The sequence below is a fragment of the Hetaerina americana genome, unplaced genomic scaffold, assembly GCF_022747635.1.
Source record: "Hetaerina americana unplaced genomic scaffold, ioHetAmer1.1.p SCAF_2, whole genome shotgun sequence".
NCBI lineage: Eukaryota > Metazoa > Arthropoda > Insecta > Odonata > Calopterygidae > Hetaerina > Hetaerina americana.
The window spans coordinates 29,886,218-29,958,306 of record NW_027286763.1 but is presented as its reverse complement, the minus strand read 5'-3'; the positions used below and the strand labels follow the sequence as shown (position 1 = coordinate 29,958,306).

The 72,089-nt window shown below is 36.5% G+C and overlaps 1 protein-coding gene across 1 annotated transcript; it reads right to left on the bottom strand.

Annotated features, from left to right (window-relative positions):
- Positions 1–14,565: 14,565 nt before the first annotated feature.
- Positions 14,566–39,336, bottom strand: LOC139687669 (uncharacterized). The gene is made up of 4 exons (XM_071584912.1): positions 38,740–39,336; positions 34,597–34,731; positions 28,995–29,197; positions 14,566–14,890 (listed from the first exon to the last, which is right to left on the bottom strand). The coding sequence occupies exons 1-4, from the start codon at positions 39,334–39,336 to the stop codon at positions 14,566–14,568; spliced, it is 1,260 nt and encodes a 419-aa protein (XP_071441013.1).
- Between the last annotated feature and the right edge of the window lie 32,753 nt (positions 39,337–72,089).

The window sequence follows — 72,089 nt, the reverse complement described above, 5'->3', positions numbered from 1 at the left end:
AACATGTTATTGTTTTCTAGAATTGAATCTTAAGTATTTCCCTTCAGTAATTCTCTCTGCTTGCAAGTTGGGCTCTTGAAATGATATGGGATCTGGCGGCGAAGCCAGTGGGAAAATCTAAATTTGATGCACGGTTATGTGGCGTCGCCATTGAGCGAAACGAGCCTGCAGCTCTTCACATTTTGGGCCTGTGTGAAGGACGTCGGGTGAGGATTTAAATGTTTTTTTTTTCTCTTGATGATAGAGCGATGGCCTCCTGAAAGGCCTTGGGGTGTGATGATAAGATGTTTATCAAGGGCAAATGGCCGAAGGCAATGTCACCGAGTTTGAGTCGGGGAATCCCCACAAGAAAAAGAAGGAGAGGAAGAGAGTAGTGAGAAAGAGAGGGGCGAGCGAGGTGTGGGGATGGGTTTGGGGGAGGGTTTGGGACTCGCCGGGAGCACTATGAGCGAGTTGAGATGACGGGAATGGTCTTCGGGCGCCGGCGTAAAAAACTCCCCGAGCCATTTGCGCTGCGGGATGTCCGTATCAGCAGCATCTTCGTTGAGCTGAGTACGCCATCCTGAATTGATTCGTTGAATCCCGTCCACGAAATCTACGTTTTTCGATTCGGATCTTATCGAATAAATCTTTTATATCAATCGGAGTTAGGTATCTTATTTATGAAATATGAAGTCTTAGATGCCCAAGAGGCTTGGCACATTTTTCTTTCAAGATTAATGTTATTGATGCCTTATTTTTTTCATACTCGAAGAAGAGTTCCCCACTGCATATTTTTTCGTGAGAAAGAAGAAAATGCTCAAATAGGAGAAGTTTTTACTACGGAAATACCAAAATCTGATCTTGATAGAAATAAACTGCCATTGACCAATAGAAAATTTCTTTTGAATCAGCTGAAGCTTAATTTGCATGCATAACCTAAAATGTGTTATGTGTAGTTATGCTTCCAAATTGTGCTAGAATGTTGATTAGAAGCACAAACGCATTTACAAATAAAAAATGAATGCATATTTTGTTTTATAAAACTCAATTTCTTAGGATAATATAATTGGCTGGGTAGGAAGTGTTCAAGGTAAATATTGAGCCTTAATAGAATGGCAATTACTGAGCCAACCTTCAGTTTTAATAACATGTATGAAAAACAGTATCGTGCAATAAATTTCTCAATGCAAGGAGACATACTTTGGCAAATAACTTAAAAAATTAACGAGCGCTTGATCGATACTAAACGATTTTCACGAATGTTTTCCACTCTCTACAGTTCTGAGGGAGTAAAATACGTCGGCAAAAATTTTCTTCGAGCAAGTCTAAGTTCTTCACTGTGAGCGCTGAAGGAACCCCTTTCCCTCTTCAGAAGAAAATACATCTAACATTGGAAAGCTGCTGTAAGCATGACATTGTTAATTGAGGGGAAATTTTAAAACTGGAATAATAGAAATTTGTATAATATCTACTTTGATTCTTTGTTCGATAATTTATGATTATGTTTCAATGTTAATTTTTGCATTTGGGTCGGAAATTGAATCGAGAGGGAGTGTTATTGCCTTTGAAAGTCGGCGATATTAAAGGCGGCTAAAGGTGGAGGATGACCGCTTAAAATTTTCGACCGCGACCGTGGTACAATTCAATGTAATTAACAAGAAAAATGAGGACCTGAGTAAATGAGGAAAGTTAGAAACCTTAGAATTTATCAGCAGTTACCACTTTTATTTTACTCTCATGCTCTAAGCAATTCAAATTTAGATTTGCACTGCCGAAAGTTTGAGGAATATCATTCTGATTACTAAATATGACTAGACCTTAATATACATTTTGAATTGCTTTTTTATACTTCAAGGGCGATGGTCTTGTTTCTAAATATTCGTTTTTACACATATGCGTATTTTGACAGCAAATTCCAATAAAAATACCAGCCAGCTAATTTTTAAGTATGGGATGGGAATTTTGATCGTTTTAATGCGATTAGTTGGCAATTTCCATAATTCAAAAAATTTAGATCGATCGAAGGAAATATAGCTGCATTCATAAATGAAAGTAGTATGTGGATCACGTATCCTCTGGACGTTGACCCCTTAAAAATTCATACCGAGCGTCTCCGGATCTCTCGCCCATCTAAATCCCATCTAAAGGCGCCGTGAGCACATGCAACGCACGATTTCGACGCGGAGTAGGTCCAGAACACCCGAAGGACCCATGATTCCACTCCGTCCCTTTCCTCAGCACGACACGTCGCTCGGAGGGAAATGGTTGAGTGGTCAGAAGAGGCGGCTCCAGAGAGAGACGAGCGATTCGATTCTCCCCGCGTTTCAGGCAGGGGTTCACTCCTCTTCATCCTTCTTAGCAGGGGGATGAATGGAAATTCTTTAGTCTGATTCAACCCTTGGCAATCGCTCCGACCGCCGTGATCTTGAAGGAGAGGGGTTTCGGAAAATAATGAGATGGGGAAATTACGGCTCGGAATCCCGCACTCACCCCTATACCCACGGCGTGTGAACAAAGGCAAGGAAGAGGGAGAAGCGGGCGTCAATGGGTTGACCGTTTCTCAGGACGAGGGACGAAATGAAATTTTGGGGTTGCGGGCTGCCTACAGGGTGCGACCCGCCCACTTTGGTCCTGCGATCGTTTTTCACGCCCTCCCCGTGAATTCACGGCCATTCCCTTGCCCCAGGGTTGAAGATGAAAATTTGCTGTGCGTTCGTTTTATTTATGTGGGGTGTATCTTGGGTATCAATTTATCAGTGTTTTTGCAAGGGTTGTCCAAGGAAAAAATCTTCTATGATCATCATTCAAACCTAAAGTAAAAAAATCTTCATACAGCGCTCGCTATCTGGTCTCCAGGCAAAAGGTTACTTTTTACGTTTATTGTGATACGGTCCCCCGTCTTCACTGCCATGCATTATTGTTGATTTAAAGAAGTTAACTATACTAAAAGAGGTGTTCAATACTAAATGAATGTAAAATCAAAATTCATGCAACCATGATGATCATATTTGTTAACGGTTTTTGTATGCATATAAGAAATTAAGAGGGGTCAGGTTGGTGCATGTTAGTTTACAGTTAGGGCACTGACACAGTCAAATTGCCTATTGTGCGACAGCGATACTACGAATAATGTCACGCATTTAATCGTAAATGAGGTAATTTCAAACCCAAACTCACAATATAGCACAGCCTTTCTACTCGCTATACGCGGAGAGAGGTTTAATTTTGATTTCAAATAAATTTGTATTCGTTGAGCATGACATAGAGCATTTACTCATTTCACATATTTACATATATGACCATCATTATTTTAATGAGACTATCTCTTATTCCTTCTATTAACTACCCTCTACAGGATTATACTATCCTTTATCTTCGCGAATTTCATAACTGGTTAGGCATGCTTATTTTTAGCAACTCTCATTTAATTCGCAGCTTTATTTCTTTGTAAATGTATTTCTATCTATACCTGTACTTCGTTCTTCAACTCTTCTAATGTAAAAGTGCTTGTTTTTCCTTTGTTAAAGGCAAAAGTTTACGTATTAAATGTCTGTTTTGATATTAAAAATCGGTACCTTTTTGCTCTATAGCAATTTTCAGAACAATTAGAACTGAATTTGACATGAAAATTATTTGGCTCACTTTCTTCCATCAGATTACCCCATCGACGGTAATCAATAATGAGATTATATTTTCAGTTGATCACATGTAATACCCTTGATGGCTTTCTATTATCCATGTGATCAGGTTTGAAGCCATTCTGAAAGTTCGTACAATCATTTCCCAAGTATAACAACACCAAATAATAAAGCAGATAATTAAGAACCGCATAAATAAACGAATTAAAATATGCCGTCTATTTGATAAAAATATTCTACTTATTTTTGGATCAGCATTATTATTTTTATTTTGTATTTAGCCGTTTAAGTTAGTTTTGAGGTGTATATACACTAGGCACGATTGCGTTTCTAAGTCTTGCATAATAAGACGCATTCTAACAACCCTCACTTCCACCAGCCCTTCTTCAATCCTGCATATATTCTTCCTCCCTTCATTCTGTCCAGTATGCGTATAATTTTCCTCCACCTACAGAGCTACCCGATCAAGATACTCTGCATTCACTTTTCCTTCCTGTTTTGGATGTCTTCCAACAAGATTCTCCTCTGCCTAGTACTTTTTCGGTTGTTTTTCTTTCTGCCCATTTCACCTTTACCATCCTTCTCCGCGCCAGTATCTAAAAACCTCCAATCTATTCCTATAATCTTACTTCAACGACCAAATTTTCCCCCCGCCTCAACTCTTTCCATATCAAGTTTTCACATATCTTTTCTCGCCATACTTACTCAACTTCCTTATCAACGACTCCCGACTCCTTTTGAAAGGTAGTTTGCCTAATGCAATTCAAAGTTCGCATATTATCCTGAAATACTTCTTTAGGCTATGTAAAACATAGCGTATTTTAAGGCAGAATTGACCTTGACCTGATAATGCTGATTTCAATTTTATTATTCCAGTTTGGTTAACATCCTCAATCGTAATGGTTTAAAATATTTTATCATCCACAGTGTAGATTATTTTTATTCTAACAGGAACAGGATATAAACTTCTCGTGTCCTGGAAGGGGCCACGTCCCTCATTATTTTCACATTTGTTATTTACCATCTATTGAATAAAATTTTGACATAATATTATGCTCACAATAGCATTTATTTTTTTATGTATAACTTATCCAAATCCATTTCTATTAAAATGCTTTTGGATAGGTATTAAGAAAAATCTAAAAAAGTAGTTATGATTATTTGGAAATGAGATTAAACCATGCCTCACAGTAGTGTTACACAGAGAACGGAAGAGCAGTCCAAGGTTAGGAAAAGAAAGACTATCCTCATCTCTCTATTCCAATACCACTGCCCTACCATTAAAAATATGCCGCATTAGAGCATTCACCCTTAAAAAAAACTTAGTAAACGGAATAAGAATCATGTGGAAGGGGATGGAAATATTCTCATTTGAAATGAGTCGCCGTTAAAACTTTTATTCCCAGTTGAGTCTGGGAAAAGGAGCACGTATCAGCCCCTTGGGTTCTCTCTTTCCCCGGCATGACATGCAGTACACCGTGCAACTGAGTAATAGCCTTTTTCCTGAAAACGATTAAAACTTGCACGCCTTAACACGCACCCTCGTTTCTAGCTTTAGGTACTCAGCTATAGAGGTCAAATAACTCTATTACTGCTCTAAAATACACTTTTCTCCTTGCCTTCATCTTTACAGGAAAAGAGGATATTTTCCCAAAGCCAATATCAAACTTCGACGTTTTGAACTTAATTGTGTTAAAAATACTATATTCCTAGAAGTAATATACCACCTGCGGATGCAGGGTTTTTGAAGTTTTAATTTAGTTAGGGCCCTAATCAATTCTACTTCCGGCACTGACCGAAACTCTATTCTCACCTTTTAATTAATTAAAAAATAATCGTTTTATATGTATATTCTGTCGCTTTGGTTCATATTAAAGACTTAAGATAGTTCTAAATAACCTAGGTTTACGATTAGATCATGGGATATTCACATCTAGCCGTACTTGTAGCCTGTACTATGAAATTAGAGAGCCTCCTTTGATATCGGGGGCTAAAACAATTATGGAAAACCATATTTGAAACATTCTGTCCCACGACATCCAACGTTTTTATATATTTATTGCAAATTATCGAGGGCGACGAAGACCCTTGCTTTTCGTTTTAAAAAAATCCTCAACGGTTTCGGCGTAACTCCTCCTGAAGTCTACCCAGAATGATTAGTAAAACATCTGTGGCCTGCCCCTTAACCTAAATTTTGAACTGAGTTTTACGAATTGCAAAAACTATTACGAACTTAATGATGTATAAGAAGCGGTTTAGAGGTGTATTAGAACAATACACAGCTTACACGTCAGTCTTTATCAATGGCTCCAAATCAAATGAATTCTGTGATTTTATTTATTCTTTTAATTACTTTCTTTTAGTCGAGATTGAGACTTAAAAATCCCATCTTCCATCTGACCCCAATGCATACGTACAATAAAGATAATTACAAATACCCAAACCCTAGGTGGAAGAAAACCTAGCTGGAATTGAACCCTCGACCTTTGAATTGGAGGTGAGGGTGTTACCCTGACGCCATCGGGGGTGCTGATTGTGGAGTCACTTCTTCTTTCTACGGTTTGATTAGTGAAATACTCCTCTCGATTGCGTATCGTTTTTGCTTAGGAGCAGGTAGTTCATAAGGTTGCCTCGGAGCGAATAAAATCAAGTCACGCGTCATTCATGGTTTGCACAGTTTCATCGAACGCTCTAAACGCTCTCTATCTTTTTCATTTATTTAATCCTCAAATCCAGAACATTTACACTTTCCATTTTAGCCTCCATTAGAGAAGCATGAGTCTCTATTCTGCGGATTGGTGGACATGTAGGAATAATGGGTAACGAATAAGTAGTCTTTGTCGTTAATGAAGTAGTCAGAGAACCCATTCCTTCTCCGAAATGGTACCATTACAGGACGCAAACCTTATATTGAAGGACGTGACCCCCAGAAGGGTGCATGAATATGTGGCGAAGTATCATTGGAAATAAGTTGAAAACTAAGATACGAGGAGTGGGTGACCTCCATTGGAAATTATCGCATACAATTCGTAATTATTGGACTGATGATCGGTTATTGTGATATGACATACGCATTTCGTGTTGGCGAAGAGAGAATTTTATCGCATTGTTATTTATGCGACTCGCTTCTGAGCGTTCGACACCTCTGCACGAGATACAAAAATTGTTTTATTTGGATTTACAAGGCCAACCTTTTATTTAAAGGGTGTATAAAAGACGTACTGGATGAAAACCGGTTGATAACGTTTTTAAAAATGACTGGATTTCTTAAGCTTTTGCAAGTTGTCTCTTAATAACATACACATTTTGCGCTGTCATGTTTTCATAAGCTCTACCTGCCACTCATTGAGATTATGTATGCTTATATGCATTTGCCTTCCGCGCGTATTTACATGAATAGATACTTAGATTGCGATTAGTTAGATTAGATAGTTGCGTGTGTATTTTAAGTTTGTCAAACTTTTGTACGTATATTCAAATATTTCTCTATTTAGGCACGCGAAAAATGTTTTGGTTATGAATAGTACAAAATGACTATTGCGCCTTGTGCACCAACAAATATCCATATTAATTCCAGTAATGTATCTTTCCTCTTTCATGTAGCACACCTCATGGAGATAATTAGAATACATAAAACCTTGGGGTTCTTCAGTACATTCGATTACATTTTAATGTTGGTAAAAAAAGTAGTAATCTTCGTTTAGAAACACTGTTATTATAATTTTGCTTTCCTATTAAAAGAACGAATTGAAATTTCCATTTATACATTAAAATTATAATACGTATAAGGCAAATGTTTAAATAATTTTGATTTCATAGGATTGTGATGCACGAGGTCTGTCTAATAAATACGCGAACTGAGGCCATCAAAACTTTATTTGGAAAAATTTAGTCTACATCGATGCTGTCCCCTTCAAAGTACTCTCCATTCGTTGCTATGCACTTATTTCATCTTAAAGTTAACAGTTTCAGGGTTAACTTTGTTCACTTCATGATGAGGGCAAAAAATAAGAAAAACTTTACATTTCCACACACTTTCAATGTTCTACGACCATGGTTTCGATGCTGCCCATCATCATCAGGTACAATATAACGAAATGTTTCAACTTATATAGTCAGGCGCCAAGAGGGGATTAAGGTAGGGGAAGTAAGGGAGAAGGGGGACTGTGAAAATAATTAATCAAAGTTTCGACCTTTCAATATACAGGAAAAAAGTGTTACGGCGACCAAATTATCCACTCCACACACGGGCATCACCATTCACAAAAGCGTGCAGCCTTTCGTTCTATGTTACACAGGGTATGCATTATCCCAATTTCAACCCACCACAAACACGGGGAACTCCAGATTTTAAAATAAATCGCAGTCAATAATGGTTACTGTGAAATAATGATCGAAAACACGTGCAACAGAAAACAAACACAGCTAGCCCTGGAATCCATATATCACACACCCAAACCGGACAAGCACCGATGGCGAAGAATCCCATTCGTTGGCTACGTCCCACTCAGGATACAACAAGTACTCTCCAAAAACAATATCAAGACAGCTTTTTACAACTCACATACTTTGAAAAACTTAATAGGTTCACGCAAAGATATAATGGACGTAATGCAACAAAGCGGAGTTTATAAACTTAATTGTACAGACTCCAACGCCATCTACATTGGACAGACAGGGAGAACTTTCGACATTAGGATTAAAGAACACCGGTCATGCTTCAGGAAGAAAGACAACAGATCACAATTCGCCAAATACCTCTGAGATAACAATTATGGCAGTAACTTCACAGCAGATATTTTACACACGGAAATGAAAGGACGCAGGCTGAACGCTTTAGAGGAGTCGGAAATTAGGGAATTCCTTAAGTCTGATAATCTTGAGTTGGTCAATCATATCTTATACCTCTCCCGTCCCCCTCTCCTTAAATTCTTAAATACCTTTCCTCACCAACCCCACCCCCCACCAAGGCAGTGATGGTCACCGTACGTCCGTTAATGAGGGGCAACCTTTGTAGCCTTTGTACATACCCTCACCTTCCCTTCACCCACTAATGAGTGCTGCACCCACACTACCCTACCTCCCCCTTACTTCCCTTACCTTACTCCCCTCTTGGCTTCTTTGACTATATAAGTTGAAAAATTTCGTTATATTGTAACTGATGATGATGCGCAGCAATGAAACCATGGTCGTAGAACATTAAAAGTGTGTGGAAGGGTGAAGTTTCTCTTATTTTTTACCCTTATTCCATCTTATTTTTCACTTTTAAAGCACCCTTGGAATTCCTTGGCAATTAGGCTTTTTAGTTTTCTCGTCGTTTCTTGCTTTATTGTGACCACGTCTTCCCAGTTATGTCCCCTAATTAAATTTTGGAATTTTAGGAACAAGAAAATGTAGCAGGGGGCGAGATCTGGCGAATGAGGCGGTTGAACAAGGATAACGATTGAATGTTTTGCCAGAAACTGGCGAACAATCAATGTTGAATGTGCAGGTGCATTTTCATAGTAAAAGATCCATCCATCACCTTGAGTCATATTTGGTCGCACACCACGCTCGTGATCTCTCAAACGCTTTAGAACTGTAACGTAGAACTCAGCATTTACTGTTTGTCCTTCAGGAAGAAATTCATGATGAAGAACACCTTCGACATCAAAGAAAACTAGGAGCATGACTTTGATTTTCAATTGGCTTTTTCTAGATTTTTTGGTTCGAGGTACATCTTTTGCTTTCCACTCCATGCTTTACGATTTAAGTCCAATTTCATACTCGTCATAAAACCACGATTCGTCACCAGTGATTACCCTATTGAGAAATCCAGCATCGTTTTTAAGTGAATTTTTCCAGTCAGCAACGCATTCAACTCTTTTCAACTTTTGAATTGGCGTTAGCAGCTTGGGCACGATTTTTTCCCGCATATTTTTAAAGCCCAAATCTTCGGTTCACATACTGTGCACTGTTGATTATCCCAAGTTTAGTTCATCAGCTAGCATTCGGACAGTTGTTCGACGATCGTTAAGGACAAGGGAACGGACACAGTCAATGTTGTCGTCAACACAGATGGTTGAAGGTCGTCCCGGCCTTGCATCATCCGTGGCATCTTGTCGGCCATCTTTCAAACGCTTGGCTTAATCCACTTTAAAACGGATGTTTTCTTCAGAGCATGATCACCGTTAACAGCTGTCAATATTTCAGTAATTTCTTGTTAACTTTTACCGCAATCCACCAAAAAAAAACCTGATGTTGATTCGTTGCTCCGTGGTTTCGTCAATTTCCATTTTCTACAAACAGTAAAAAAAAGAACAACAGAAACTAACATAACTAGCACCATACGCACAGATCGGCGATCTGCCAAGCAAATACGGCTCATTGGGTCCCAGGCAACTAGCGCCGCTAGTGGGTGGGGCTATAGTGCGCGTCATGGCCGCCAGATGGCACCAGTTCGTGTATTTATAGGGCAGACCACGTATACATATAATTCCTTATGCATATATAATTGTATATGATTCGTTTCAATAAAGTCACTGAATGAAATATTAGTAAAAATGCCATGAAAATCAACGGTTTACATTTCGGGGCCAGAATAGGCGGGTTCTTTGTAAGTTGAAGACGACTGAATTTATGTCAAGTGTTCTATTCTGTTGAAGATGGTTGATTGACGGGTATGACTGATTATTAGGATATGAGAACAGTGCGGAAGGAAAACGAAAGGACCTGACTTCGGTGAAGTGGTTAAGAGAGAAATTTAACGTTCGTTTAAAAATATTCCTAAGTTACGAATGATCAGAAGAGGTTTCATAAGCTTTTGCATATTCATTCACATAAACTTATCTTTGTTTATTGTTGCAATATATTATCATCAGATTTGGAAGATTTTTCTGTAACCTATTTAATGTAGCTGAAAATTGTAACTACGTAGTTATTTCTGTAAATAAAAGATGAATGAAATTAGAAAAAAATGATTATACTGTAGAGCGAATTTGAGGTGATAAATGTTCATTATATTTTACTGTCCATGGTGGTGCATTAAAAATGTTCATATGTGTAATTAAATATGGAAAACATAAAATAGAGCAGCGATCACCGTCTGAACAATATTATCTGTTTTCACTTCAGCTTCCTATTACAAAGCATAATTACGCCAAATCATAGGAGCTATTCGCTATCTCTTCAAGACCTTAATGCTAATTTAATGACCTATAAGTAGACGAAGTCCCTATATTAAAGTTGACTCGGGTACCTTTTTTATAATTTAGGTGTTTTTATAGCAGTATTTGGGAACATTTTCTAGTTCAGTAATAATAAAGACTTATCATTAGAAGTCATCAAATTTAATATTAGTTAAGTGCTACCGTCTTTCAATTCTCTTCTATGCCAAAATAACATTTCAGACTTACTACCTTCAATCAACAAACATTGTACGCATAAATCATATTTATTTATTGGTTGAATCATTTGTTCTAGGGAATTATGAATGGCACCAGATTTTATTGTTCGACTTGACCACCGGGGTAAAATAAGGGATTTATACACAGCCATCGAAATATTGATGTGCTCGTTCTTCCCACGTTATATACACTATCATAACAAAATAAAATCTGACCACCCGAACATATTTTTTTAAAGACAAACACTATCGTAATACCTTAGGGTAAACTTACCGCGCTGTGTGGCGTAGTGCGGGTGTGAGTGGTTCATTTTTTTAATTGAATTTTATTGGTAATGGGGTCAAAATAAGACAACATGTGATTTTGATAGAGGCTGACCCTTAAATATGTTACTGTTTTACATTCATTCGGAAGGGAAATTGACATTGGACAATTGACACTTGAAAGGAGATTATTTCAAAATATGTATATATATATATATATATATATATATATATATATATATATATATATATATATATGTCAATGGAGCAATTACACATGCGTGCGCACTTCTTACCATACTTAGTAGGTGATATCAGCTGAAACTAGGGGCGGTTTGACTCTTGGGCAGGCTGAAACACCCTCGATTGTTATGGAATAATGAAATAAAAAAACAATTTTAGCCTTCCTGCGTATTTACGACCACATTTAAAATAAATGCGATACCTCTTTCTTGTACCTAAAAATATTTGGACCAGCGAAATTGGTGTAGATGATGGAACTAGGTCCCTTTCGTATATTGTACTCGTAAGTGACATCAGGCTAATATTGCGATTAGCTCAAGATTTGAACCGATGATTTTCCTGTATTAACCGAATCTTGGGTGTTTGCAATTGTCTTTACTGTGCTTGTTTATAGGGGTAAGAAGGAAGAAGGGACTATTAACTCTCAATCTCGCCTTAATAAAAGTCGTTAAATGAATAAATAAAATGAAACCCTCCACCCACTAGGCTATCTCACACGTTGGTGTACCATGCGTTTCTCTATTTAGTCTGCATCATTGAATGCATGCAAATTACTTGTTTGGATCCGAATCAGTATCTTATGTACTAAACAAAATTTTAGCTTGGTTATTGTGATGTTATGGTGGATCAGATGTGCTTTAGAAAATTTCCTTCGATGATAGTATTAATTTGATTTTTTCTTAGGTATTCCTTGTACCGTATATGTGCATTATACCTTAAAGTCGACTTCGAAACAAAACATTTGATGCACCAATCATTTTACGATTATCTAATGTTTGGCTCAGTCTCTGCATTATGTGTAGATTTTTTCCTTCACTTTATAATTTACCTGAGGTCGAATAATGGGGTTTCAAGAATGTTGGTTATATTTTCAAGGATCCGGTCGTACTTGTAAACGTTTGTAATTGTGGAGTGTGTATGTAATATTAAAGGAATAAGAAAAATAAGCATGACATTTTTGACGGGTTTGAGAAATATTTGGTCACTTTAGGTAAATGGAAAAGCTGTCATTTGCACAAAGAGTGAAACTTTGGCGTTGGCTCTTGGCGTTTGATCCGGAGATTTTTCCAGGCATTTTTAGAATATGAAGTCGCTAACAGATGATTCGTCAAATGAAATGGTATTGTTATTCGTTAAAAGAATGTTATTCGGGGATAAAATGTAAAAGTAAGGTTATTTAGTGCTGATAAATATACCGATAGATTCGTGTTTTTATTCCATGGAGGGTGACAAAGAGGTCAAATGTAACGTATATAACGATTGGGAATCCTCCTTCGTTATTGACGTGAAAGCTCCAATAAATTTTGAATACAATAACCTACGAAGTATTACATAATTTGATAGCCTCAATCGCAAGATTTCCAAGTTGACTATTTGGCTACTTCCTCCCTTTCTACGCTTTTCTACCTTAAGGTATAGGTTTTCAGCCGAATATGTCTTTTCTCGGCTATGCTCTCTTCATATGACCTTATTTGTAGTCATCTGTTTTCCCTTCTTTTATGAGCTCAATGACCCCATTTTTTATAAGGATGTGAAAACGATGATGCCCTGCCGGAATTCATTTTTCACATGCAAAAGAAGATAATTTCTCTCCATAGCTGGGAATTATCGGATGGAAAGATTGTTTATATTTTCCGTTAACGGCCACTGAAAGCATATATTTTTGAGTAACCGTTAACGGAAGCCATAAATAAAGTAGCTGCTAAAAGTAAGGCATTGCTTTTAATGCGAATGATTTAGGTGGACATCGACGGTCAACATTATAAAACAGGTGATCAAATTAAATTGGTAGTTATAGTCAATATAAGGGTATATAGGAGTGAGAATTCTTCTACGCCAGAAGCTCCAGGGTTCAAATTTGTGTGATTTATAATTTAAAAAACAGCTTAAGATTTTCTGCCAATGGTTTCTTAACCTATAAATCTGTGAGTGTCTTACACGGGGCAGGAAAATGATCTCAAATATAGCCTTTGAGCACCCACCATCTTGGATTTAGCAATATTATAAGGTATACAGTTTAGTATGACATATGCCCCAACATCACCTGCACTTTGGGTAGAATACAGCGGAAAAGTTGGGCTTTATCACGTTTTCAGCAATTGAAAATCGAAAAATAATATATTTAGAAAAATAAGCTGTATGAGTAAGTAATGAAACAGTGAAGTTTAAAAATCAATATTTTATTTGCGGTGTATTTAAAAGAAAATAAATAAAATTCAAAATGTCTTTAAATAAGTTAATACATAACATTTATACAATTATTAATTTACACTCGAGCGTTACCACTGCTGGTTTTCACAAAAACAACTAACTTCTCAGCTCATCCATATGGCGGTTGATTTGATAAAGATTTGATTTCCCAAATTTTGACGTAAATATTATTACTTTACATTCCACTTTTTCATGAGGCGAGCTTTCTTTTAAGCCAAAAATCTTGAAAAGCAATTTTGAATGGAAATTTGCTCATTGCATAAACAACGCTCAAAGGCATTGATTTGACGGCGGTTAAAAGACGGAGGTATCAATTTTGACTAGCGTTGTTGCCCCTGTATGAAAAAAATCTGGCGGGTAAAAGCGGTCTCGCTGCCTCTACATTCCTTTGGTCGTGACACGTGTCACTTTTTTGTGTTCTCCAAATCTTTTGACTAGTTGGCAATTTGCTCGAGGAGTATGAGGTTCAATTTCCCTCCGCCTTCTTCCCAATCCACCAAAACCCCACGCCCTCCCCCCCAGGAGTGAAGCGCGGTGGAGAGGGCGCGAGGGAAATTGTTTTGACATAATTCTACATTTGACGAGGTTCGATGATTGAGCTTTGTATTGCACGCGGTCTGCCATCAAAGTTGGGACGCGCGTCGTGTGCGTTCACCGGCCCCCCATCTGTGGTGAGGATGCACTCGCAGAGGGGGCGGTTGAGATGGATCTGCGGGGACTGTGCCCACCCATGTGTCGCGGAGGGTTCGTCCTCGCTCATCTGGGGAGGAGGTGGGGGGTGGTCTGTCCGTCTCTCTGGAGGCACTCCTCGATCTCTCCGCATGAGAGGAGGGAGCACTCTTCTCACGCCCCCAGCCACCTGGCCAGCCCCTCCAGGATCCCCCTCCCCGTCTGCTCCAGCCACTGCGCACCCTCCTCGCCCAGTAGCCCACGCGCCATGTTCCTCGCCTCCACCAGCCGGTTGATGTCGTTGTACGTGGTGACCATCGGCGGCTGAGTGGCGCCGTTCCCGCGCCCGCCGTCCCCAATGGTCGCTGGGTCACAGGCAGCGTACGCCTTAACGCATTCCTCTTGGTTGTCCTGGCCCACTTTGGCAGCCTTCATGTAGCGGAAGAAGCGGAGTATCTCGGGGTTGTCCACCTGAGGCTTCTTCAGCTCATTCAGCTCCCTAAGGGGAAGAAAAATGTTTATTCAAAAATAGCAGGTTTTCATAAAAAGTGCATCAGCTTATAAAAGATTCAAGGTGTTCATTTCTTCGGAGCTCCTGTGGTGCAAATACAAATATGTTGGTGGGAAGCACAATATGATTGTCTTTTTATCAAAATCTAGGCCGTTGAAAAAATAAACCATATAAATTAAGGCATTCTAGAAACTTAGCGGTAGAAAAGATTTATAGGCAGATATTTAGGGGAAAACTGCAGAGAAACTTACACTATTTGCAATACATCTAAAACTTCGCAATTTTTTAAACTTTAAACCAGAGGCAGGAAAACTCCATTTTTAAATATGCTTTCCGTGACACTTGGAAAAAATTAAGGTAATAAGGCAACCTCTCTCTTCTTTCACAAGAAAATGTTCTGCTAACAACAGAAAAAAAACACTACTAATCAATTCTAAACACTGCCGAATTTAGTCTAAGAAATCATTTTTCTCTTCCATGCTTTTAACAGTAAAATGAGAATAAAGTAACAATGCGGGGATCGAGATGGTGCGGGGGCTAGCGTACTGGCTTCCCACCCAGAGGGCCCGGGTTCAAATCCCGGCGGTGTTGAATATTTTTCAGAGGTATCTCGATCCCTGCTTGAGGTGCTTTGTGGAGGGCACTTTGAGTGAGTGCGCCGTCCGTCGGATGGGACGTTAAACTGCGGACCCCTTGGCGCCTTTCGTTAAGAGTAGGCTAATGCCGACGCCGGGTTTCTCTCCACCCCTTCATCCTCTCCTGTCCATCCCCTATGGCGCAAATGACCTCAGCTGTCGGTCGCCTCCCCTCAAAACTACTACTAGTAACAATGCGATATTCAGATTATGCCTAGAATTTATAAACTTTTTCTACCAAAAGTTAATAGACAAAAATAAAGGCTTCTCAGGATGGACAACGAGTGATTCAATGAAAGTCATCTACCATTCACCAAATAAAAACAGAGGGAGTTATATCACCTAACTTCGTTTCGATAACCAGCTTAAAAATTTTGTCATACTTAGATGGAAACTTCCAAATGCGATATTATTAATCACTCATCTTTAATAAATAAAATCTCCGAGTTTCAAAACATCCGTATAATTCATTTGCAAAATATTTGGTGGTCTTAAGCCATCAGTCTGCAAAAGTTGTACCTTATACATGTAGTTAAGCTATTATGAATGCATAGCAGTTAGATACATGTATATCAATTAAAAGTACCTCATTAGAGGAGAAAAAGCAATGTGAGATACTGCTATAGTATGACGCATGTTACTCCTTTTCTTGAACCCTAAGTCATCTAAGTAAATATTTGCCAAACTTTACATCATATCATTGACCTTGATTAATAATTAATGCAAAATCAAACTATTTTTCTGTAATCCTCAAATATAACCTTTTCTTTTTTTGGTATGGAGCTACAAAAAGGTCTTTGAGAAAGTCCAATAATAATCCAAATTAATACTCAATCTGCAATGGTACGAGATGAGCTATAATTGAATTAAATAATTTCAAAATTTCCATACCAGGCTCAAAAACTGTCAGTATTAGAATACAGTAACTCAAGCTCCAATTATGTACAAGGTGTAAGAGTGAGCAGATTCTCGAGGGGCTTGTGTGTGTTGAAGATTGATATAACAATAGGATACATACATAATGTCACCATGGCTCTTAAAATCGTTATGAATAAATTTTTGAGAGCAGAATAAAAGGACGAGGTAGGCGAGGTAAATGATTTAAAAGAAATATAGATGCCCCTGAATGCATATGAAACAGCAACGCTGCGTTAAAATATCTCAATATTTACAAGTGACCCTGAAATAATGCAGTGATTTACCGGTAAGGATGAAATATGGCATAAGTATCTGCGTTTTTTAAGGATAATGGAGAGAATAATTATAAAATGAGTGTAATTAGCGCAATAATGATTGCATGATTTTTTGTACCTTGGAAGAAATTTTCCTATTGATAGCAGGAGAGACGAAGAAATAAAATTTTTGGTAGAAAGGTTTTAGGTATTAGGAGGATAAAAAAAAAGTTTTCTAAGAAAGTATAAATGACAATAATGTGTACAGATGTGTGCTCTACTCAAAGTAAACTGTGGATATGAAAATGGGGGTTTCAGGATAACCATGAATGCCAAATAAAACCGGTGATAATGGAGTACTTGTGGAGTATCGAAGGTAGATGTAAAAATAAGGAAGGATGAGAAGTGTTTGGGTCATGAAAGAATCTCAGTTGGATGCACCTCTAATAGCCATGCATGAAAGAAGTGCTGTAATCTTTTTTCGTCTCGTTTCTATTAAGAGTATGAATGGGAATAGAATCACCAAAGAGAAACAAGAGAATAATGAACCCCTGAAGTTGAAGGGGTGTACCGAGAAAATCATGAGGGAAAAAATTCCATGAGACTATCATTACCAGGAATGTTTAGAACTTTTTGGAATAGAAGAACACAAAAGAGTATGATTTAACGTATGCATATAACAATTGGCTACGAATTATGCATAGAAAAGGCATTTTGATAGAAATTTAAAAACGTGAACAAGTAACATAATACCAGGCTTTTTTTGGTAGTGTCTACTCGTAAATAGGGTATAGTTAACGGTTTATGTATATAGCGATACTCTGGATGATTGCGTATGGGAGGCATCAAATGCATGGATTACACTAAAGAAGGATTATATCAAGTGATCTACATGATAGAAATTGACTGACATACGCAACCGACATTTACATAGTGAATAATTCAAATTATATATTATGAGATACCTCGAGAAGTTAGGACAAAAAATCTTCTTTAAACTGTAGTAAGTACTTTTGTTTTATGTGTACACTTTCTGGTCCCGTTTGTAGTCATGTTAAACAAAATCATTAAAATCGTCCCAAAATAAAGCTTATACTTATTTTTTATATTATTTTATCACGTAGCGTTTACTTCTAATGACTGGTGCCTTATACTATATACGACCATGTTGCGAGTTCGAGGGCGATATCTACATTTTAATTATCTTCTGAGGGCTATAAATAAAAGATAATATTGGTGTAAGGATTCAATGAATGTGCCAAATTTGTCCAAACTATGGAATATAAGAGGCAGCAGGCGCATCATGGAGAAAATGTGATAGAGCTACCTCATGCCACTGCAAGAATCTAGAATATGATGCCATTTAATATAAGCAGTCAATCCGGTTATGTAGAAAAAAAAAAGGATTTGGTTAGATTTTACAATTTTTTAAATGGAAATTTTTATCACTGATTACTCAATGGAAAAATAATTCTTGTATGTCAGTCTGTTACAAAGCTTGTTTCACTTTCCTATGCATCGTATTAGTCACCAACAAATGTTGGGTAAGTATGGATATGTTCGCACGATGGAAGGATTGTGCTCACAAGACTAAAATTGTTGAAGTAGTAATTTTCGTCTCGTGTTACCCACAACTTTTTGGTGGCTCGCAGGGTATTTATGCATTTATTTATTTATTTATCGACTTAATTGGGCGAGGTTGAGCGATTAATAGTCCCTTCTTCCACCTAACCCTACATTACAGACATTTGACGACAATCACATACAACCAAGCCCTGGATGGAGGGAAATCCACCTAGGTGGGAATCGAACCCACGACCTCTGGGTTGGTAGGCGAGGATGTTACCCCGCCGTCACCGAGGCCGGCAGATGTAGATGTAGATGTAGATGTTCCTTGAAACATTCCTACCTATTACCTATTGCTCTAAATTTGCTCATATTCCGCGTACCGCTTACTTTTAGTTCAAGATACTTCTTAGCTCAGTAGAAGGACTCATTTGTACTTGTGTGATTTGAAAATTGTCTATCCCATGATGCTAGTATTTGAGATGAAAAGTAGCTAATGTGAACGATATTATATTCTGTTTTATTGGACTGACTTATCACCTCATTACTCGTTCGATAAAACCGGTTTATTTTGATGCAACTTTGATAAGCTTTATATTTTCCTTATGCTACGAAATTATAAAATCTTATTTGAGTATCTCATATCTACCGCTTGACACTTCTGAACTTATTCTACGAAATGCGAATAGAGATTAAAGGTTGAAATTTTGTTATTTTTAATTTAACATTAACAAGTAATGGGGAATTTAATTGAGAGCAGTCCCGAAGTCAAAGCCAAAACATCTCAACTTCTAAGGATACTTGTATTATGTAAGAATCATTTCACATAATAAAAGAGGGAGCAATTTTAAAGTTATTAGAGAGATATAGTTAGAGTGCAAGATAAGGTTTAATACAATTTTCTGGAAGCCAGGTGAACATGTCACATATCGTCCCTTGAATTTGAAAGGAAAAGCACAGTATCGTCTGAAAGCATGTTATTGACAGGAAATCGATTATTGTTCTTCTAGAATATTTTACTGGCTTCAACGGCACCAGATATTTCCAAGACAAATGCATAGTAATGGCGTCATATTTTAATTTTTATTAAATTTAGATTAAGCCTCGGCAACATGAAAAAGGGAAGATATCAGATAATATGTGATATAGACATTTTTATCGAGGATTAGGTAACCATTGTCTACAAGACGAATTCTAGGCACTATACTCCATGTACATATTGTGCGTTTATTTTTAGGCATGTAAATGACTTTATCAATTTCCTTGTTCCGTGCCATCTTTTGCTTGAACAATAAATTGTTATTGTTATCGTTAACCTTATTAATTAAAATATATGACATGGGCGATTGTGAATAAGCAAGGGAGTAGAAAGCTATTTAGTGCCATCAATATGGAAAAAAATCATCGCTGTGGAAAAACATAGTAATTTACAGATTTAAAAGCTTAATACCAACTAAAACATTATTGAGCACCACCAGAGACGTCAGTATATAGCGATATAGGACAATTTTATCAGATAAATTGATAGTCGTCTTTTTTTGGGGCGAGATTGAGACTCTTCTATCATCTAAGCTCTCAAATGCGTGTATATATGTATATATATATATATATATATATATATATATATATATATATATATATATATATATATATATATATATATATATATATATATATATATATATACCCCTAACATGCCTACCTAACCCCTCATATATAAGTGCAATCAGAGAGAATAAATTGCAAGTTCCTCAATTTGTAAGACATCCGAGTGTCAGTTAAACACTACATCAAGACTTACTTAGCGATGGAATTGGAGTTAACGCATTCGGGACGGAGAGAGGAACAATATATATTAAATATAATGTATTTGTAATAGAAATAAAAAATACCAGAAAAAATAAATGCAAAAGAAACAGAATATTTAAACAGAGGCTTGGGGAATCTTAACATCAATTTTTTATTGATGCTAAGGTTTTTTCAGCCTCTCTCTTGGTCTCTTCGATGTTCTGTTGAAATATAATAATACAGCTGCTAAAATTGATGAAGTACTTTCAAAAGTATGTGTAACTATATCTGCTTTGTATGCCACTGCTTGTAATATAAATGTGAGGAGAAATTTACGAAAATAACGAGAACAATGTAGAAAAAAATGCAACAAAGTACACATTTTTATGAAAGTTTAAAAAGGAAGTTACATAAAACAAGGTAAAGAATTATTAATGAGGAAAAATGATGAATGAATGTATCAGTGTTGAACTCAAATAGAATTGTGAATCCAATAAATAAAGCAAAGTTAAATAATGTTCTTGAAAATACACAAAAAATTATGCATGGTAGATCGGCGACGCGAGTAGAAGAGGATAATGTTTGTCAATTACAAATTAGAAATGTGAGTAATGGAATACGTGCTATTTATATTTCACCGTTCAATGAGAATGCGAATCAAAAATGTCCGGACCACACGTTTATCCTTAAGTTCCTGCATGGCTTTAAGTTCTCACTAAGCCCATACTTCTCCTTAGTTCGAACTTTTTATCCCCTTTATAAAATCGAGGGAATAAGTGCAGTAAGAGTGAGTGTGAGGGAAAAGGTGATGAAAGTGGATTCCACAACAAAAAATGCCGCATACCGTTTGATTTGGTCCGATATTCGTGAAATTTTATATAATATTGGTTGGGGGATGCAGTAATCTAGGGGTAGGTCGTTGGACTACTCTCCTTAGGGTCCGAGTTCCCGAGCACGTCTCCCTGGACACCCTCCTACTCCCAAGCTGTGTGATTTTTCGGGTGCAAAATCTTCCTAGGAAGCCATAGGCGAAACAGGGAAAGGAGCTGCCCCCTGACCTAGCGTGAGAATCACACATGCCACAGAACGCTTAGTTTTGAGTGCACTCTAAGATCACCTACTAAACCGACCATCGAGTTGATTACTGTGTAAATGGCTTATAACATTGGCACAATATTATCAAATATTTTAAGGGTCGCAGATTATTATAGGCCATCATGAAACATGGACAAATACATCGGTTGTTACTCTTAAATGGTGGAATTCGATGACCTATAGAACAATTTTCTAATTACATTCCGGGAAATAAATAATTTAACGCGTAACGAGTTGTTATTACATTTTCCAATCTACTATTCATCATGTGCCCAACGCTAACATCCGATAAATCAGTAGTAGTCAACCTTCCCCTTTTATGATCGTTAAAAGTGTTTGATACCAGTTTAATATCAGTAAAGTCAACCATAGGATTTTACTGCTGTAAGGTCGACACGCTTTTGTTGCCAAGAGCTTGGCAACAAAATGTGGCCAAGTAATTCCTCTCAAATCTGTACCCCTTCTCTGTCACTCTGGGCTAAACTTTAATCATTTACTTATTAATTGAGACATTCAATGTTTATGTCATTGAACGATATATATATAATTATATATGTACTTAATGTACATGTATATATATATATATATATATATATATATATATATATATATATATATATATATATATATATATGTATATAATGTTTATTTCCTGTAATTAATACGTAATTCTATTTCAATGTGTAAATCAGCATAATAATCAATTGGGAAGGGTTGGGAAATTTATTACAAGAAGTTATTCATGTTATTTTAACCACATGGATGGAAATTATTTAAACTAGATCATAAATGTCAAAAGAATATTCCATGAATATTATTAATAATTAACATTCCATTTTATAAACTAACCGCAGAACTTTTTTCTGGATGATGGAGCGTTAATAGATTATAAGTATTAACCTGGGATCAAGGGTTTAACCACTCTATCACTACATATAACCCACTCCCGAATTTACGCCCATCGGAATGCTTTCTAATGAACATTACAAGCATGAGAAACCAGGAGAGGTGCAGCGGCTGAGCAAGTGAAATTCCAAACCGAGGTAGCGGATTCATTTTCTTTCGACTGTATGCTAAAGTGCCAAGGCCTAATCTTTCGCAACCCCATTCGTTCCCCAGTGCCTCCAGTCACGGGGCTCTTTAAATTATTTACAGCCGGCTTCGGGAGAAACAGCTTCCTCACTGGATTTGGCCTCGGGTTCCTTGCTTTCGGACTAAAGAAGCTCTTGCTGCCCTTCTTCATCGGCGCGCAGATCGTGAAGTCCGTGCTATTGGCCATGTTCCTGCCCTCCATCCTTGGGGGCATAGGGAAGCTGCTGGGAAAGGGTGTCTCATCATTGGGGGCCGCGTCGGCGGGGGCCTCTTCACATGGCGGGGCTATCGACGACTTCGACTTCAAGGACAACGGAGGCTACGACGACCACGGAGGTTCACTTTCCCCTTACTCTGCGGCTTCGTCCACCTCGTCGGCAACCGCCCTGCAGACCGCCGCCTCGAGCAACGTGGCGACAGCCGTTGCTTACCCACAGAACAGGGTGGAAACCTTGTTCGGGGCTAAGGAGCCGTATTATGTAGGGTCTCTGCAGACAGCCAACGGGGGCAGTGTTCTTCAGAGGTTCCCCACTTTATCTTCCACGGGCACGGGTTTCTATATCCCGACAGCGCAGGTGAGAAGTTGCGTATTTAGGCCCTCAAAAACGTTTGTGAAATAGTAAAATCGCTAATTCATCAATAGGCGGTGTTTTGATGAGTTAATTCACCCCCGAATGGTAAATGTCCGTTCCTAATATTTGTATTAAAAAGGATGCCTACTCTTGATTTCGAAACAAGATATGCATAAACCTTATCTACATATATAAACGTATACATACATACGCATAATGGCATACAAGAAATTCACGCATCAAGGTAGAGGGGTCAGTTCCTTTTCCTGTGCCGCCTATGGTTTCCCAGGTAGTTCTGGTGCCCGAAAAATCACACAGCGTAGGCAACTGATAGTGCTTAGAAGAGACTCAAACTCAAAACCTCCGGTTAATAGTCCAACGATCTACTATACCTCTGGGCTACCACGCCCCATATACTTGAATGAATGATTAATTTGTTTATTCATTATATATATATACATACATACGAGGGTCATCCGGAAAGTAGTACCCGTTCGTGAAATAAAAAGACAAAAGTAAATATTAACAAACATTAAAAATTTTATTTGAAAGAGGATACTTTAAACTACTTCTCAACATAATCTCCAAGCAAATTAAGGCATTTGTCATAACGTGTGACAAGTTTCTGTATTCCTGCTGCATAGTCCTTCGCCGCCAGCTCATTGAGATACGCGAGGGACCCATCTTGCACAAATTTTTGCATAATGCAGATGGTGTTTAACAATTTCATGAACAATTGTTCGAGAAACATTGGGAAAATGCTCACAGATGTCATCAATTGTGACGCGCCGATCGTTCCTCACGAATTCGTCAACTGAGCTCACCAGTTGGTCTGTAATGACAGACGGTCTCTCCGAACGCTCATCGTCGTGTGTGTTCCCCCTCCCCATGTTGAAGTTGCGACACCACCGCCGAACAGACGACTCGTCCATTACATTGTCTCCATACACCTCCTTTAATTGGCGATGAATATCACATGGGCGAACGTTTCTTGCATTGAGGAATTTAATCACTGCCCTCACTTCACAACTGGCGGCGTTCTCAATTTTTTTAAACATTGTAAACAATCACAGAAACAACACAGGCAATGCTAGCGTCACGCAACTTGGCTCAGAGAAGGCAGACAAGCCACTGAAGCTATCTGACCTCGTCCAGCGGCTACTCGCGTCGTCAGCACTTCATGCGGCACGAACGGGTACTACTTTCCGGATGACCGTCGTAGATTCCAACTGTGTTTTCATATTTACGTCTTTGACAGATCATTTCGCGAGAGGAACTCCTTTATTAGAATTTAGTCTGTATACTTGTATATGAAGTCTTCTGGAAATTGTATGAGTTGACCTTTGTTATTTCTTACAGACGGCACATTCAACTAAGACGTTACTACGATTGTTTGGCTAATCCGTTTCTCGTCCACATATGTGAATATTTTCTTCCTATTCCTTTTAGCTCCAAAAGATATAAAAACGAATTTGTAATACATTCAATATTTTGAAAGAAGGTTCGAAACCAATTTCAGGAGTCTTATCATTTACATGAGTGTTAAAAATACATAAATAATATTTATTAATATTTACATATCATTACAATTATGATATTTAAATAAATTAATAGGAACAAAGTCATTTTTAAGGAAATATATTATAAAGAAAAATGGTATGCTATGTTTTTACAACTCTTATCACTACAGGTATCTGTATTTAATAGCTTTATATTTTCTATCTCAATGGATTTATAATCATTTTTGGGGCCTAAATAGGTCTCTTTCTTTTGTTGTATGACTCTCTTAGGGTCATACACTATAGTCCCATTTGATCATTTCTGAATTGATTTTGAATTTTAACATTAAAAGAAATATAATAAATATTTTACTAACATCTTTTACGGTTTGAAAAATTAGGAAATTAAGAAAAATTTATTTACTTAAGAAATCCTTCATTTTTTCATTTTGAAATTTTTATTTTAGAGAACTTTCGATGGTAAAAAGACTTTGTATTTAAGACCAATTTTCTAATTCTGAGGCAAGCATTCTGATTCAATTTTGCTTCCACATTACTTAAAAGGTAATAATTACTTATTTATTCATGTTAGATGGCTAATTCCGAGGAATAATTTCCGTTGACAAACACAAATAAACATAAATTTTTAATTTATTTTATTATTCTTTGGGATTACAATAGCATATAGTTTCCTTAAGGTGCCTAACTGGATATCTCAGCTGATTAGAAATGTGTTACATTCGGAATATATAGTGGAGCAATAACCATGAGTATGGCTGAATAGTTATCATTTGCTTTTGACATTCAATGCATCTCTCTTCATGTTAATAATATTTTTTGTGAACTGTGTTACCAAATGTTACATATGTTGCAATATGTAGGAGTGTTGTCCTGTTGGTGTGATAATTTTTCTTGAGGTAATTTTTTTTTATAATGAAAAAACACAATTTAATGGCAATATACCAATTTGAAATATTCTACCACGATTTTACTTTCCAAGTTTTCTATGAAATAGAAGTCAGAGTAGTACTGTCATAAAAACATATTTTCATTAAAAGGAAGATTGTTTTCTATTCTAAATTTAATCACACTATTTTATTTAACAATATTCCTGGGCTTTCCAAAGTTATAACATTCCCAGAAGTACTTTAATATAAATACGGCTTTACCATTTATACGGTTGCGAATATTAGCTTTGCTAATTAAAATTAGCAAAGCTAATTTTTGTTCATCATACAATCCATAAGGGTTAAGTATTTAGCAATTCATAATTTAGCAATTGACTTTGCTTTGATTTGTAAATATCGCAACTTTTCTAACCAATTCCCAGAGAAATTACTTATCTATAACATTGAATAAACATAATATGAAGTGATATTTAGTTAACAAATTTTTAATATAAATTTAAAAAACGATACCTATTTTAATAATATCTTTTGACGATGGATTGGAATGATACTGCTGGAGAGTCATACATGCACGTAATATTTTGTTAAGCATTCAGGAACAATGCAACCGTTTGGTTTAAGTTATTTTGCCTATTTTAATAATTTAGGTAGCGAATAATATCAAAGTGAAATGCCTTTTAATATTCTATCATAAAATTATAATAGTGTTATTCTCTAAAATAAGGACAAATTTCGGTTCTGAAATATTTTTCCTTCAGTATTTGATTTGACTTTTACCACCATTAAATGGCTATTCATTCTAATATTTCAGAATAAATCATTTTATCATATTATGATTGAGTATAACGTTTAAAAATTTTTTTCCGAAGAGAAAGATCATCTTGACAGCTCTACAACCTGATAATCATAATTAAGTGACCTCATACACACTTGCTGCTTGCAACATGCAACTTGAACCGTCTAATTTGTTAACTTACACACGTATCAAGCTGACATACCCTCTTTGAATTGGCAAAAACCTCAACTAATGAACTACCTATGGTTGCAGTAATATTAGAGTAATCCTTCTTCATTAGTCCTTATTCAGCGAATTCTAATGTAGTGCCTCCGAATGCCATTATATACAGGCTGTATGCTCAATAAAATTTTCAAATTATATTTACTTAGTAAACAATATTCTCTCTGTTTGTATCTCGCGAGCTTTGGTATTTAAAAGTGAAAGTGCCTGTATTCAGGTAGTTCAATAAAATATTATAATAGATAATGGGCTTTTAAATGTGGTTTTTTAAAATATTTTATGTTCCACGCAAAAATTCTCATGCTCACTGGAGTGACGCAGATATAGCTCTGGCGTCCAAATATATTGTCCTAAATGAAAGTTATGGCGTGGAGATATGTGAAAGAAGAACGGTGTATTACTACTGCCTGAATAAAGACAAAAGACCAGTCATGGGAGCGGTTTCATTTAAAAATATAGTCATGCCGATGCGCGATTCTTCTGTAGGCATAAATATATCCACTCGCCTGCTTCATTTCAAAACCTAAAATAATAAGGAGCTGAAAGCGTTATCGTTGAAAACGTCCCTGTATCTCATACATTTCTTGTTTTATTGCCGTTTTAAAGCGGTAGAGGGAGAGAAGGATGTTAGGGTGTGAGGGAACGAAGGATAGTGAAGTTGAGTGAGGGAAGGTAAGGTTGAGGGATGGAGGAAGAGAAGAGAGAGAGAGAGAAAAAAGGAGATACATAGCGTATAATAATAATGCAGGGGAATAAGGCATTGAATATCTACTTCCCTATGTCTCTTCGCTTGAGGAGCCTTCGGGGGGCCGGCCTCTAATCCATTTTTTCCATTTGCCTTTCTCATAGCGAAAGGAGGTCTCGTTTCATACCACACCTTCTCCAAAAGATCCTCTTCCGTTGAAGTAAGTGATTGTGTAATAACAAAGTCCGGCGGAAAAAACAATTGTTAGGGCACAAAACCCTCCCATTAAGTGGGGATTGGGGCATCGGGATTGGCGGGCGGAATAATGTGGGAGAAAGGTGAGGGGAGGCGGTGAGCCGGGTGTTTTTCCGGATGTCCCGGATACGGATTCAGCAAGTGGGTTACCGTTGACGCAGACGGAGAAAGGAACTGGGCGTGTTGGTGGGGAGAGTGGGGGGCGACGTTGCTCTTCTGGGGAAGTATGGGGAGGGCTATAGGGCTGTGGAGTGAGAGAGGGACGGAGGGGTGAGTGGTGAGGTGGTCGGGTGTAACTTAGGGACGAGGGGGGCGGAGGCGGCACCGAGCACGAGACCATCCGAGGGAATGAATCTTTTTGTTGGCGATTGCTAAGTGGGCCAACGAGCTGATCCCCTTTCTTCCACGCCCCTCCCTTCTGCGATTCGGTTCGTCAGTAGGTGAAACCTACCTCGGTTCGGCTTCGAGGTTCGGGCTTTTTAGTGACGCCAGCGGAGCGAACCGATATGGGCCCTTGATCTTAAGCCTTAGATTAGAGAGGAGCGTAGTTAATGGAATTGCCCACGAAACCTCAACGTTGCTATGGTTTTTGCTAAGGACGCACTCTGCCCAGATAAATAATCTGAGAATGTGGTTCCTCGGCCCGCGACTGTGGAAGGACTACTTTGGACGCGCTGGTGCAATACGGAACCAATTTCAAATTCTAGGATCGTTAAGTGGGGTTCAAAATTCTGCTACCTTGATTTGTTAAATACAGGAATTTAATTGCCTAGTTCCGCAGCATCGTTGAGTGATGTATGTAATTAAGGGACACTTGCAATTCTAGTTCATGACGTTCCATCAAGTTTCATCGGACAACTACTTTCTACTATTTTTACTTTGTATGTTTCTGTTTCCTGCGTTTTTGACAATCTTACTTGGCATCCACAAAGGTGAATACATTACAAAGAAAAGCATTGTTTTATTGTCCTACACGTATAAAATGATGGTTTAATTAGCACGATTTTAATCGTGTCAAATACCCATAGTGTTTAGAAATTCCAGGAAAGAATTGAGATGAAGTTGTCATGAGAATGACATATACTGGAATTTACCTTTTCTGTGTTCTCTTCGATATTATGTATAGTGTTTATAATGAGTATTTATTTGAAATGTTGATTGTTTGATATTATAATTTATTTGATAGAACACATATTTTAGTGATAAAATTTAATGTTTTGTTATCAGTTTAATAAATCTTTTTCTTTCGGGCAGATATCTTCTCTCTTGAAAGAGGTAATCTTCACAATCGTTTCTCTGTCACTTTCACTCATTTAAATACTGTATTGGAGATTATTTTAAAATTTTTGAGTTTATCTTTGTGAAATCGTAAATGTTGATATAAAAATGATAAATTTCAAAAATAATTTACAGTTTAGTTTCTCATAACTTATGTTTTCAGGTTTTCTTTTTGATTCATATGTTTTGTTCTACTTTTATTTCCCACCTTATCTTTCATCTAGTTCTTAATAGAAAATCATAAATATTTTATATTCATGATAATCTAGTAATTTAGAAATTGGGACACTTTTATTGGCATCATCTTCATAATGGATGAGTGAGTATGATCTTAAATACCTTTATCCCGTTCATATCTGCGGTCATATATGCCCCTATGTCTCAATGCGAGGGAAATTTAGAAATCACTGGAAGTTTGACCTGAGGTGTTTATTGGCACCATTAGCGCGTCCACAATTGATTGGCCACCACGAGTGTGACGCGCTAGGAATCCCGTGTCCCAATTCCCCCGTTCGAATCGCCCACTCACCTGCTGAGCTGTGCAGACACGAGGTTGCTGAACGGAGCGAACTTGGCCGGGTTGCGATACATGTCGCAGACGAGCCTCTCCCGGCACGCTTCTGTCTGCCGGCCCAGTTGCTTGAACACGCTGTCCACTCGGGAGAGAAGGGGACTGTAGAAGGGGTCATAGGTGGTCAGCAGAAGCGCCGACGACGGGATGTTGTGGAACACCTTTCGAGAGTAGGAGAGAACGAGAGAGAATTCACATTAGCCGCGAAGTAGAGCGCTTCGAGCAAAAAGACGGTGTATTAGCGAAGGCCATTAGAGTTGAAGGAAGAAATTCCTTGGTACGACTTGAGTGTAAAAACAGAAATGAATAAAACTAATCCTGGACTTTTCCGCTGGTGTGTTATTTTTGTTTATATATCAATTATCTGAATTGTCTATTCTCGGCTGCTTTGCTGACGCCGTTCAACTGTAGTAAATGGAAGTTTAATTCTTCATGAAATTTGAATATTTGCACAACAAAGCTGCATTGAAAGTATTCTAAACTCTATGTACAATTCGTATGAGTCATTTCCGTAATATTTCATTTTACAGAACATAGTTCAGAAATTCGAATTAAATTTAAAAACTGCTGAAAATGCTAAATTTGGCGCTTACACCTTCAAGGTATTCAAATGCTTTATTAAGTACTTCTTACAAAATTATTCATGCATAATCATTATATGCGTATCCCATGTGTTACTTTAACGTTCACATGCTGTTTTATTCCTGAAAGTTAATATTTTTTACCAAAGAACTTGGGATTTGCATAACTCAGGAATTTGTGTCTCACAGTTCACCCTTAGTATTTCTCAGCACATGTTTCATTTAACTTTTTTTATATTTAACTGTTAAATTTAGCACGCCTCCTTTAGAAGAAATGCGCCTTAGAGCATTGACCGTACAAGTAAACTGCCCTATTATCGGGCACAATCCGAAAAGAAGGAGCACAGAATAAAACTACCATCTGATGGAATCCAGGGATTCTCTATGTTTGTTCGTATTTCTCTAGGCACCATAAATATTGCATGAAGATTTCTCACATAAATGTACATATATAAAGAAGGTAGATAAAGTTTTAACGCAATCGGGGTAATACAATATTGATTAAAATTTATCTCTTATATTTTATTTTGTCCATACTTTAGGCAAGAATGGTTTTCAATGATTATTATGGATTTTAAGCAGATTTTCATCTAAGGTAAAAATGTTTGATTGCAAAAATACATAAATATTAGTATATTTTAGATAATTCAAATGAGGCTTGAGATGCGTGTTGGTTTTCCAAAAACTCTTTATACAAATTGCGAATTCTCTTAATATTCTATTAACATTATTTCCTGGCAACATATTTCTTAGCAATATTTTGTTAATATTCAATTTAGGATATGTGAAATCAGTTAATAAATTGTATTACTAAAGCACTCAAGCAGAAATTTTAAGGAAATAAAAGACATTGGAGGAAAGAATTTTTCTCCATTAAAAATATTATCACTTGATGAATACATGTAAGTTTTTCCGATGCAGTTATGTTTGGCAGTTGGCCATTCAATTTAGTTTTTAAACTTTACTTCAGTGCCTAATGATGCACTTTTCAAGACATCAATTCTTTCTTTGATTCTACAATGATCTACTGAAAAATATCATATTAGTTTTTGCTTGAATTCATTTTACCGAGTCATTTGCCATTATAATTCTTATTACTGGTATTCTGCCGTTTCAGGTAGGTTATGCAAATAAAAAAGACGGAACTAAGTCATATTTCTTTGTCTTTCCTAGAAAAAGCAAACTAACATCCAATACTACGACAAATCTATCTTCTTTAACCATGTTTACTCTCAACACCCCTCCATTCCAACCTTTTCCTATTCCCTCTCTTGCTTGAGTTCTCCCCTCTTTCACAGTCTTCAATGACCATTGGCAGTCAAAATGCTCTATATTCACCTTTCCTTACTCCTTTGAATTTTTACTAACAGTCCTCTCGCTTTCTCCAACATGCTTAGTACTTCCTCGTTTGTTTTTTTTTCCTTCCAATCCACCGTTTCCATCTTTCTCAACGGTCACGCTTCAAAAACCTACAACCTACGCTTCTCATTTTTTTTCAACGACCATGTTTCTGCGCCATTCAAAACTCGCTCTAAATTAATATTATAATGTGCCTTTTCTTTAAGTTCTTACTTAACGTCGCTGTCATCAATTCTTACCTTCCTTTAATAACGCAATTCCTCCAATTATGTCCTATTACTTTAACCAGCTTGGTCTAAAACACTGCCAAGTGTGGGAAACTGTCCCGCCTGCTATATATTTTCCATGCTATTTTAACCATTTATTTTTTTTTTCAAGAAAATATTAAAGCCCTAATTTTTCTTACATTTTCAACCGTTCTTACGTCATATTTATCATACTCATTTTCGGATGAGCTCAGAAATTATCGTAACCCCTTAGCTTTCTAGCAAACTAAAGCTTTAGCATTCGTATTTATAACCTATCTTATGAATTCCCCACCATCACTCATTTCTATCCCCAGTTATTTCCATGCCTGTTTAACGATTTCCCCTATGTGTGTTAAAAAGCGCGGGAGATCATGGACATCATGGCCTTACCCCTCTTTCTAAGACTACGAATCCTGACTCGGTTTTCTCCACTCGCACCTGAAGAGTCAGTTTACGCTTTAGTCGCCTATCCTTATAAATATAAATTCTGAATTATATTTAATAATTCTTCCCAATTTACTTAATCGAATACCTCGAAATCCACGAAACAAGCAGATGCATCCTAATTGTATTCTATATTCATCTCTATTAATGACCACATTAATGCTCTGATATCACGCTCCCCACTATCCTTCATGAATCCGAACTTATTATTCTCCAAGTAACTATCTGCACTACTCTCCATCCTCTTATGAACGTAAATACCTCTTCATGTGTGCAAAATATAACGTATTGTTCTATAGTTCTATGGTCTTCACATGTAGCTGTACGGCATTTCCCTTGGATGGACATTTAACACTGATATGGCAAAATCTTTCTGACGATTTCCTCACTTATAAATACCACGGATTAACCTCTCAACATCATTTATTTAGTTTCCCTAAATCCTAAAGTATCTCCGGCGAAATATCGTCTACCCCACGGTCTAATTTGATTTGAGTGCTGGTACTGTCCTCTCTATCTCGTCAAAGAGTAAGCCTGGTCCTAAAGCTTTACTCATCTAGATCATTTACTTTTCTACGTCTAACCTTGCTGGCCTACTGTTTTTACCATTAAGTTCTTCCATGTATTCCATTTCTCTCTCTCTCTCTTGAATTTTCCTTGGTTCAATTATTATGCTTCCTGACTTATCCTTGATTGTTTGCGCTCTTAGAGCTCTCACATTGTTGTATAGTGCATTCATTTCTTCCATTATTTGTAAACAATTCACGTCCTCGCACATCGTCCTTCTCCAGGGTTCTTTCCCCGTAATATTTTTCCCTTCTCACGTAATTATTTATCTATTTGTACATTCTGCTACCCAATTCTTTAATTGCAATCTTCCATTTCCTTTTCTCTTATGTTCCTAATCATATCGCCCACTTTAGGGGATTGATTATCCTTTTTCTATTTACTGTTCATTTAGCTTCGTTTTCGCTTTGATATCCTTGTTTATCATTCTTTTTCTTATTAAGTTTTTACCCTAATTTATCATTCTTCTTCCATTTATTTCATCACCTTGCGCTCATTCATATTTTCTGCATTGCCTCCTGGTACATCTTTCTTTTATTCCCGATTAATGGTGCTGCATTCCATTTCTCTGTCGCCTTGCTTGTCTTTTCTTATTTATTCTGACGCTACATTACATTAGTACTTAATTATGGCCATAAAACAAATCCGCTCTCAGGAATCAATCACTCTACTTCTTGATCTGTTTCTGATCTTAATACAGTCCACCGGACATCTACGCCTACTGCGATGTTGAAATCGGATGGTCGTTATGATTACTACCTCTCTCCTGCTAAACTCGTCTGCTTTCTCAAAGTGGTCATTTCTTAATTCTAATCCGTATTTCCTACATCATTACCATATATTGCTCACCGTTTCCAAACTCCTTTTCGCTAGCGAATATTTCCTTTCAGGTACACCCTCAATTATTGCCTTTAATTGATCGCATACCCTATTTTTCCCTCCACATGTTTGCTTGTTGAAATATACATGTTTACCTGAATTATGACGAAGTCAATTTGCCCTGCTTCTACTTCTACTAACATAATGCTGCTACTCTTCGTCTGCATGCTCACAAATATTCTCTCTACCTATCTTATAAATATTACCGCAACCACTCGCTGGTTCTCTTCCTCTTCGCTGTATATTACTCCATATTCATCGCTCCATTAATCACCGTTATCCTTCCATCTCACCTCGCGTAATGCTGAAATATCTACGTCCTCTTTCTCCATATCCAATTTTACATTTATTAATTTTCCTGTCCTTGCGTTGCATGCCCCTATTCTTACTGGTTATGTTCTCTTCCCTGCTGCTGTTGTCAATTCCGCTTTGGCGTGGTAAGAATTGCGGAAGCCTTGCATCTGCCACCGCCGAGCACGACTCACAACCCAGCGGTTCGAACACTGTAGTTGCCAGGACTCTTACACAAACTTTGGTGCGTAATGTCTTCGTAGGGTGATGCATGGAGTCGTTTTCTCCTTTTCTTTCTCATACTGTTGTTAACGTGGCACCATGCCTCAGATGGTGACCATACTGGAGTCAGACGCCTTCGGAGCCGCCTCACTAAGGAACAGACGACTGTACGGAACCTTTCCTCTGACTCCTCACCCTTAACCTGCTATAAATGATTTTAATTGTTTCCGGCAGCAAAGTTCCAGGGATCATCAGAGCGCATAAGCCTTTCCACCACGTCAAGGTTGTTTTTTTACGAATTACTATAATCTTTCGCTTTAATCATTAATCTTACTTTTATATATTTACAAACTTCAAACTAGGTTAGTTTATTCCGTTGATTGATTTACTGCATTGCAAAATTATTTTCTAATTGTGTTTGTAGAACTAAAATCAGTCATTAAAAAGTTGCCACCAGGTGAATACGTTAATAGAATGATATGTCCGTCATTAGCAGTCCTTGATGAAGGATTACTGTAAAAAATATTGTTATAAAGAGATGACAAATTAATGATAATGCTCTGTTAAATATTAGCATAATGGACTTTTACACCCTGAAATTGTTGCATTAACATAATGGCGTTCTTTTAAAACTATAATTGCGTTAATGTATTAATGCGTAACATGAAGAAACAATTCTTTGAATGCAAAGATATTTTAAAAAGTTCTTTCTTAATTTGCACAACTTAAAATGATGTTTTAGTTATTCGTAAAGAACTTATTTACAACAAAATGCTATATTTATTCAATAATATTATTTAAATAAAATATAGTTACAAATTGATCCAAAATTAATTGTAAATGATGCTCACTTTTTAATTTGTTAAGTGACATTACTCAAAATGTACAGAGAAACAAATGTATCCCTTTGAGTTTGCTATGTTTTATCAAAGAGCATAATGCATAAATTCTGTGAAATTCCAAATTTACCTTGAAATCAGATAATCCATTTACTTCATTCTTGTTTTTCGTTGCGTAATTGAATTTGTGGCCGTATGATGCTGGTGCTGTCACCGAGCCCAGTTTAATCTTGGTTCCTCCGGCACTAGTCGTAAAACGATTTCCCTGAAAAGTTTTTTTGCATCAAATCAAACGCTTTAAATTACCCATTAATATTTAAAATTAGGTTTGCATGGGATATTTTTTAGACCTTTTACCTTAAGTACATCAGAGAGTTTGTAAAATGAAAAAGGTTAAAATTCATTAATTACTTCTTTAAAAATGCATATTTATGTACATAATGCATATTTGTATGAATAATTGCTATTACGTTCCATTATGGCATTTGCCATTTGAATATGGTCAAAAGATATCTTTCAAAGTTAAGCATCGAAATATAAAATGTATTCTATAAATATTGTCATTAAATTTAAGATGTATACTAATGACATGTCAATGATGCATGTTACCATATGTCTACTATTTACTCTATGTATTTGGTGCCAATTCTTTTTACTGCTTTAAAATTATGGCCAATTTCCGTTCTTACTCTAGATAAAAATAACCTAGCTATGTTCACTGCAATTGTATGTGGCCCACGCCTCCTTTGACGTATGTGTCTTTCATCGTAAATCTTTGTTTATTTTTTGTCAGTTCTTTTCCTCAAAAAAAGAAGTATTTTAGTGCAGGGTATAAGATTGTATCTTGTTATGTGAGGTGTAGAAATCTAGTGATAGTTATTCTATATAAATCTAAGAACAAACTCAAAAGAAATACTACTATAGTAATGATAATTCTTTTCTTCTGTGCTCCATCTCATCGTATTCTTTTATTCCTAATTTTTTCTCTATCTTTCGATTTTACCTTTTACTTTGCTGCCCAAGTTTTCCCATTTTTTCACGACTTTTTCTAAAATTTGCATCTCTCTATTGTGATTAATTATATTATTTTATTCCTAGTGTTTATTCGTTTTTTTCGTCATAAAACTTAACAAAATTATTCTTTCGTCTTATTCTATACATGCTTCTAGAGTTTTAATTTGTATTTTATTACTACTAAATTGCGATGAAATCTGCAACCCGAGAGGATCAGAGTTTCCAAACTCCGTGTATAACCAATATGTGTATAATCAATATCCCCATTTTCGCTACTTTACGACATTTTTGTTCTGTGCTTACGACTCTCTTTACTCCATATCGCCAGGTCTAAATAAACACTAAAACTTTCTTCATGCAAGACGCAGTTACAGTTCAACAATTTCGAAGTGCAATACGCATTAGTGAATGTGGCTGTTTAAAGTTACTGTTGCGGTATCTCCTACAGTTTCTCAGAAGAAACCTATTTGATTCACCGCTGGGATTCTTTTTTGGTCTAAACTACCTCTAGGCATTATACTACCTCCCTTCAACAACTCTGCTCACTTTACATGATTTACAAGGACGATTGTCAATCAATGTTTTTTTTTAATCATTCCATATTATTTCCTCCGCACTGTCATAAAAAAGCCGTAGTTCTACTCATAACTGCATGTCTTCATATTTAAATGAATTTGAAATAAACTCATTGCATTCGTTCCCTCCTATAATATAATACATTCAGCCCCTTTCTTCCTTTCACTACTATCACCTCTAATTCTATTTTCTAAACTGTATTGTGTTTTTCCTTATAGTATACGCATCCATCCTATTATTAACTATGTTTTTAAAGTAACACTATCAATTGCATTGCCACATAAGTAATGTAAAGAGGTTTTTCAGCCACATCAGTGGGTCGCTTTGATATAGTTGTAACCTTTCTCCTCCCTTTTAACCGTGCACTTCGCATTTTTAGCATACCGAGGAGGAAATACTTTGCATTTCTTTGAGCTCATTCTTTAATGATATTAGACCGTAATGAAAGGTTTATTTTCACTTGTTTGAATACGAGTAAGCACAACTTTGAAAAGATTAATTTAGAAGAGAAGAGGAGTTGGGGAAAGAGAATTAAAATATTTTGTGATTCGACATGCCTTTAGGAAATAACGTAACACTTATATCATATCTGGGCAAGTTTCATGAAATCATCCAAGTTTTTTCAATACGCAAGAGAGTTTAAAAGGGACAACACAAAGTAACAACAGATTTCAGGACGCAACTGCGCGAAGGAGTTGTTATTCCCAAGTGGTGAGACCGATAAATACGTTATTCAATTGATTGGTCGAAGTTGGTTTCTATATCACCAATTATAATATCTTTAAGCGTTTATAAATACCAACGTATTGTAAAGGTTGACTACTGGGTTTGAAAATTAACGGAATTTATAAAATATTAAAATTGGGAAAGAATATTCGATGAGAAGGCACTGCCGACCCTGGATAGGAACGCCGATGTTTCGGGGATCAAAATGAAGTAACACCAAATAGCAAATATAACATTTTTCTTGGATTAGGATTGATAGGCAGGTTTTCATTACATGAGGCTATGAAAAAAAGCAGTTATATCCGTACTGCAAACGTGAGTATCCTCTTCCAATATTTTCTCTTCACAAGTGTTATATACATGGATACTTTTACTCTTTATGAATGTTTTAATTATGAAGCCATTTTTATAGTACTAGTTGAATTGAATATTATGAGGAGAGTTTATATTTTTTTAACGCATTTATATATTGCCGATTTTACTCTTTAAAATTCACAACAATACGTATGTTCAAAAACTAACAGTTAACATATATTATACCGAATTCTTAAAAAAGTAGAAGTCAAATATTGATCCACACACAAAAATGGTGGCTTCGATATTTTAACTCTTATTATTTGTATTATTATAATATTTGCTACGACGGGGAGAACATGGTTGCAGCATATCACGTGTAGTGAAGTGTCCGACGGAAAAAAACCAAATGCTTTCTAATCCCTGGCTGGAGGTTGTGTGAACGATTAAGGGGAGGAGGGAAGGTATGGTTTGGGCGAAGTCAGATTAAGGGTGTTTTGAAGGAGAGGGAACGTCCATTCAGCGCATTTGAAGGCTTAGCAATTTGTTCGCGCTAGGTGGAGTTTTTTCACATAGGTACTTGGTCCTTGGGTACAGAAAGCGCATGGACTGGATGTCTTTACCCTTCAAACCTTGTACATCCATGTATTAAAGCAGGATTTTCTCTTTTATACATTCGTGTGTGTATTTGTGTGTGTATGCATATATGTATATGTGTGTATGTATATATATATATATTTATATATATATATATATATATATATATATATATATACATAAATATATATAAAACACAGTAATCAACCCTAAGGTCGGTATGGTAGGTGTTGGTAGAGTTCACCCAGTACTAAGCCCGACGGCGTGTTAAATTCACACATCAGGGTAGGGGGCCAGTTCCTTTCCCTGTGCCGGTTATGGTTTCCCAGGAAGATCTGGTTCCTAAAAAATCACATAGCTTGGGTGGAGCTGCAGGTGCCCGGAGACTCCCGGGAATCGAACCCGGGGGTCAGTAGTCCAACGCTCTACCGCTGGACTACCGCGACCCTTACACACACACAAATATATATATATATATATATATATATATACTATATACATATACACACACACACTCAACATATACATATGGTGCCCAGTGGCGCACACGGGAATCGAACTCGAGCAACCCATTCAGTATTCCAACGCTCTACCCCTGGACTACGATGTCTTATATATATATAATGAATGAACAAATTAATCATTCATTCAAGTATATGGGGCGTGGTAGCCCAGAGGTATAGTAGATCGTTGGACTATTAACCGGAGGTTTTGAGTTTGAGTCTCTTCTAAGCACTATCAGTTGCCTACGCTGTGTGATTTTTCGGGCACCAGAACTACCTGGGAAACCATAGGCGGCACAGGAAAAGGAACTGACCCCTCTACCTTGATGCGTGAACTTCTTGTATGCCATTATGCGTATGTATGTATACGTTTATATATGTAGATAAGGTTTATGCATATCTTGTTTCGAAATCAAGAGTAGGCATCCTTTTTAATACAAATATTAGGAACGGACATTTACCATTCGGGGGTGAATTAACTCATCAAAACACCGCCTATTGATGAATTAGCGATTTTACTATTTCACAAACGTTTTTGAGGGCCTAAATACGCAACTTCTCACCTGCGCTGTCGGGATATAGAAACCCGTGCCCGTGGAAGATAAAGTGGGGAACCTCTGAAGAACACTGCCCCCGTTGGCTGTCTGCAGAGACCCTACATAATACGGCTCCTTAGCCCCGAACAAGGTTTCCACCCTGTTCTGTGGGTAAGCAACGGCTGTCGCCACGTTGCTCGAGGCGGCGGTCTGCAGGGCGGTTGCCGACGAGGTGGACGAAGCCGCGGAGTAAGGGGAAAGTGAACCTCCATGGTCGTCGTAGCCTCCGTTGTCCTTGAAGTCGAAGTCGTCGATAGCCCCGCCATGTGAAGAGGCCCCCGCCGACGCGGCCCCCAATGATGAGACACCCTTTCCCAGCAGCTTCCCTATGCCCCCAAGGATGGAGGGCAGGAACATGGCCAATAGCACGGACTTCACGATCTGCGCGCCGATGAAGAAGGGCAGCAAGAGCTTCTTTAGTCCGAAAGCAAGGAACCCGAGGCCAAATCCAGTGAGGAAGCTGTTTCTCCCGAAGCCGGCTGTAAATAATTTAAAGAGCCCCGTGACTGGAGGCACTGGGGAACGAATGGGGTTGCGAAAGATTAGGCCTTGGCACTTTAGCATACAGTCGAAAGAAAATGAATCCGCTACCTCGGTTTGGAATTTCACTTGCTCAGCCGCTGCACCTCTCCTGGTTTCTCATGCTTGTAATGTTCATTAGAAAGCATTCCGATGGGCGTAAATTCGGGAGTGGGTTATATGTAGTGATAGAGTGGTTAAACCCTTGATCCCAGGTTAATACTTATAATCTATTAACGCTCCATCATCCAGAAAAAAATTCTGCGGTTAGTTTATAAAATGGAATGTTAATTATTAATAATATTTATGGAATATTCTTTTGACATTTATGATCTAGTTTAAATAATTTCCATCCATGTGGTTAAAATAACATGAATAACTTCTTGTAATAAATTTCCCAACCCTTCCCAATTGATTATTATGCTGATTTACACATTGAAATAGAATTACGTATTATTTACAGGAAATAAACATTATATACATATATATATATATATATATATATATATATATATATATATATATATATATATATATATATATATATACATAAAGTACATATATAATTATATATATATCGTTCAATGACATAAATATTGAATGTCTCAATTAATAAGTAAATGATTAAAGTTTAGCCCAGAGTGACAGAGAAGGGGTACAGATTTGAGAGGAATTACTTGGCCACATTTTGTTGCCAAGCTCTTGGCAACAAAAGCGTGTCGACCTTACAGGAGTAAAATCCTATGGTTGACTTTACTGATATTAAACTGGTATCAAACACTTTTAACGATCATAAAAGGGGAAGGTTGACTACTACTGATTTATCGGATGTTAGCGTTGGGCACATGATGAATAGTAGATTGGAAAATGTAATAACAACTCGTTACGCGTTAAATTATTTATTTCCCGGAATGTAATTAGAAAATTGTTCTATAGGTCATCGAATTCCACCATTTAAGAGTAACAACCGATGTATTTGTCCATGTTTCATGATGGCCTATAATAATCTGCGACCCTTAAAATATTTGATAATATTGTGCCAATGTTATAAGCCATTTACACAGTAATCAACTCGATGGTCGGTTTAGTAGGTGATCTTAGAGTGCACTCAAAACTAAGCGTTCTGTGGCATGTGTGATTCTCACGCTAGGTCAGGGGGCAGCTCCTTTCCCTGTTTCACCTATGGCTTCCTAGGAAGATTTTGCACCCGAAAAATCACACAGCTTGGGAGTAGGAGGGTGTCCAGGGAGACGTGCTCGGGAACTCGGACCCTAAGGAGAGTAGTCCAACGACCTACCCCTAGATTACTGCATCCCCCAACCAATATTATATAAAATTTCACGAATATCGGACCAAATCAAACGGTATGCGGCATTTTTTGTTGCGGAATCCACTTTCATCACCTTTTCCCTCACACTCACTCTTACTGCACTTATTCCCTCGATTTTATAAAGGGGATAAAAAGTTCGAACTAAGGAGAAGTATGGGCTTAGTGAGAACTTAAAGCCATGCAGGAACTTAAGGATAAACGTGTGGTCCGGACATTTTTGATTCGCATTCTCATTGAACGGTGAAATATAAATAGCACGTATTCCATTACTCACATTTCTAATTTGTAATTGACAAACATTATCCTCTTCTACTCGCGTCGCCGATCTACCATGCATAATTTTTTGTGTATTTTCAAGAACGTTATTTAACTTTGCTTTATTTATTGGATTCACAAATCTATTTGAGTTCAACACTGATATATTCCTCCTGCGTAAGAACCGCACCTTTTGGAAATTATGTATTGCTCTCGGTGGTAAGCCAGGGTGTTTATTTTTGATGAGCATATCTAAGCAAGAATTTTTTCTTGATATCCTGGAATTACAAAAATATTCCAGGATTATTTGGCAATTTTTGTGTGTTTAACCTTTCTTAATTGCTAATTCTGCGATGACTCAGAAAAAAAGACGATTTCAAAAGTATTACTTATAAAATGAGGTTTAGCTTTAGGTATGACTATTATACTTGAAGTGAAACTTTGCAAATGTGGTAATTAATTTTGATAAATGTATCCATGAACGCAGTTGGCTTGGTCATAAACCAGTGGCTTAAGTATTCCTTCAATTTCTCCGTATTACGAAATAGCTCTCCGCTCATACCTTTCAAATTATTCGAGTAGAGTAGAATATTCATTAAAATATTTTATAGTAGTGTGATTAAATGAATATTTTGAATACATATGACAGACTATCTGGTACCTGTGATATATTTTTTCATACTTTCTATCTTACTTACTTTTCATATTTTGGGGGTTGACAGGGGTAAAATAAATGAAAATCGTAATAAACTCATTTTTTATACCTACAAAAAGTTTTAAGTTTCAGATGACGTTTATAACTTAGCTGATATGGTTTTGAAACAACATGCTCAGATATCATCCGGGATCGGTTCAACGGGGGTAACACTTAATTCATCGAGTTCCTTCCATACCACTAACAGAGAAATAACTACTGTTAAGAACAGTTATGAATAAATGAACCCCAAAACGTTATTGTGGCTATTTTTGGGTTCAGTTATTTAGATACTCTCTTGTAGACAAAATTGAATATTATTTTGAGGTAAGTAGCTGACCCAATGTGGAATGTGTTTTGACTCGTCAAGCGTGGTTTTTAGGAATAGAGAGAGAACACAATGATTGCGGTCTCGTAACGGTGCATAGATGAAGGACAGATTAAAAACAACTGGTTAGAGTGAATGAGTGCGAATCGTGGTAATGCGTGCAAAGAGAGCAACGGACGCCTTAATCTATAGCGTTTTCGAAAAACTGAAAGTCAATCTTCGATATCAAATGGCCTCTTTTATCGTACTTCCTTATTTTTAAAAACTTTCATCTGGCCTTGTTCAATAAAATATTACGAAAACGGCACTGCATTCTGGGATCTGGATAACTGCAATAATAGTACTCTAAATAACGTTTTTTCTGGTTTCATATTACTGACTCATATCATTATGGATTTCTTTTATGAATGACTAAACGACGACACATATATCGATAATTATTCACACTGTGATATTACTAAACGCATCATTGCTACAAGTATTTTGTTTAAGCCATGCTAAATGAAAAAATATAATAAACTTCCTATCTTCTTCCTACCCAACGTTTTGTTCTAAAACATTCAACATTGGAAATAGACTTTCATAATATTTTTTCTCTATACTTTTTATGTCTTAAAATTTACTGAGTCAGGTGGTTTCTCTTTCTTCTTCATTATCTTCCTCTGTGTGAACATTGCATTTTTTCGCTTCTTGTCTTGGTATTGTAGCAAATGAGAGAGTATAGAAATTATTATATTTTTAAAGTGATGATTTACCCAACCTGATTCATACAGTTCTGAAAATATGATAATTACATGAGCAATATCAATAGAAACCCAATATTGTAGGGCGTAATAATGCCTCCTTAGCTTTCCTAAATTATAGCTTGTAATGGCAAATATATAGACGCATACATACGCAACAACTGCTAAATTTCTATACATATTATTTAATTCGAATTAAAATACATACTCATATTGAAATAACAAAAGGCCATAATAGAAATGATTTTTGATATATACATTATATATATATATATATATATATATATATATATATATATATATATATATATATATATATACATTCAAACACGAAATCCCGCCAAACGGCGAACAAATACTCATTTATATGGAAACAGATATAAGGAAAAGGGATAGGAACACACATAAAGGACGAACACAGGAGTGGTGGGGAAGGCGGAATCAAGCAGATCACGAGAGTAAACATATTTCCTAGACCGGGATTTGAACTCCGGATCTTCCAAGTGGAAATATGTTTACTCTCGTGATCTGCTTGATTCCGCCTTCCCCACCTCTTCTGTGTTCGTCCTTTATGTGTGTTCCTATCCCTTTTCCTTATATCTGTTTCTATATATATATATATATATATATATATATATATATATATATATATATTTATATATATATGTGTGTGTGTGTGTATGTATGTATGTGTGTGTTCTTTCCGAGAAATTAGTAAATAAATATTGAGACATATTAGGGTAAAATCCATTTTAATATATGGCCCTATATACACATGGCCCTTATACTGGGTATTTATCCTTTTGTTCTTTTGGGATGTAATGAGATGTGGATATATTTCTCCAATTTATAATCTGTGTTTAATCAAATATTTCCTGGGGCTTAAAAAAAATATTTTTGATAAAATAATGTATAAGGAAATTTATTTTAAGTGTTATGATTTTTTTATAATATAGATGTAAAGAAAAGTAACCTAGTGTATTATAAAAATTATTTCTTTGAACGCATGAGAAAATATATTGAAGGTTATTTCATGGAATTACTTGTATTACTCAACGTATGTATTTGAATTTATTATTCATACAAAAATATTACCACTGATAGATATTGAAGGTATTAGTAAATGTGATACATTAAGTGTATTAAAATCAAATTGAAAATACAATTAGGAAATATAAATTCATGAAGTTGGCAGCGGCCCCTGAATCTGCTTCATTTCCGATTGCTCGGAATTCATCAACCGGTCTATAGGTTTATTGTTTTAAAAAAGTCCGTAGGAGTGATTAATGTACACGAGTTAATATAATGCCCTGTGAACTCAGGGAAAATATTTTCCATCTCATCTCTTTTGGAAAAAACAGAGAAGAAAACTGACATAGAAATTTGTTTGACCGCACATTTTTCCTATTATTTTTACTTCGAATTCTATGCGTATTTTAAGATATTTATTGGTATTTATTTTGATGATCAATGTCCAGTCGATGAAAAAAACAATCACAATGTAACAAATGAATTGGCACATTGTTCATGAATGTCGGAAGGGAAAGGAGCTATCAAAGGCCAACGTTGGTATATGAAAAATATTATCCCAAACCTACGGCGTATTCTTTCAAAAGACAGGAGATGAAGGGTGGGAGAAAGCTGCCTGAATGGAAAGGGGGGAAGCGGGATAGAAGGGGGGCATAGACTGGGGTGAGTTCTCAAATGGCTTCATCGAGAAGTCTAGGAGTTGGAAGCAGGGATTCGATACACAAAGTTGGGATTATTTGGAAATTTAGGCGAGAACCTTGAATGAAATAAGAAGTTGAGTCTGTTCTATGAAAAACATTTCTTTTGAAAAGTAATATTAAAAGAAAATTTCAAAACAAAATTTCAGTTTTTACGCAATACTCGAAATTAAATGAACGAAAGGAACTAGATATTTTTCAAATTAAGTATTTTTAGAAAACTGTTTCCTACTTTCCCTAAAAATACGACGCATTTCGCTAAGGTAAATCAAGTGTATCAGATACTCTAACATTTAAAACAGGGAGACATCTATGTAAGTTCTTAAAACGGATCATATTAACCTCATTCGACAGGCGGTCGACTTCATCGGAAAGAGATGAAGACTGCTTTTTCGGAGGAGAAAAATGAAACTCCCTGTGCGGGGACTTCACAAGGTTCGACGATTACCGCGAGTGGAACTGCCTAGAGGCTGCCGAGGAGTTAACCCCGCAGACCCACTTACATCCTCCCGAAAAGTACCACTTTGATTAATATGCTACCATTCTTTTGGTTTCCTTTCCATCACCTACCTCTCCTCCTCCCTCCCCATGGCTCCGCATAAACACTTCTTCAAGGCGTTGTAATGTTACTTCCTTACAATAAACTCTCATGATTTCGAGAGGTTAGCGTGGTTTGTTGAAACTATTACCACACCAAACACTTTAATCATATAACGAGAATAATCAAAATTGAAACGCGATTAACCGCAAAGTATTCGATATTAGAATAGATATTTTCTTTAATTCATTGCTGGATGAAATGATCTGGCTGAAATATTGATTCTTCGTTCTCGTGTTGTCCCACCGTTCTGAAAACGTGAAAAACGTTTTTAGTCCGACTTTTCATACTCCGTGCCTCAAATGGTCTAAGTTCTGGATCCGCAAACTTTTACAGGATACAAAAGATCCTGGCTGGCAATAGATGGTTTTTCTGGGCGAAATGGCTCAAGGAAACGGTAAGGGGGGATGATGATCAAGGGCCTTGAGGGGGGAGAGTGGCAGATATAGGGAGGGGTTTATTGTGGGTGGGGTCTTGCTGGGTAGTGAGGGGGAGGGAAGAGGGGGCTTCGTTGGAGCGCGGATGGTCGCACGGCTGTGCAGTTAGAGTGGAAGAGTAGGCTGCGGCCAATTCATCAAAAACTCGCAGTCTCTGGGTGGCTTCGGACGATTAATGTGTAATATAATCGTTCATTGGTGTCGAACGGGGGCGAGCATGAAAAATGACCCGTAAATGGGTTCATGTGTGATTTATCCAGTGGACTGAAGGGGAAATGTGAAAATTGAGGTAACGGAAATAAAGAGAGAAATATATATATATATATATATATATATATATATATATATATATATATATATATATGTATAAATGGATAGAGAGTGAAAAGAGGAAAAGATTTTGGAAATAAAAAAGATGAATAATGTGGGGGGGTTATTGTATTTGAAGGGAGTGTTGGGACGTGGTGGAGATTGGGGAATGGGTGGCGAAGTGGAGTGAGGTCTTGGTGAAGGGAGACGCGGGACGTGATGGGGACGTTCAGTGAATGGGCACGGTGTAATACACTGCCCAGTACACGTCGGTTCATGCTCGCCTGCCACTTCTTTTGATAGGGAAAAAAACAAAATGCCATAAATACTAAAAAAAATAAGATGTTGACAGTTGAATGGTGATTTCCAAGTTCCGTTGGCGTGATGAAAATATGAAATTATTTTTCCAACAGTATAAAATCATCCAAAACATTAATAAGAAGTGATCAGTTAGAGATAATGAAGGGGAGAGAGGCCGTATGATGCCATTTAAATAATTAGCTCAATGATAGAAAGGAATACAGAATGAAATCAGGATGAGCTTGTTTATTCCGTAAATTTCGAGGCGATCAATAGTATACATTGATAGTTAGACTTAGTTGATGTAATGCAAAAAAATGAAAAGCTTGGAGGACAACGTGACTTATCCGCAGCTTGCACATGCATCAGACTGCTCAGGAGCAATTAAGTGGTGGAATCGTGATTGGATAGTGTTAGGAATAGGGATCACACAGGACTGATCATAATCATCGGTGCATTTCAACGTACATATAAATTAGATGGTAAAAGACGCGGGGGAAGAACTATAGATAGGACGGAGTGTTGGCGGGGATACCATAAAGTCAATAATGTTTGCGGATGATCAAGCTTTAGTTAACCTGCCAACCGAAGGGTTGCAAGCGTTACTGATCACATTAGTCTAATAGTCATTGGATGAGAAGTAATGTCATTAGAACGAAATTATTTTGGTTATCGGGAAAAGGGAAGGCTAAGGAAAATCGTTAAAATAGGATATAGTACTGTAATACGTTAAACTGGGATACCGGGTACATTTTACCCAATATGGCAATGTTTTTGGACCAAGATGGCCACGGTATTGTGGACGTAAGAAGAAGAATTTCGCTATGCATAGAAGCTTTACGAGGAGGAAAGAATAAATGACAAGAACGTTGAGAAAGAATGTTAAAAGATGGTTCATTAAAGCACTGCTTTTGAGCGTTGCTATGTACGGCACGCAACACAGTCGTTGAAGCAATACGAGAAGCTTAGATTGGAGGCAGTGAAGAAGAATGAAAAAGTGAAATCATAAAGAGGCAAAAAAACGAGAAAGTGGGGGAAGAAAGAGGACTTTTGGCAGAAATCCAACTGAGGCAGGAAAGGTGGGCGCAGAGCAATTAGGTTGTGATATGTAAAGGGAGGGAAAGAAATGTATCGCTATTCAGTCTGTGCCCATCCGAAACCGTGAAATGTAAACTGTGTGATATAAATAATGTTGTAATCGTCATGGAAAAGGCGTAACCGCCATCAGGGCAAAAGAAAAGGTTTTCTACAACGCCATGACATATATACAAAATTCTGAAATATCTCAATTTTTCCTTGGAATTGAACTAACTAATAGTTTTTTTATTGATAGCATACAAATCTGTAATACTATATAGCGTCTCATTTGATACTCATCACTAAATATTAAAGAATTTAAAGGGAGTTGCTGAAATGTTTGTTAGAACAATATTATACACAGAATATTGGGCCTTCAAAAATTACCTCTACCTTTACATTCACCATGCGGGATTGTCTTGAGTTATTAGTTTTTCAAAGTTAAATTACCCGATAGTGGTTTTAAAGTCGTTTTTGGAAACATGAAGCGAAACATTTTAACAAAATATATGGCTTATAAATACTCTCTGGAGCTTTCGTTTAAATGAATTCAATATAGAATACTTGGTCTCCTCCACATTTCTTCTTTCTTTCGTTTTTTTGCGCTGTTTACATAAAACATTTTAGCATAAGACATTCGATGACTGCACACCACAAGTATTCCTCTTATCTTACGATAAAAAATATGAATAATAGATAGCATTATTCTTGTTGTCAATCCACAGGTTTCAGATAACGGTTGACAATTGACTATAGTCATCTAACTTGCATCACCAAGTCGTTGAGAATATATGTGTGTGTTTATATATATATATATATATATATATATATATATATATATATATATATATATATATATATATTAATATATATATATATATATATATATATATATATATATATATATATATATATATATTAATATATATATTAATATATATATATATATATATATAATTTGAAATGTGGGTGTGGAGAAGAATGGAGAAGTTGAAATGGACCGAGAAGGAAACAAATGAGAAAATACTTGATATGGTGGGCATAGGGAGGGGTTTGTTGGGAGAAATCCTATGGTGGTATGAGAAATAATTGAAGGACATATTGATCAGCAGTAGGATGTTGAAGACTGTAATATAGGGAAGAATGTCAGGAAAACTAGGAAATGGAAGGAACAGGATAGGGATGTTGGATGGGATGAAGGGAGGATGAAAGTACTCAGAGATGACGAGGGACCTGATGTAGAGTAGGATGCTGGATTTGTTTTGTTAGGAGTCACAAAATATTTATTTGTTAGCTGTGTCCATCCATAAGCCTATCTTAACCGGTAGATTACCCTATAACAACAATTATATATTAATATATATATATATATATATATATATATATATATATATATACATATATATACCCACATTTACATGTATTTACATGTATATATATAGTTATATATACTCACACGTGTGTATATATATATTAATTTATACAAGTATTTTTATATAAATGTTTATTGCATTTTCCAAAAATAGGTGATGGCGTAGTTTTGGGGTAAATCAATCCAAATCCAGCGCAGGTACAGAATATGCGACCCTAACCAATTAACCATAGTCTTATGATTTTGGTTGATTAAGCAATTTTATGTAAATTTATGATTTTCACTGAGATTTGTTGACGAATTACCCATTGGATGAAATTTAAAAAATATTCATCTGAGCGGTATGTGCTACCTTCTCCAACGCTGCCGGTAATTCACGCGTTCTCTGCCGCTACAGGAAACAGCGGTGTCCTTATCCCTTCACTTAATAAGATTCGTTCATCCAGGCGACGCAGGGAGGAAGAATGGAGAGTCTAAAAATTGAGTGAGCGGGAGTTCTCGGTGGCGAGGCCTTCGTTTGTTTGAAACAAAGCGAGGGAGAGATGCTTTTCGGAATAACGTTGGTTGCCAGGCAACGGAGTCTGAAGCATCGAAGAGAGTGGTGCCGCAGAAAATTAATAATGGCCGGAGAAAGGGAAGTGGCGGCGTTGGTGAGGATACGTGAGAGAGAGGAAAGAGAACGAGAGCGGGCGGGTTTGGGTGTTCGCGAGGGGGGGGGGGATTATTTCGACGAAGCGTTTTGGACCTTCCCTCCCCCTCTCGCTCGTCCTGCGAGCGTAGCAGTACCTTCGTCGTCAAAGGACCTGCCTCTTTAGAGCAGGGGACTAAAAACTGGAATAAATTATTGTTCATCTCCCCTTTTCGTGATTTCCCTCATCTCCCCACGGCAGGGCGTCATCTACGCCTCCGCCCCCCCTCCACTCACACCCCCCTTCCTCGCGTGCTCTTACCCCTTTCTCTCTCCTTGGATCCGCTCGCCCTAAAGCCCTCCTTCCCCATTCATCCCTTCACGTGTTCCTCCGAGGCTCGTTGGGAGCCGCTCTTCCTTTCCGCGTTCATCTCAAAACTTTATCCAAGGTCCTGCCTCTTCACCTACCTCTCGGAATCTGTGGCGCGCAGAGAATGTCTCCAATACCCACGCTGGAAGGGCCTGTTAATTCTTTGTGGAGCAGTATGAAAAATCGATTGAGAATGCATGAGCGTTTAAGCAGAAAGACAAGTTGTAGTGTAGATGATGCGGTTGTATAGTTAGACAAAACATGGTAACACACCATTGCCCAAGGGACTACAGAACAGAAGTCGCATTGGCGAAAGTGTTGGGTAATTTTGCACATTAGTAGTTAGATAAAAATTTCTTAGTATTATTTTTAATACTCATATTGTATTTCAATTCATAGGGACGAATCAGTATTCAATTATCCTCATTTAAATTGGTATTCCTAGTCTATCAATGAAAGTCGTAGATAATAGTTAAGAAGAGAGAGTTGGCTTCATAGCAATGCGTTTTTATTCTACTTTTTCCGTTTTCACTTTTTTCAATGATTAACAGTAACACAAAATGTTTTATAGATTTGTACTAAAACAAGTAACTTTTTGAAATTTTTATTTTTTGAACGCTCATTATTCCCCTTTTCCATGACGTTTAATATTGACCGTTGACTAGTTTTTAAAGAAAAATTAAATTTAAAAAAATTAATTACTTGATATTAATATATGCATCTATATACACTTCAATATTCTTCAAAATACGTTAAATGGACGAATATACTTTTGCGGGATATCATTTTTTACATAAAAGACTGCATAAATTGCAAAATTGAATCAATGCTTTCTCTTTTAAGATGGGCATTTATTTCCTAATATTTATCCCTTAACTTTATATTTGAAAAAGTAGTGGCTCATAGATGTAATTGGATAACTGAACTCTGTTTCGTTAAAATTAAATGGTAGTAAAATAAAGGAAATCGTTTGATATTTTAGTCGTCTAAGAATGGGGTACCAATTTTTCTTTGCTTTGATGGTTTTTTTCGCAGGAATAAATGAATTTTATTGTGAGAAACAAGGTTTCATACTTGTTTTTTGGGCCATTTTACTGAAAGCATTGTATGAAAATTCCTAATGAATGAATTTTATGTTATAATTTTATCAATTACTTGGAGAAGCGTATCCCAGGTACACTATGTGGTCCCTATGATGAAGTGTATTTAATTAAATTTACATTGAACATTGTGACGGTATGGTATAGCAAAAAAAAGGGTGAAAATTTGAAGGCATTAATATGTTGGTGCCTTAAAAAAATAAGTATTACGATTTGAGTAATTTCTCTAAATTTGAAAGTAAATATATTCTACTCTCAAATTAATCGACCTGAGGTCATCAGTTTAGAACAGCTGAAAATTGAAAAAATAGCCGTGATCACGAAGTCTCACTTATCAACAAGGGAAGTACACGTAGATCCACGTTTCTATCCAAATTGATATCCTTCTAATTTTATAAAATTGTTCCCTACAATTTCACATTACTGAGTTATTTATAAGAAGTCATTTTGTGTCTGTATCATTGTACCTGATGATGCTTAAGTGTTAGCGCCTGGATAGTGCTAAAAATTATCTTTTGCACCTCATACAAAAGTTTATGCATATTATTAAGGCGTGGTGGAATACCATAATTTTTTCCAAATTATTTGTTTTATTTAAACATAAATGGCTTTCAATATTCAAAAATTGAAACACTTTTTTAAATTTTGGGAAAATTGAGCCAATAGACAAGATGAGCCCCGTTTCCAAATCACGGTGGGACACTGTAAGTTCTGTTTTGACGCAGTCTCATTAAATTCTCTGGAAGTATTGAGCTAGGTTTAGATTCTCGAGTAAAAATCTTTTGGAAATGTTTAAGGAGAGGCAATACCAAACTAGGTTGCCTCCAACAATCCGAGATTTATTTTTTCGTGTATATTATTTTGTGTGCAATTTTTTGGATCAGCATCGGAACAATGTCTTTATGAGAGCCAAAAACGTCTTTCATTGCGTTAACTCAGGCAGTATTTGAATTTTAGTTGATAAATAATTTATCAGGGCCACGGGAGTGATATACTCCTATTCCTCTCCACCTGGAGAAAAGAATACACTCCACCTAACATACGAGAAATTTGAAATATTCTTCCAAATAAGAGCATTAAAATATGATCAATTAAGACAATCATCATCATCATCAAAACTTCAGATTTTGCCTCACTTTTTCCTCTTCAAATCATTAACCCGTTGAATACACTGGATGTTACTTACAATACTTTATTCCAACTTGCTTTTCTCACGGACGGCACTGGTTGCAATATTACTTGAATTTAATCACTTTATTTTGTGTGCTATAAAAAGTAATCTTCTACTTATGTCACATTTCGATGCAGAAAATAGTTGAACGTTTTAGTTGCCACATTTCCATAAGGTATTAGACTACGTGGCACTTTTTCTACCGATATCAAAAAAATAACATGTATTATGGCGGGAATGGAAAAAATAGAATTATCTACCCGATCTATTCACCAAAATTTTATATGAAGAATTTTTAGATTTCTTCCAAAAGTGTCAGAAACTGCGCACTGTGCTCATGCAACTACTTGTCTACTAAACAAAAAGAAGGAAGCATCATTTAAATTGGAAGAATATATTTGCACGAAGAAAATAAATTGACAGTTTCTTCTTATCACCTCCTTTTTAATTTCTGAGTGCAATAAAGTGGCTCATTTATTTCTTCTTGATAAGATAAATAAAAAAGCGAGGGAAAATATTGGCGTACTCGCATGTACTGATCTCTCATTTCTCTAGTCTACTGGCTCATGGTTTTAGTCTGATCCGAGCAATATAAATGTTACACCTACTGCATTTCGTGGTTTAATATAAATTATATGCATATATACTATACATGCGCTATTCTAGTGGTAAAATGTTCTTAAACGAACGAAAAAACAGACATTATTTCAATACTAATTTTCACTGATAAAGACTTATTTTAATGTATTAAATTTCTTTGGAAAGCTACGCCTCTTAGAAGTAATTTTCTCTTTCAATGACTTCATGTTCAATATCCTGTTTCCATTCCTTCCGTGAAAAGCCCAAATCTTTATTTTTATAATTTCTTAAGTCATTATCCCACCTACATTCACCTACATTGGCATTGCAAAGCTTAGCCTCAATGATGTCTGGTCCATGGCCTCCAGGTTTACATTTCTCAGTAAGCTGTTGAATATAACAAACAGTTGCAGAGTTTCCATTCAACCTATTTTTAGTCCCATTATATCATCTCATGCGTAATACTCCTTCATTCTCTTTCAATAGATTTTAAAATGGATGCAGTTCTTATAGTCACGTACTTGGGGGAATCCATTAAAATAACTATTTTTGTGGCTTATAAGTCTAATAATTTGATTTGTTAAATTTCTATTGGGCCCTAACGCACGCTTGGTGTTTATTAGAAGTTATATCAATCTCATATAACATATAAGGAGGAACGATTTATTATTCAAAACAAAGAGCACTATCTAACATGTGTGACCAGTATCCCTCCTTCATGAAATTTGCTTATTATAGATGTATATTATTGCACATGATGTAGGTTTTAATAGTCATAATTCATAGATTTTTATAAAAAGTTTATTTTCTGGGGAAAGATAGAGTTTTGGAAATACCCAAAGTTTTGATCTTTTTCAATAATTATGCATTGTAAAATGTATTCCTTCCACATTTGGAAATAATGAGCACGTTAGTTGATTCCAGCAAATCTATTTCGATATAAATAAAACAATATGTGAAAGATCTTTACGCACCATGTCCCATCTTCCGCTATCAATAATATAAAGCACAACGGGGTTTGATTTTGGTAAGTACAAAGTCTGCATGGTCTCTCCACAGCTATTATACATACGTACGAATAGCCTCAGAAAATATGAACATTTTATTCAAAAAGTTATCAATTTCCACTCTGAAAATACTATAATTTCATAAGCTGGATAATCAAAAATACCTGTTTAAGCAGGTTATTAGATTTCCTGCTAATATTGAGAAACCTATACTCGAAACCGACCAAAAAAAAGATAATTATTCATTGTGATGACAAGAATTTCGCTATTTACATTACATTTTTGTTTCTTTAAACACAAATACATTTTTAAGCAGTGCCCAAGAGAGCCAGTTTGCCTCTATTTCAAGCTCAAGGAAGAAGAAGAGAGCAACGTTAAATATCACATTGGTACTTTTCGGGGGTCGATGTCAGAGCATTTTGTAACACTGTGGACTAAGGCATACAGTGTTGTCAATAGTCATAGAAATAAATAACTATTCTTACGATGAAAACGACCTTATGAATTGATTAGAAGAGGCATTCCCTGAGGAGCAATTAGAGTGTCCGCATCCCTTGCAGAATGTTTCGCGTTATTACATGCTTAGTGGGTTCCAATTCTCGCTTAATACGAAAGTACTGCCTCAAACTCCAGCCCACGCATCAATAGTAGCAAATGCTCCCATTTGAAGGTTGAAGTGGCTGTTACGTACACCAACCGAATTTCACCAGTGGTGCGCCACTAAAGTGCTTCAAAGCGCCCGAAGCGGGAAGGTTACAAGTGGGAGATTGTGACTTACATAATAACATGGGCTCATACAGTATAATATGAGAACTTAATAACCACATGACCCTGATATACAGAATGTAATCTGTCATCTTTATGAACCATATATTTATAAGAACGTCTTCATTATTCCTATAAATATTTAGTCCTTCCATCTGTGTTTCCCTTCATATTTGCTGGCAGCATTCTACGTTAATAAATTTTAATGTTAATAAGATGTAGAGAGATTACCGAACCATTCCACGTGAAATAATCTACCAAAAAGTACGAAAACCCAGTAAGAGAAGTACAATAGGTCCTGCGCAGATTTATGTGTTGCTGGATATAACAGCAATGAAGAAGAAGTGGTAGCCAAATATTGATAAATGACTCCCCAAACTGCGTGTCTGACAGAAGAAAGAATTGAGTTTGGATGATGAAGTGCGAATCAAGATGGACATGATAGAATTCAGGCAAGGTAAAATGTAGAGCGGAAGTTGAGAGGTCAGAGAAACGTAACTGGCGGTCATGAAAAAGTATGTAAATACATACGCAAAGATAACCGTCTGTTAATGTGAAAAAAGTTAAAATATTAACTATGCTGCACCCCATTCTGTACTTGAGTAATGTTTTCACTATTTTCTCCAGCAACAAAATGGTGCCCATTCAAAACGTAAGTAGAAAAATATTTTTCGGGAAGTCAGCTTTTTTAAGACTTTTCTGACATACGTATACAGCCCAATTTTACTTGGAGACTGCCAAAGGAAGCAAATTTTTTGTAGGTTCATAAGCTTTGAGTTGGATCTGAATTTTTCATTTAATGTCTTAGTGTTTATGACTTAGATAATTAATATATCGTTTATGCTCTCATAGCATTCAAGTGAGCTTCCCTTGAGAATGTGTGTGACTTTGAAGGAAAATTCTGATTATGGGATAATCGAATCATTAGCTTTCTTCATACACTTAGCTTGGTTTCAACGCTGAAATTTTTTGGGGCAAGGCGTCATTTATAGAAAAAAAGTTAAATTTACGCATGAATCGAATGAGACAACTCTGTAACAGTGCAGTAAGAACAAACAAGGAGAGAGTGCGAAAGGTGAGCTACTAAAAATTAGCTTTCGTTTCGAAGAGTTTAAAATACATACAATATTTATAGGGTGCTTAAGTGAGATTAATCAGGTCATAATGGATAAATATCACATTTATCCAAATGTATAGTTTCTCCAACTATAAATATTCAAAGTAAATATTGTGATAGTTTTATTGATCTTGATCTTGGAAATTCGTTCTGGTTGTGTCTTGGAAACTTCGAAAATTGACCGCTACCGCATACGTGCGGCATAAATCAATCATGAAATTATCGTCTTTTTTGTGTCTGAATTCCAGTTAGGATAAAAAACTATAGTTTTACTATTACTTCATGAACAAGTTTTCATTAACGAAAGTTATCTCGGTAGTTTTGATGACCAATTATATAAACAGTTTAACAAACAGTAAAAAACCGTGTATTTTATTTGCCCAGCCGGTTGTCTTCCATATTTTTTGTCAAATGATGAAGAATAATTATGATTATTTAAATGCACAGTTTTTTATTTTTTTGGTTCCTGCTTCATGAGATTGGGAAGTACTTAAAGTTATTACAGGTGTAATTTCCCAAATGAGGGTAAGTGGACCTCCCAGACGTCTCGATGCTGGAGTAGAAATTTTTTGTCGAATTTCGTCTCGAACATTGTTTTAAGTGACAACGCACGATTCGGAAATACTCAAAAGAAATATAAATCCTAGTATGTTTTTAAACATTTTTACTTTCTCGTCATAAAATTGTAGAGGTATGCATGAACTTATAATGTAATTTTGTGTTTTATCACCTGTTTTTGCAGTGTATTGTATGGCATGCATGAACATTATTAACATTCGTTGAAATAAAAAAGTGTATCTCATTTAAAGACCTCATAATGTCGTGCTAAATTCATTGTTAAAACATTTTTCTTACTCTAGTTGGAAAATTTATTACTTTAAATGCATCAAATAACGATTTGGAGTGATATTTTCGTGCCTTCTATGCAAAGGCTTACTGTAAAAATATTTTTATAGATGAATTAATAATTAATTGATTTTGGAATCGCCCTTGTAATTGTTATAGGAACTATCAGTTAACAGAGTATAAATATATATAGTCCCTTAATTATTATTTAAATAATAAATAATTCGTTTTTGTATTTGTTATGAATACCATATTTCCTTTCCATGAATTTCTAGTCATTATTTCACTCAATTTCATTACTGATACACACTTGGTTTAGAATTCATCATCCAGCGATCCCTACTGAGCTGACATTCCACCTTTGGAAGAAAAACACAAAGGAAACTCACTTCAGTCACTTCCTTTTCTACTTACAATTCCTATCTCACGTTAAATTATCAACGTACAATTCATTAATACTTTTACATGATTTTTATAAGAATATTTCAACTCTATTAATTTCTATTTTGAATCTCCAAATAATGATCCACAAGATTGAAGCCTTACTCAATTTTCAGCTATTTTATTAGCTCAGTTGACATGGTGAAATAAGGCTTATGATGAATGCAAAAACTAATACACTTTTTAAACTTAAAAAAAAACACAATATGTATAAGAATCCGCATGAAAATAAACCATTTTCAGCTCCTAATACTAATTAACCTCTCTTCACGCGGTCCAAAAGCAGTATTTCTTTCCTTTGCATCACATACATTTCCTCTTTTGTCAATAAATATATTGTTTAAGAACTTAGAGAAAATTGAGTTATTTTGGGAAGTATTTTCATTATTGCTAATAACTCGGGTCAAGACCAGGAGGCAATTATTTGTACCTATAATTTTACATTTTGTTTATAAATGTCAGTGTAATAACAATGAAATAAATTATTACTTATTACTTATTACTTATACTGGTATAATTTGGAACCGTTGGCGACAAATGATAAATGTTTCCTTCTTATTCTTAAGGTGATCTTACTTCTCCTTTTATTTGGAGTTGATTTTAATTTTATCGAGATCACCAGCCCATTTTTTTGTTTCGGCTAGTTGAAGCTCACTCACGACACCTCCCGAATTCTGGGTTAATTTTCGAACTCGGAAAGAAATAATGAGAACTTTCAAATGGCCATAGGCCTTTCATCGCTGACCCATTGACACACCCCGCCCATCTCTCTCTCTCACGCACACACATCATGTTTATGCATTCTCTTCTTTTCCACGAAAATAGTTTTTTAGGTCAGATGTTCTAATTGGTTACTTTTTAGGCAAGATATGATCAAATTGAGTTGTTTCAGGCGTGATGTGGTGGAAATCGAACATAATGAATAACTGATAGTAGCACAGAATAAATGAAAAACTCCAATAGCCGTAAACAGTTATTGGAGTTTTTCATTTATTCAATAATACTAGCCATAAGAGGTCAATTCTATCAAAATATTGAGAGTAGCACTATTCCACTGGATTAACTTTATAGTACGACCAGGTTTCCATGCATTACAGCATCACCTGATGATGATGTAATAAATCGAAACGCGGTCTTACAATAAATTTTACCCAGTGGAAGAGCGCTACTACCAGTTATTCATCATGATATGATCATTCATTGCCTCTTATAATATGTTATGCTCCTAACAGCAAGATGACAAATGACACATTTATTACCCTAGGATCGAGTTAGATGAATATAACGGAAATAATTTCAGGCATTACCCATTAAACGATATTTTCAAAGGTAAACCACCGTTCACATCACGTAACTTTCATTCATTTTCCAATACTACTTACACATTTCCTCTACCTGTAGAACATATATAATTGCTAAGTTTGATTTCATCAAAAAATAAACTTTTAAAGGAGAATATAAAATTATTATGAATGTAATTAATTCATATTAACTCGATTTTATTGAGGTTCTCGCTAATTTCTATATCGAATTTGGTTTTATATTTTAAAACCTAGTGATTTACCCTGCTACAATTTATTTACCATATCTTATTTTCTTCCTATTTTGAATTAAACTTTCGCAGCTTATTTTCCACTCATCTCAATTTCCCCAAAAACACAATTCCATAAAATTCACCTTCGAAGTCGAACAACATAACTCACTGCCTTTCTTGGACATACTAGTAATTAAAAACCATGAGGGCTTAGAGTTTGACATTTTTAGAAAACAGACCCACACCGACAACTACATCAAAGCAGATTCACACCACCCCTTTCAACAAAAAATGGCAGCTTTTAATTTCTCATACACAGACTACTGACGACACCACTCAACAAACAACGCTATTTCAAAGAGTTGGAAAACATCAAACAAATAGCCATTAACAACGGATACACACCCCAAATTATAGACAAATTAGTTAGAAACAAAAAAAGAAAACTTGCCAATAAACATACTACACTTCTACCACAACGGAAAGACAACAATAATAAATTTATCGCATTACCTTTCTTCCCCACATTAACCCGAGGCCTTGATAAGGTCTTTAAACAAATTGGTACCAATGTCACTTACGCGAACCGTAACACTCTTCTTACGTGTTTAGGGAACCCGAAAGACATAACACCACAGTTAGACAAATCAGGTATTTACGAAATTACTTGCTCACACTGCCAACTCTCCTACATTGGACAGACCAAACGTAATCCCAAAATCAGATTCAAGGAACACATAGGACACTTTAAGAACGGACGTTTCGATAGATCAGCGGTCGCCAAACACATTTTTGAAACGGAACACTCCATCACTCCCAACGACTTAACATTATTAAAACCGATACAACACTATAAACTCGATGCCTGTGAGAGCTTACACATACACTTAAACAAGAATAAACTTATGAACAATGAACCAGGCATCATCAACAGTTCACTTTTTAATTTTGTTAGTCATTTCAGAAACAGACAGCCCCCTCCTAATAGCCACCACTCTTCCCCCACTCCTTCCCACGTGACCTCAACAAACTCCCCCCCACCTACGGACCATCACTTAACCCCTCCCTCCCTTGCCCCTCCAGGTATATATACCTCACCCCCCGACCTGAACACCCACTTGACTTTGGACGGTGCCTGTGCACATTCCTCTTCTTAGTTCAAGTGCCCTATTTGATTTTCTCCCCGTTGATGGTCACCTGTGTGACCGAAATACCGGTATAGGAGTTCTTCGTAATTATTTTTATTGGCCTTTGGATCTTCTTCCTTGAGATTATTTCAATTTCCCCTGCTCACCGATAATTTATCTAAAACAAAAATAAATTTATTAACTTTGAATTGGTCACCTAAATTAACAGAAATGCTGATTTATGTTGAAGGAAAGATGATCAATAGAATATCGATGACTCGCCTTAAAATGTTTTTACAGATATTTTATTAATTCGAGAACTAGTGGGCAAAGCTTTTCCTTGAAATAATCCGTTATGATCTTTCCATTGGTTCAGCGTGCTCCAGATGAAAGTTTATTTTTTTGAAGCTCAACAAGAAACGGAAAGGACGACATTCTGCATTAAAGAAAATTTTGCCAAGAAGATGAGACCCTCCCGTTATGTGAGCTACATAGGAATCTGGATATTTTCGAATAGTTGTTGACCAGGTACCAGCGTACTTTTCAGTTCAATTTACTTCCTTATGAGGTAGCTGTCTTCTATGAGGCAAATATAATTGGCGACGAAGTACACCAACCGTTAATCACCTAAGCGTGTGCATGAGTGCGTAGTTGTTATGTGCGTGCGAGTTGTTGCGTGTGTCTGCGTTGAACGACTGCATCTCCATTTGTAACCATTTCAGAACCGGTTCTTCCTCTAACGGTTGGCGACCTCAAATTGAAAAAAATAAGCCTCATCTTTGGCCCACTCGGCCCATTGTTCAGGCGTAGTGCACTCATTTGGGGCATCAGTCGATGGGAAGATTAGGTAGGAAGAAAAATAATTCACGCAGTACCCGAGGAGAGCGGATCCGTGGCGCCCATTTGCTGCCAAGGTCAGTGTCAGACGGTTTAGACGGCGGAATGCCAGAAACCGTCTCGCCCGGGGTTCTCTCCGCTCCCGCTCATAATCGCCCTCTATCTGATTTCCAGTCTCCCCGAAATATTCCTCTCTCCCTGCAACACGACAGAACTAAAGAGACCGTGACGCAACGGAAGGAATAGGCCGGAAGAATTCCTGAGGCGTTTTCATCATAAACAATCGGCTCTCACAGACGCCGATGCCACAGATAGTAATCGTGACTGTCGATGAGTTCTTGATGAGGTCACCTACTCATGCCGCGTGTGACTTCTCAAGGCCGCATTTTCCATCAGGTTTTCAATTTAAAAAAAAGCGATTACGAATGAGTTTTTCCCCAAACATCCTTCCTTGATGACTTCGGTAGAAGTATGCCATCACAAATTACATCTTATTGCGTTATTTAAAAATGTGTGTTTTCCTATTTCCATTTTCATGGAGGAATTTCCACTTGGATTCGCTGTTAAATATTAAGCAGTGCCTTTATTAGCAGTGCCCCTTTAATTTATTTGGTTTACCTCCAGGTTAGTTTGGTAGCCAATGCGGCCACAGAAGAACATGTGAAGATCGTAGTTTTTTTGTTTTACAATGCAAATAAGTATTTTGAGGGCTGGTGTTTCAAAGTTTGAGAGATGGACGTACACAAGGATACTTATATGAAATAAAATCGTCCTAGGTTTCCGTAGGGAATGCAAAAACCACCGTATACAAGTAATCATAATTAAATTACTACTTTTTGTGTTCCAATTTATTGATATAGGAAAAATATGAGATAATGATTACTCATACCCTTAAGGTGAATTGATAATTTTATTTAAAATCGATGAGCAATCTACACGAAAAATTACAGTTTATAAGAGAGAGCTAGAATGCCACAAAATATCTGTATTTAAGTATTTTTTCATAGCATGACCAATAGGACGACTATGCCGCTAAATTGGTCCATGGGACACTAATGGGTCATAGTGGTAGCAATTTTTATTGATGATTTTCCTTTATTCCTTTCAAAATTAAATTTTGAATACAAGTTGATTTCCTATCAGCTTATGACAATCTCCAACGGAGAAGTGTTGACTTAAAACACTGAAGGAGTGGTCAGTTACATCAGGTTTCATTTCAAGAGTTTTGGGCGTCAACTAAAGCAGAACGAAAGCGAGAAAACAGATCCAATGGTTCACTTACATTGGATTTATTGTGAGAAATATCACGAGCTTTAATTGTATTATCCACTCTATCATGATGAGAAACAAATGTAATAATTGTGAGCTCACATGTTTCATTTTGATTCGCTGAAGTTAGATTTAAAAAAATTATAATCATTGTATTAAACCTGAGGGTTGGTTTGATAGGTAATTGGTTGAGTTCACCCTATACGAGTATTATATCCCAAGGGCATGTAACATTAGCACATGAGGGCAGAGAGACCAGATTCTTCCCAGCACCACTTAAGGTTTTCCCGGAAGTTCTGGTACACGAAAAAAGCACACAGATCGGGTGAAGCTGTGAGTTCCCAGAGGCGGGCCCCTGCATAGAACATACGAGAACATACGTATATTCAAATATCTATGCCTTAATATGCCCCATTTGGTTTCAGCGATGCCTATTTTTTCATTCCATAAGCCTAGATATCAAGTAAGGATAAAGTAGTTCGTATGACGATGCATAAAATATTATTCTCAACGCTGCTATATGTACCGTACATAGTGAGTCCATTGTATGTTATTCCAATTATCTAGATGAGCTGATATTGAAACTCATTGTCGATATTTTTGGGAAGGGGGAAGATCGCCATTTTTTTGTTCTTGTTCCAAGGGCGCATGAAAAAGTTTGCTGCTATGCAACGTAGCTTACTTCGAGCTAAAATGACAGATGGTTGAAAAAGTTGGCTTTGAGGGCCAACTTGTCCGGAGTACGAGTAATTCATTATTTCAGAGTCTGGTTGGTAGGCTACAGAAAACTTCATACTTCCCATTAGAAGGCTGTCGTACTGTCTTCAAGGAAAATTTATAAAGCCAGTTAGTTTTGTTGCATAAATTTTGTATTTAAGCTGTCCATTATTTATATTTTCAATAAACTGCCTTATTTAAGGTCCATTGGTTTTTGTTCGATCACGCTCGCCTCGGGGTTTCAAAGAAAGCCGCAATACATTAGAATAAATAGAATTTAACAGTGTGATTCATCAGGGGTGGAGGAGGAGGGAGATCAAAAATGGCACCAGTAACTCTATAAGCCAATTTATGTTGTGGATCCTAAATTAAAAGTTCTGCTTGTTTTATATCCAGTACGTAAAAATCAACGTAAACCGTACAAAAAATTTGCATAAAAACATTCGTTCGGCAGGATGTGGCTAAGAAACCGTTTACCTGCCCTACCCATGATTAAAAGTCTTGGTTATAAAATTATATTTTAACTAAAATAGTAATTCAAAATTCGGATAATGATTCAGAAACAAACAGTAAATTCTGTTGTTTCTTAAATCACTCTCATTTCTTCGAAATGCATTAAAATACAGTAAATTAGAGTAGTGACATCAATAGGAATCATGATGGACAATTAAAGAGCATCAGGAGTTGCCGATTGCCTTTTTCACGTGATGATGAAGAACGCATATAACCAGTGGTAATGAGGGAGAGAAAGAAGGAAGTTAATTATAGCGGACGGTTTTCAAAAAGAAAGCGAGTCTCAGAGACTGTCACCGCAGATATTCAATGGAGACCAGTTTAAGATTCATTAAGAAGGCATTGGTTCCTATAAAAACTACCTTCCAGATAATTATTAATTCTACGCATAAAAATTGATTCCATGAATAAAATTTGGAAAAATAAGTATTTGATCATAATTGTTTACAGTAATGACATTACAATAATCATAAACTCTCTTATGTTAAACTTCGAATGTAATATCTTCAGGTGTAATGCCCTCAGGGAGAGAAGATTCCGCTAGATGCACCCTCAAATGGTCTGCAACCGTTCCTTCTCCGCCTCAAATTAGATCATCCTAACTGTCCTCCCAACTCCTTTTACCTCCGTCGTTACAGTACGAACCCCGTTCTCGCTCGTTCATCCATCCCGCTACCCGTGTCTTCGAGTCATGCCAAGGGAACCTTCTCCCTCAATTTCCCTGTTGAAGGTCACCACCGCGATTCCCTCACTCCACTCCTCACATTACACCCCCTACCCTTTCCGAACGCAGAGGGGATGGGTGCCCTCTTTGGCTGTACGAGTAGTTGCGGCCGGGCGCTAAGTCATCTACCCCATCGGATCTCCTCTGTAATCTCCTTATGGAGCGAGGCGGTCCTTTTTCCCCGGCCTTCATTAGAACTGACCGCACATTCATGCACCTCGCAGGGCCCTCTCGGGCTGTACGGGATGAATCGCTTTTAATGTTCCGACCTCCGAAGTGCTCGCCACCCTGAGAGGTCACCGGCTCACCCCTCAGGGCCCCCCCTCTGGCATACGAGTTAATGGGCTTTCTACCCTCTTAATCCCACTCCTCGTCAGGTCCTTGCCCTTTACTCGTCAAAGGGATATAACACGCCTTTCTGCAGAATTCCGGGAAACTTCCATAGTAAGGACTTCGTCAGAAGCGAGAATCGAGGATTCTATAGGAGTCGCTAGATTTTTCATGTATTAAACTTACGCTATCCCAAAATGGCAATACACCGTGTTGCGCAATGATGACAACTGTAGATTGTGATATGGCTTCGGTGATAGCTGTATATTTGATGAAATTAAAAAAAAATAACCATCATTTTTCCTCTTAGAGAAAGAGATTATTCCATATTATTGAAATCCCATAAGATTTTACTAAGGTGAAACTATAAAAATCAGGGCTGAAAGAAATTACTTTCATTTATCCCTTCTAAAGTTCTAATCATCCTCTATCCGATCACGTACCCAAATGCCAATATTCTAAAAGAAGTATACTAGATATTATCTTGTATCGTCCTTTGCGAAATTAATAACAAGTTTTTGTCGTCAAAAATTAGCTATACAAAATTTATGATAAAGTTACCCTAGTATTCTCAAAAGAAAAATAATACGTCTTTTGTTAAAATTACTTTACTTAATTAATCAGAACGTTTGGCGTGCCATTTTCGGAGTAATTAATAGCCTTATAAAATGAATAATCCAGGACTGAATGACTTACGTTCCGACGAGGGGAGTCCGGAGACCGTAAGCTGTCAGACAAGGTAAACTATTTATAAGATCTTGGTGATTACACTTTACAGCCGAAATTGCTTCAACTAGCCTTTGAGGCACGAGTACGACCGTAAATTGGAGACTTTTCAGATGTGGGTGTGGGAAAAAATGGAGAAAATGAGTTGGACAGAGAGGCACGTAGTCGTCGAAATTTAAAATATTTAGATAATAGTTGATAGGAACCATCAAAAGTCTACCTTCAGCAGGTGTAGCACCAAGAATACATTGTTTCAAGGGTTATCGTAATTTTTATGGCACAGTAGGTTGCTCAAACTATGCCCAGCATTAACGTTTGATCGAGGAAAATGTTGAGAAAAAGATTATTATGCTCCATGGATCGTTATTACTTAGCAAATCCTGTCTATTCGTTATGTACGTATGTGCAAAGTATTTAATCAATTTATTTCCTAGCCTGATTTTAGTCTATAATAAATAAATGTCAAATAAATAGAACAAATTGGCTTACTATTATAACTAATTTTTAAAAATGAATCCTCCTTTAAAGTACATTGTATTTGCTTTTTAAGAGTATTTTTCATGATCAACTTAATTGTGAGTATTGTTACTTTATTTTTAAATACTCCGATAGAACTTAGCTTTTGGAAAGACAGCATTTCCCGTGTGTTTTACTAAATATATTTGAAACCAATTCCCAACTATAATCATCATAGCGTACTCTAGGGATTAAATTACATTCTAACACTGAGAATGCCATCTACCAGTGGAAAGGTAGGTAATGTGCCAAGGTTTTTCCTGGCTGTTGATCCACGGATTGTATTATTTTTGGCTCATAAAATTAAGCTAGGTCAGTCAACTTCATATTGATAAAATACATCAAACAGCGCATATATCACAGACCTAACAAATACTCGTACAAGGGAGAGGTAAAGTATGGATTAATCAATGTGGAGGAGTTGAGCGATAAGAGTGTTGCGTACGGAAAAACTATTAACCAAAAACATATGAGTGTTAGGGGAAATGAATATGATAAATTCGGAGTTGATTAATGGACAGGAAAAAATTGTGTTAACTTAAAATACTGTCGTTGATTGACTAAAAGTAAGAAAGAGAGGACAGAAGAGAAGGTATATGAAGCGAAAAGTCGCATTTAGGAGGCATGTAGAAATATCAGGATAAAAGTGAAAAGCTGCTATATGAAAGATCAAGGAGAATTAAAACTTACTGAAATGAGCACGATTTGTATAAAAGGACAGGACGATGAACTATGGCTAAAATATGGTTGGAGTAAGGTAGAGAAAGTTGAGCTTGTAAGTGCCAGGACACAGAATGGGAACAGTGAATACTACTTCAGTTGAGTTGATTTCAATTTTCTCTTGGATTCCTTATTATGACGTAGTCATAACAAGGAATCTATCGATCAATAACTTTGAGAGAGCATTGTAGGTGACAGGAAGGAAGCTGTCCTAAGCCACGCCAGAGGAAGTGGGACATAACGGTCTGCTCAAATAAATAGCATTGTTCGAGATTCACCTCAATTTTGGTTTCTCGAGTAGCGTTAGCGTGTGAAAGAATAAGATATTCGTAGGAGCGTGCCAGCCATTGTGTTGTACCATAAAACACGTTTGAGTGAAAAAATGTGTGCATGAATGAGCTTTATGTTTGATAGATACCGATCTGTCAGTGTCATTTATGCCTTAGTAGAATTAAAAATTGCTACGACGTAAGGCAATTGTGGTAAAAATAAGGAATAAATACCATTTGCATGAGCGAGGTTATTAAATATTTGAAATTTCCTACCCACTTACTACGAATGGTCTTCATCACATTCTTACAACTTTTGAAATTTCTCATATCTGCCCCTAAGCTCAGACTTTCTAAATTTTGTTTTGTTACTTCTCCAAAACGTTTCGACCTCGAAATGCATGCCATTCTTTCCTCCGGTTCAACATTTTGCCAAATCGTTCCATGCAATGTTTGAATGAAACACTTTGTAATATCTTATATACTTTTTTCAATTCGATTTTGACAGTGAGGCTACTTATTACATGTCAACTAGGGAATCGGGGAAAAAATATATATGTGGAACACTTCAGTGTCTTATTCGAACAATGTCCGATCAAAATTCCGGTCACCAGATGAAAATATAAACCAAGGGGTCTAGATTAGTACATTATGCCCTCATATTTTTTTCCTTAAGGATCCGCACCTTTGCTCAATACCGCGTCTTCTTCCCTCAGTTCCGCACGCTTATTCCCTCCCTTCCTCTCTATTTTTCCCGGATATCTATCTGCTGGATGCGCGCCTCTGCGTCGACCCAGTGTCCGATCATTTGGCAGCAGATAATCTCTCGGTCGCTGGAGCCAAGGGGATTTTGGTGAAAAGAAATATGGATTACCATTTCCACCGTTCGACTCCGTTTTTTTTCTCGTTCTTCATCCGCGTCGTTTTCATTTTTTCACTTTTTTAAAATATGTCAACCTCCCAAATCCCTAACTTACTGTTTACCATAACCTTTAAGAGTCCTTTGCTTCTGAAAGTAAAACAATATTTTCTTGCTAGGGCCCATTGCTTTACTCTAAAATCTAGCACTTTTTCTTTGCAGTAGTCCTACATTAGATAACCTGCTTCCCCCTTTTTCCTCTCGGAGGAAGTATCGACCAATGCAGGCGGTGCCGGCTGAAGGGAAATATGGGACCGCTCCTTTTTTAATCTGGTGACTCCAAAACGATGCACACATACACAAACACCAGGAGTTTTGCCCCGCGAAGTTTATGAGGAATCGTTTTACAGAATTCAGTACAATCCTTAAAAACGCTCTAAATAAAACATTCGAAAATTTAAATGGCATGCTGTGTGATTATGTGGGTAAATGTTTTTTCAGGGTATCGATCAACTTGAAAATAAAAATTTTACGCCAAAGGTCTTAGAAGTTTTTGTAATTTATCTACCTGCAGTTTAGTTTTGATTTACGTTTTTCGAAATGAATGTCAGGCCGTTTTTAAAGCTGCTTCATGAATTTCAATGTGATTTTTTTTCTAGCGGAATTGTTTTTTCCGCCAAGTACTAGTGTTTTAAGTGAGGCGTTGGGCTTGGACACATTGCGTTGCGGAGAGCAATGGAACCTCAGTATTCTCCGAAATAACCTTCCAAATTACCATCACTCGCTCAGATTAGATTGCCTGTCACCGCCCATACTCCCTCTCCAAATCCTCCAACTTTACCCAAAATCCCCTTTCCACTACGCTACGACCACCTGTTTTCGCGTCCACATCCATAACTGAACTCATTTCTTCCTTATATTTCTCATGCCGGCACGCTGTCATCTTCTTCACATTTTCATTCATCTCTCCCTTTCTTCTGCGTCTTTCACATATGGTTATCTGCTTGATATAACATTGTATGGCATTGTGTAACAAATGGTGACTTTAACCCGTGTTGATTTAATTTACTTGTTTAAGTTTGAGAATATCTATTCAATTATTTTTTATACCAACCACTGTAAAGATAATGCACATTATCTTAATCACCTATGAAGAATAATTCATTTGTATTATCTAAGTTCGATCTACATTTGTATTATATCATTATGATATTACATTTTCCAATGACACTTCTTTAATCTTCTTTTAATTCTTACTGTCACACATTTGGATAATATTTCCTATAAATAGTAGATGCTTCTGTTCAGTCTTCCAGAGGTTTACCAAGTGCACTTTTTCTTAAGCGTGGAGAATTTAAATCCTTCTTATCCGAGCCTGAGGTTGCAATTAACGAGTATCCTTTTCTTTTTAGTACTAAGGTATGTATGCATGTATATATATATATATATATATATATATATATATATATATATATATATATATCGTCATCATCATGCATGCCTATTTTTATTTTATTTATACCGTATTTTATGAATGGTGGTGATTTCCTTCCTAGATTTTATTCCGTTCGTTACAAATTTCCGCTTATTAGACTGCATAATTATAATAACTCTAATTTGCTGTAAGAAACAACATTTCTTTAACATTTTCCTTGCTAGCATTTAATCATTCTTCACATTCCTTTGCTTAACATGCAATATATTTACTTCCATATTAAATCACATTGCAGATAAATTAAAGCATAAGAGCCCTTGCCCTATTTTTTCGAGCTTAAATGAACTGATAAATACCAGATACCGCTCCTCTACCAATTCCAACCCTGCCAAATAAAATAGTCATTACTCTTAGCATACCCATAAAGTGTTTTGAAAATCCAGTTCTTACCTCTTCACTTCTCAGGGATAAACCTAATGAGTTGGACGTCCTCCAGTAACGGGATGGACCAATCCCTTCCTGATACCAACGCCGGTGGGATTTAACAGAAATACGCCCTAGGGAGAGCCTTGCGCTTGGAACGGGATGTTGACTTCCCTCCAGCAAGAGAGGTTAGGCAACGCCTTGATACGCAGGGTGAATAAATAATCGATTAGGAGCGAGAACTGAGACAAGTATAGTGGGAATTGACTGGACATGTTCGAAGGCTGTGGATTAGAGCCGTTGATACATTGGATGGCATAAGTATCGCATAATATTACTCTACGAATATAATGGTATATTATTCCGTTGGCGCTTTGGAATTGTAGTATTACACTTCCGGTTATAGTTATTTAAGACTTGCTCTCCATCAATAAATGAAGATGTTGACTTGAGTTAAACATGTGCGCCTCCTGTGAGTCTTTTGAATCAACAGGCAAAACGATCATGTTTCTGCAAATAAGTGATTCATTCATGTATACATTTAGTATAATAGATTTTTATTATTTTAAAGCCTACATATGTACACAAGAGATTTTTCTTTGGTAAATTTAGGCTCCTATATCCTCTGTAAAAAGGTATTTTCAAACCATGATCAAAATACATAATATTTTGACCACTGAAAAAATAGATAACTTAGAAAAAAGGGGAGGGGCGTAATTAAAATGGTGTATTAGTATTGTTTCATATATAACAGAAATATACAGGATGAAGAGAAGTAGCGACCATTAATTCACTCTTTTGTATTTTTAACCATACAGTATTTCAGATAAATTGAACATTCTAACATCAAAAACTTCCTTAGTGTAACCTTTTTTTTCGGACAATGTGTCCGGGTTGGAACACTTTGCCAAAGAGTAATAAATAACTCAAGTGCACTTTTCGTGATATTTCTAAGTAGAACGTTAGGGCTACCCCTCCAATGGAAATTTTGAAACGAAATGTCATTTTTGCGATTGATTCATGCGGACGTTTAAGAAATACTTACTGCCACTGTCAGTCACGTCCTTGGATTTTTTTCAACTTTTGATGACAGCAGTGAATGCCATTTCCATGTCTTATGAATGATGAAAAATCTGTCGTAAGTTGGAAAAATTTGACAGGTTTTACTGTAAAAACTTTTGAAGGAAGGGGACTTCTGGGATGAGTTTTCGAATCATATAAAAATGACGGGATATATTTCGTGCTCTACGAGTAGAGTTCAGTGGAATGTATGGATTTAGGAATTACCATATATTACAAAAATACTAGTCAAGTGTACTCGTAATCTATTGATATTAAACGGTGGTATACAGGGAAATAAAGAGCCATATAGATCGCGAGCTACTCTCTAGAGACTTAGGCACAATCTCGGTTTGGTACAAGGAATCGGGATTAAAGCTGAATGTGCAGTTTTGAAATTTTGGAACAAAGAAAGTAACGAACAAGATATGAACTATGAAATAAAGAGTTTAGTACTAACTACGGCCAATCAAGTCAAATATTTGGGGGTAGTTCTAACACCACGCCTTTCATGGGGAGCACATATGAGGACAATATAGGGATCCGCTTTAAAGAAACTCGGCTTCATAAAACGGGTGGTGGGGAAATGTAATGAGAAAGTTAAAGAGTGGTGTTATTTTGGTCTAGTTATACCTCATTTGGAATACGCCGCAAGTATTAGGGATCCTTGGGAGAAAATTTGGCAAAATTAATTATATAAGGTCCAGAGAAACTCCGCCAGATTCGTTAAAAATAGTTATAATGAGAAAACAAGCGTGACAGGTCTCTAGGGGGAATTAGGCATGGAGATTCTTGAGATACGAAGAAAAAAAGCGAGACTTAGACTTTTAGATAGGTTCAGAACAAACGAGTTTAACGATGACAATAAAGGAATTATTATGGCCCCATACTACTTAGGTAGATCACACCACAAAGATAAAACAAGGGAGATAGATTCCAGTACAGATAAATACAAAAATACAAATGCTAAAATAGTAAGAAACCGAAGTCACTTTAGAAATATTTAAAAAATTTGTCACAAGTCGAAACAAAATTAAACATGCAAAGACATCAGGTATATTTCTAGGTGCATGAGTATTTTAGTTGGTAGTTTATGTGTTTGCATGTGAGTGGTTTATAAGGATTACTGCATGAATATATACCATGTTTTGTTTGTGGATTGTAAAAATTTGTGACTTATGAATGCGGTTTTTTTCTTAATTACAGATAATTCCCTAAAGCCCTCCGCCACACGCCCTTGCGGCGGCTTTAGGGATATTTATAAGAGGTAGATGGAGAATTATTTGTTTGTTAATAGAATGCGAATTCGCATGCTTGTAAGTTGAGCGGAGTTTTGCATGAATGTATACGCACTGTTGTAATAGGTTTGAATGAGTGTGTTGATTTTGCATGTGGTTTTGTTCCCTTTTACGGGTGGTGACCTAACACCCCCCACCACACGCCCTTAAGGCGGCTTGCTGGGTATTGTGTAGATGTAGATATTAACTTAAGTTTTGATTTATAAATATGATGAGAACCTTTCTCGTTCTATTAAAATATGCCCGCACTTTTATAGTTATAATATACATACATACTCGTATGTTTGATTTATATTAACGGGTGGGCTGATTTATGAACCCGTTATCTAGGTGAGTTTCCAGAGGAAAACATTTTATAACCATGATGCCGTTAATTTATGCATTCAGTCACGTAAGAAAAACAAAAACATCTTTTCAAATTACCTATCTTCCCCAATAGCCTACGCCAATGGCCTCCTTTTCTCCCTGTCTGCACTGTGCGGATTTTCTAGCTCAGCCAAGTCGGAATCACGAACTGGCTGGGTGCGCCTTGACCGTTTTCATATAATAGCTTAAGAGCTGCTATGCTTGCATAGTTTGTTTTCCGAGCAATCAAACCGTAATGGAAAGCAATATAATCCACAATTTACGCCCTTAAAAACATTCAATGATTTCGGCAAAGACTATTAGAAATCAAGGCTATACTTTGATAAACCAAATGTTCATATCTTTATTTATTTAGTGTTAATTCATTCGAATATTTTATACTCACATTTTTCGATATTTTTGACTAACTAATAGTTATTAAGGAGGAATGATTCGTCATGGCTTTTCTTAAGTTAGAATTTTCGCATTAATAAATCTCAATAACATTAAATACAAATGTGTTTGGATTTTTGGTGTATTATTAAGGAAGGGTAATTTAATATGCTTCAACGAATAGCCTGTACTGTATTATCCATCTGAATTATCGTTTAAAAATATGCCTCAGAACGATAATGGTGAGGTTTTATGGTATGCATTTGTGAAAATACTGTACATGTAAAAAACACTTAACAGTTATTCTATTCAAAACTAACTTATTACGAATATTTCATTCCAGCAGAAAAACAATTTCAAAATATTAATTCGAAGAGAAGAATTCGCAAACTTGCATTTTTATTTGTAGCATATTTCATCATCACATCCATAAATTTAGGTCACGAAATTAGCAGTAATCATCATTCAGTTTGGTTTGCAAGTTTAGAAAAGGGGTCATCCAGGCACGCT

Bases quoted from the DNA above. Each gene is read 5' to 3' on its own strand.
- LOC139687669 (XM_071584912.1), bottom strand. From the start codon at position 39,336: ATGCTAAAGTGCCAAGGCCTAATCTTTCGCAACCCCATTCGTTCCCCA. The intron at 29,198-34,596 runs GTAAATTTGGAA...TACTCTCGAAAG, and splicing joins ATGGATTATCTGATTTCAAG to GTGTTCCACAACATCCCGTC. The intron at 14,891-28,994 runs GTGAGTGGGCGA...TCTTCCCCTTAG, and splicing joins GTGTCTGCACAGCTCAGCAG to GGAGCTGAATGAGCTGAAGA.